This window comes from Microtus oregoni, unplaced genomic scaffold (genome assembly GCF_018167655.1).
Source record: "Microtus oregoni isolate MIOR12 unplaced genomic scaffold, Mior012 000031F_ref0000149, whole genome shotgun sequence".
Lineage (NCBI taxonomy): Eukaryota > Metazoa > Chordata > Mammalia > Rodentia > Cricetidae > Microtus > Microtus oregoni.
In genome coordinates, this window is record NW_024543090.1 from 10,046,992 (window position 1) to 10,119,080 (window position 72,089).

Below are 72,089 nucleotides of genomic sequence, written 5' to 3' on the forward strand. Positions count from 1 at the left end.
GAAAGTAATGCTAATGCTTTAGCATACACCCACACTGCAGGGCACTCAGGAGTCCAAGTCCAAAACCAGCTTGAGCAGAGTAATGAGAATTGCCTAAAATTAAGGGAATGCTTTCTGTTCAAAGTCTGACCTTAGGCCCCCAAAACTAGCTAAACATTTACCAGAATGAAATTTTAAAAAAAGAATTGATAACTTTCTGCAAAGTGCTGGCACCTGATTCATTTTGACTTTGTTGTTCTTCAGAGTGAGGGCAACTTTTTATGGCAAATAGATAAATGTCTTCAGTCTGGCCTCTTACAGCTCAGTTATTGCCATAATCACAAATCAGGAAATTTGAAAATTCTCAAAAGTAAGAAGAAGTCTATTTCATCAGGCTTATCTGAATTGGCGCTTGATTTTCTGCCCAAAAATACTCCTGCATTTCTGACTCTTATGTCTTTTTCTCAGTAAAAATGCACCACCCACTGGAAAGGGAAGACACGAACATTTATTTCTATAATGTCAAGGGAAAGGGGGATGACAAGATCAGCCTTGCCATCGGTCTCAGAATGAGTGCATGGTCCTCTCAGCAGAAGTGCTAGCAGGGCAATGGGAGTTCTGCAGAAGGAAAATTAGAGAGAGTGTCTATCTGAGCAGCAATGACAATGCTTGCAAGGTGTTTTTCAGAAAAGAAATAAGTCACAATAGGTTTCAAAACATGGGATCAGAACTCATTCTTGATTCGTATACATTTGGAAAGTAGGAATCAGTTTGAAGCTGACTTAAAGTTATTTTCCTTTTAAAGTTGGGGTTAGGACTACTCCAGTCTTTTGAAAAGATATACACGTAGTTTTTAAAAATTCTAACATAGCGACTTAAGTTATGGCAATTGAAGAAATCATAGTTGCCTTCAGCCTATACCCTAGGAAAAATACAGAAAGTCTTGTAGGGGGCCCAAACCCAGATTCATATCCTCTATTGCTCTCTTTTTCTCCTGAACATTTCATATACAGTAGATAATTCACAATAAACTCCACCATCTGTGCTGTAGGATCCTTTCTATTGGTCACGTGCTCCGTCAAATTGGCAGAGGTGCAATGTCAAGTGTGAGTGACACTCCAGGAGTAGGCATATATTTGAATAACTTCATTATTCACACCAAAGGGACTCTGAAGGACCTTGAATTCTGACCACTTCCCTTTACTGAAGTACAGAGAGTAGAAGCAGGGGGCATTTCTAGCTGGAGTTGTTGAGCCCTTTAAGGTATATCTCTGACATGTGCGTTTGAGTAAATGACTATGCACTCGGCTAAAATATTGTGGGATCTTGAGTCTCTGGTTCTTCACTTAGAAAACAGAAACAGTGTCTGTCAGCAGTTTTTGGAAGCTCTCAAATAGCAAATGTTAGTAAATTCACTTTATTAACTATCAGTCCTTGGGTAAATGAAGCGCAGTATACAATAATATATTCTGTTCTTTAGCTCATTCTTGGTAACCACGAGATATCTGGGGAAAGGAACTCTTCTCTTCTGGCAAATTTAATGCTCAAGCATTTAAAGACATCCATACAGCACTGCCTTAGCAATGATTAAGTCATTAAGATTCAACAAAAATGCACATTCACACACAAGGGCCCACAGAAGTTGGAGTGCCAAAGTTTCTTGCCTTCAATGAGTCACATATGAGTCTTCCGTGGTATGACTTGAGACCGTCGGCAAAGGAATAGCTTATTGAAATGCAAATTCTCAGGCCCAGCCTTAGCCACTGCTAAAGGCCAACCTCAGAAAAAGGACCCCACCCCCACCCCGCCACACACACACCTTAATGCAGGCAGGTGATTATGTTAACAAGAGGTGGGTACTCCACACTCAGTAATGCCCTCTTGGTCCTTTTTTTCTTCCTTTCTTTTAAAAATTGGGGTCTGCCCCAGTGTTTACTCATTGGTTAGATTAAAGGAGGAACGTTTAACAAAGCAGGATTCCAGGTAGATGCTGAGCAGAGTTTATCAACCATCTAAATGAAAATAATCCTCCAGCCCCTAGTCATGTAATTGCTGTCTCAACTACAGGCAAAAGAAAAGCGTAAAGACCACCACTCCAGAGGAGGAGGGGCTTAGTGGGTAATTCACTCCACCCCACCCACCCCTCACCCTAAACTCTCCTTAGAGATTTTTTTTTTTTTTATGTGTTGTTGCCCAGATAATGAAAGGTTTGGCTTGTGTCTGTGTGTGAATTCGCTAGAACTGGAAGTGAAAACATCTACAAAGCATGCAATGCCCTGGAACGGAATTCTTCTAATAAAAGATGTATCATTTTAAATGCGCGGAATTCTGATTCTGGTAATTCGTGCACTAGAGTGTCTATTTCGAGGCAGAGGAGGTATCATATGACGGCTCACGTCAAGGCAGCGTGGAGCCCTCTCGTGGACTCCCACCCACTTTCCCATTCACCGAGGAGAGGACTGCTCGCGCGGCCGCTCCCCCCACCCACCCCCGGAGCTAGCATGAAATCTCCCAGCCTCTGCCTAGATCAAATGGAGCTTCTCGCTGAAGGCGTGCGAGTATTACCTCCGCCATGCAATTTCCACTATCAATAATTTAACTTCTTTGCTGCAGAACAGGAGTACATACCGGCCACCAAAGACTCGTCCCCCTCCCCCTTTTAACCGAAGAGAAGGGGGAAAATATAGTAAGAGTCTAGGACCTTGGGGACCGGTCTTCCCCAGAGCAGCTGTCTTGATGTTTACTTTGACAAGTAGTGACTGAAAAAGGTGGGTTTCTTTTCTTTCTCTTTCCCTTTCTCCCCCGTCCCCCCCCCCCCCGTTTGTTCTGCTGGGAAGCATATGGCTTTAGTGAGGTCTGTCATTGCCTAGGCTTCCCGGCTAGAAGCAGTAACTTGCTGTAATGTTATCCGGGGTTATTCATTAATAAAAAATACTGTTATTATCTTGATTGAATTCTATTAGGCAAACTCCGGAGAGGTCAGGGCGCGAACTCTAGTTAAGCTGGTGTGTTTAAGGTAGAGGAGTAAACCATAACCCCGCAAACTCTGCAATTTCATTGTGTGCTCGTTTTTTCTAGCTCTGTGGTGAGGAAAGGTGCGGGAAGGTGTGTCTGGGGCGGGGGAAATGCATGCCCTCTCCCACAGAACTTGGGTGCAGAAATGGGAAAGATGGGGAGAGTTGTAAACCCGGGGGAAAAGATTTAGGCGCCTGGGATTCACACGCGCTTTCTCCTGCTCTGGGGCACATTGCCAGGAGCAGGGTTCCTGGAAACTGGGGTTAGACCACCCCTCCTAGCTCAGGGCACCCTGAGAAGGCCGCAGAGACCTGACGCAGGGCTTTGGGGTTAAGCGGCGGGCTCCGAAGAAAAGGCGAGAAGCCGGTGCAGGGCGGTCAGGAGTTCCCCGAGGGCCCTCGGGGGCTAAGCCCCCACGAGGAAAAGGCGCAGCGTCCCCTTTAAGCGGCCGCCCCGAATGGGTATCGGTGGCGCGGCGGAGCAGGGAGGGGATAGGGGCGGCGCTGTCTGACCAATCGAAGCTCAACCGAAGAGCTAAATGTCTGACCCCAGTGCCTGGCGCTGGCTGAGCTCCGGGTGCCCGCCGCTGCCGCCGCGCCAGGGCGCACCCGCTGGCTGGCAGTCGCACGGTCCCCGCCGCGCCGGGAACTCCCGGGCCTGGAGAAGGAGGCCGCCTGGGGCGACGCGCCACCTCCGCCTGGGGAATCTTTGCTGAGACCGGCTTCCTCCCTCTGCCACTGCTGCTGTGGAGTGGACGGGAAAGCGCACCGGGTCCGGGGCAGGGCGCAGGGGCCAAGAGAGTGACAACGATGTGACTCCGCTGCTGGGGATCCGAGAGCTTTGTGTGGACCCCGAGGTAGGCGACTGCGGGGCGTGGGGCTAAGCGCGGGAGCCGGCGGCGCGTGCGCCCGGGAAAGTTGGCTGGGGGAATGAGAAGTTGTAGGACTGCAGAACTCTGGCTTCACCTTCGTCCTGTGACAGCAGAGGGGCGGGGTTGCTCCTGAGGAGCGTTCTCCTTGGAGCCCACAGCCCGGAGGGACAGCGGGACCCCGGGAATCCCAGCAGTGAGAGAGAAAAAGCCAAGGGGATAGGACGTCTTGCGCCATGGGAGCTAAGCCTGCGTTCAGGAGATCCCAGAAGTCGTCCCGCAGACGAGGAAGGGTGGTGAGAGCGATGTAGGGCGCCAGCTGTCGGGGGCTCAGACGGAGGGCACCGGGTCAGGGCTGGGATGGGATCCCTTACGACAAACGAGGCACTCTCCAAGCGGAGTTGGACCTCGGTGGTGTGGGGTCCGGGAGTGGATCTTTGCGCCCTCTGCCCTCGTCTCCTTCCCTGGGCATCACACAGGCTGTATACTGTCACCTGCTGTCCAGGGAGCAATACCATAGCTTACTTACTGGTCCAAGGCCAACGTAACTGGAAAGCCTTGGAACCATTCTTGCCGTTAGGGCCTGAAATGATCTGCGGAACTCCCGGACAGCCTGCATCCGACCCTCTGCCCATCTTGCGCGCCTCCCTTAGGGCATCCTCCCGAGGAAGTGAAAGTTTTGACTTTCGTTGGGGAGTAGATTTGTGTCTTTGGAGGATGAAACGACTGGTTTTGGTTTCTGGGGATGCTGAAACAGGAAGAGGAATGGATGAGTGAGCTAAGCCTAGAAGAAATAACTGAGGAGGGGGGCTTGGGGCTTTGTGTTTGATGATGAGGAAGAAGGGGGAATTGTAGCCCCGGGGCTTTCTGGGGGCGATTGGGGGTGGGTGAGCCTCAGGCTGCCGGAGGTGAGCCGGTGTTTTAGTGAAAACAGTTGGTGAGTTGGGGGGTGGAGCCTGGACTGGGAAAAAGGGTATGGGGACGGGTTGGGGAGCTGGGGAGAGCAAGAGGTAAAGAGGGAGGATCCAGAAGAGGGAGGAGGAGGGCCAGGAAAGCTGCGCTAGGAAGGTAGAGGGTGCCCTCTGCCGGCCACACTTCCAAGAGCAGCTGCTGGGGGCGGTCGGATGGGGGTGGGGAGGTTCTTCGGGGCAGTTTTGCAGATCTTTAGTACGGGTGTGAGGAAAAACTTGTTGAATTGTGTTTCGAACCAGCTTCCTGAGATGTGCGGCTCGGGTTGGGAATTTTGACTTGTTGCGCTGCTTTCTTTGAGTTGCTGGGGTACTTTGATGATCCACCCTTGACGATGAGCTGGGACTTTCTGGATCTTACTTCAGGGTCCTCTCCGTATCGCGCAATATACTTCTAAGTGTCAACAAAACCAATGAACTCTTTTTTTTTTTACAAGAATGTAAGATGTTCTTGGCTAGAAGCATATTTCTCCCTGTTTGTTAAGCTTTCAAGAAGTTATATTTCAAAAGAAAGCGATGTATAATTAGGAACAATCATTGCTATCTAATTGTGTAAAAAAGGTTAAATGAGTTCCCCTTCCCAACAATTGGATCAACTTACTGAAAATATATCCCTCTTTTAATTCTTCTCCAAAATCGATTTTTTTATACATTAGTTATAAGGTCAAAAGCCATTTTGATCTTACAATTGATTTTTGTTTTTTGCATTATTTATTTATTTATTTACGGGTTTGATTTCAATAAGCATCCGGACCCCTCTAAGTTTGCCACAGGCGACAGATTTTCAGATCGGAGGTATCTAAGGTTAGAACAGGAGCGCTTCAAGCTGTTACACATAATTGACTTAATCCTTTGCACAGGGGGCTGAAATAACACTAGGGAGTTTTTGAAATAATTACTGCAGTTCCCTGGTTTTGCATAAGGTTGAAGTTTTTTGTTTTGTTTTATATTTTTCAAGTTTACCTCTGAAGGTAAGAAAAAGGAAACAGACACTTGTTGAAATGTAATCTTTACTGGAATTTGAAATATGGTAGTTACCATTATTGGAATTCCAGAACCATAAAGTTGTTTTCTGTTTTTCTTCTATGTTATTTTGTAAGATGGGACACATTGGTAAATATTAATGGTAAAAACTATGACACAGAACGCATGCTGTATAGAGAACTGTTTAAAGTAATTAAAACGTTCCTGTTTATAAATGATTTAGGAAGAAAGAAATTATTTCCAGACAAACAAGGCTGGTGTGCATGACGTACACATCTTGAAGCATTACCATTGCAGACACACTTAGACATAACATTTTTTTAAAGCAGAGTAACAGTAATTTTTCACATACTTCTAGAATCTCTCACACAGCCCATTCAGGGCTAAGTTGGTAGTTAGACATCGTGTTTATTTTAGGGTGCTACTTAAGGTCATTCGAAAGAATAGTCAACCTTTATGCATCTAGAAATTAAGGCATCTGGGAAATCTGTTTTATGATGCCCTGGAAGCATGTGACTTTTAATTGCAAACAAGAGGTGCCTAGAAAGGGATCATTTGCCCAGCCTCATCTCAGAACACGTTTGTGCTATGTAAATTGGTTGTTTAAATCTCCTAAAGGTCCCAAGAGGGAGAAGGAGCTGGGTTATTTCTAGTTCATTTTGACTTGCTGGGAGGAGAAATCATAATAAATGTAAATGCAAATTTCTAAAATCCTAGCTCCAAGTCCTGGGGTTTTCTGTTTAAGGGGGGGGGGGGCAACATTAGAATGTAAGCTGTTCCCTGCTTCCCAAAATGCTGTAAGAGTTCCAACTTTTTAATAGCCAAGATGTAAATGATTGATAATCACGTTTCTCCCAAATCTAAATAGCTCTGGATTGTAGCTCTGCACATAGAACAGGCTGAGCACGCCCACCTGATAGTATAGCAACCAGCTTGTTTTCATGCTTTTTTACGTTCATCATTAGAGCCTTCAGTAAAACCCCTCCCCCATCCTTCTCCCACTCAACTCGATGCGTCTATACCTTGTAAAATGTAGCACCGCCAGGTTTGGGTTCCATAAATATTATCTAAGCATCAAGAGATCTAAGATGTACACCTTGGAAGGAAAGGTCACACACAAGTAGTTCATTAAGAATTTAAGATGTACAAATCTAGTCCTCGAGTAGAGCAAAGAGCAGTCGTGGATTTCCTGAATGAAAACAGAACCCAGAAACGGGACAGGAGCTAAACCTCTGACTGTCTTTTATGAAAGGGACTCCTGCTGCAACAGTTATATTGTACTGATTTCATTCTAATGACTGCAACATAATTTCCAGCCTGTGTTTGTTTCCTTATGGGGAAGGTTTCGGTTTGTGTGAGGGGGCTCTTTTAGTCCCGGGAAAGTGAGTCTATCTCTTTAATAGGGTAATTGCTCACTTGTCTCAACTTGTTTTCCCACAATTGTTACGGAGCACTAATTGCAAAATTGCTGCCTAATCGAAGGACTCTCAGCCGCCTAGTGCAGTCATTCAGCCACTGGCAGGCTCTGTGATCTCAAGCTGTGAATTGCATTTTAAAGAGGATTCAGAAGAGAGTTTTGCAGAATTCCAAGTTAAAAATGCTGGCTGTTGTTCAATGGAGGCAGAAGCCATTTGAAGGATAATCACATTAAGTTGCATTATGATAAATTTTCTTTATTAGAATGGATGACATGCACAGATGGGCGTCAGAAGTGAATGAGCAGACATACCGGTTACACTATGCCTGCATTTATTCTGTCTACTTTGGAGTAATGCTAAGCAATAAATGATGTTGGCGAATGGAATCCCTTCTGTCACTAGCAGGAGGAAATTAACCCTTGGAACCATTAGTAAGGCTTTAGGACTTTTAAAGTTAGGGATGTGCATTCTTAAAGTTCCTTGAATTTCCATGTAGGGCATGGGATTACTTAATCCTAAATAATTTTCTATTTCAGTGAAATCACTGGACTTCCATCACTTCATCCCAGGGATACTGAAAAATTCAGAAAGTTATAGACCTAATTATTGAATATATGGAGTCATTGTTGACAGATGAAAAATAATGAAACTCAGTAGTTGCATTGACATTTGAAAATTATTTAGGGGAAGGGAATGTTTTCATACATAGTTTATAACGATATATATATGATATATGTATGTATCACATATATACATTTTATATATATACATATATACATATATGTATATATAAATACATATATATGTATATATATGTATATATATGTATATATCTCTCTGTGTGTGTGTGTGTATATATATCTCTCTGTGTGTGTGTATATATATATGTATATATATACATATATATATACACACACACAGAGAGAGCTTATCACAAGTACTATGGCAACTTTCATTTATATAAATACTCAAGTGCAAATACAAACTATGAGACACACTGCTGGTGAGGTAAATCTGACCAAATAGAGTGGATAGCTGTGAATCTCATGGCCCTGAGGTTTCCTTTATAGATGGGCTGGAGTTCTTGGATGGGTTGCTTGGATGAGGGAGGGGGAGGGGTATAGAATGGGAGACTGACTGAGGGGGTAACATATTTTTACAAGCTTCAGTGGCAGGCATAATAAAGTAAAAGTTTATTTCCAAAGAGCCCAGAGAGTAACGAATGTTACATAGTTTCTCCCAAAGGTTCACTTGAAAGAGCTTTTCATTGGTTGTCATGGTAGTAATGTCCTGGCTTTGAAAGCTTACAGAACCTCGGAGCTCTTAAATGTGCTTTCATCTTGGTTGCTTTGGTTTGACTGGGATTTTATGACGACTTTCTGTGGTTTTGATATGCCTCTGCATTTTTGGACAAAGGAGGGCAGGAAAGGAGGCTATTTTAATTTCAATATAACCAAGAAATACATAAAAATTACATGATTCCTTTTAAATCACTGTACTTCAGTTCAGATTGTTTTTTAACACACACACACACACACAAAACAGCAGTCTGTTTTTTGATTGTAACTAATCTATACGAAATTTGGTAAATATGTGATAGAAAGTCAGAAAAACGTTTCAAAATAATTTAAGAAATTCATCCAACCTTGAAGTTATAGTGCCTACTAAAGCATTTCTCCAGCCTCACCAGGAAGTCAACTTGCTGCCACACAAACTTTCCATGGCTTTCCTGACTAACCTTCCTTGCCACCCTGTGCAGGCTTGGGAAGTGTGTCGAGGGGTGAGGGAGAAGATGGGGTAACATCTGTCCTTGCAGGTGACTTTTGAAGTAAAGAACTCCACAGCTCCAAACTTATACACTAAGTTCTTTTAAGAATTTTAATATGCTAGTCAGTGCAAAATCAGCTGCCAGTAATCAAGGGCTTGTCTCCCCCTGCCTCATTTATTTATCTTCAAGGGTTTGTACTGTACCACTGAATACAAAGGTTTTGATTTTACTCTGTTGCCAAAGGCAATTCATTCCACTTTCTGAGATACAAAGAATCAAATAAATGGAGTAGAAAGATGTTAAGGAATGTCTTTCATCTCTGATCTAACTCTAATGATTTGAAAAAAAATTAATAATAAAATAGATAGTAATAAGTAGGGTGGGATTTTTTTAATTGATTTTATTTAGCTGTATATTTTTCTCTGTTCCCCTTCCTTCCTCTCCCTTCCCCCCTACCCTACCTCATGATTCCCACTCTCCCAGTTCACTCAGGAGACCTTGTCTTTTTCTACTTCCCATATAGATTAGATCCATATATGTCTATCTTAGGATTCTCTTTGTTGTCTAGGTTCTCCGGGGTTGTGAATTGTAGGTTGTTATTCTTTTCTTTATGTCTAAAAGTCACTTATGAGAAGTACATATTATATTTGTCTTTCTGGGTCTGGGTTACCTCACTGAATATGTTTTTTTCTAGATCCATCCATTTACCTTCAAGATGTCATTGTTTTTCTCTGCTGTATAGTACTCCATTGTGTATCAAATCTTCTTTATCCATTATTCAGACAAGGGGCATTTAGGTTGTTTCCAGGTTCTGAATATGACAAGTAATGCTGCTATGAACATAATTGAGTACATGTCCTTGTGGTATGATTGAGCATCCTTTGGGTATATACCCAAAATTGGTATTGCTGGGTCTTGAGGTAGATTGTATCCTAATTTTCTGAGAAATCAAAATATTGATTTCCAAATGGGCTATACCAGTTTGTACTCCCACCAGTAATGGAAGAGTGTTCCCTTTACCCCACATCCTCTCCAGCATAAGCTGTCATCAGAGTTTTTGATCTTGGCCATTCTTACAGGTGTAAGATGGAATCTCAGAATGATTTTAATTTGCATTTCTCTGGTGGCTAAGGATGTTGAACATTTCCTTAAGTGTCTTTTACTCATTTTAGATTCCTCTGTAGAGAGTTCTCTGTTTAGGTCTGTACCCCATTTTTTATTGGATTATTTGGTCTTTAGATGACCAATTTCTTGAGTTCTTTGTATATTTTGGAGATTAGACCTCTCTCTGATGGGGGCTTGGTGAAGATCTTTTCCCATTCTGTAGGCTGGTGTTTTGTCTTGTTGACCATGTCCTTTGCTTTACAGAAGCTTCTCAGTTTCAGGAGGTCCCATTTCTTAATTGTTTCTCTCAGTGTCTTTGCTACTGGGGTTATATCTAGGAAGTAGTCTCCTATGCCAGTGCATTCAAGTGTTCTTCCCACTTTTAGTGTGGTTGGTATTATATTGAGGTCTTTGATCCATTTGAAAAGATTTGAGTTTTGTGCATGGCAATAGATAAGGATCTATTTTCATTCTTCTACATGTTGATATCCAGTTATGCCAGCACCATTTGTTAAATATGCTTCCTTTCTCCCCTTTTATATTTTTTCTTCTTTGTCAAAGATCAGGTTTTCATAAGTGTGTGGATTGATATCCAGGTCTTTGATTCAGTTCCATTGGTCCTCCTGTCTGTTTCTATGCCAATACAAGGCTGTTTTCAGTACTGTAGCTCTGTAATAGAGCTTGAAGTCAGGGATCATGATTCCTCCAGAAGTTCCTTTATTGTACAGGATTGTTTTGACTATTCTGGGTTTTTACTTTTCCATATGAAGTTGAGTATTGTTCTTTCAAGGTCTGTTAAGAATTTTGGTGGGCTTTACACTAAATCTATAGATTGCTTTTGGTAAGATTGTAAATGAATTTTTGTTTGTTTGTTTTTTGAAACAGGGTTTCTCTGTAGCTTTGGGCCTGTCCTGGACTAGCTCTTATAGACCAAGCTGGCCTCGAACTCACAGAGATCTGCCTGCCTCTGCTTTCCAAGTGCTGGGATTAAAGACATGCGCCATCACCAGTATACACCACTCTACTCACACCACACCCCTACCCTCAAAAGTAAGGAAAATAAAAGAAGTAGAAAGAAGTGATAAAGATGACATCAACCTAGGAGTCAATAGCATCAAAAAGGAATGAAAACAGGAATCAGTAAATTTAAGTTGACTCAGACTTCTCCCTAGTCACATAAACTTACGTTTGGTTAGTGTACCTCTGCATGATCTCTCTTCAGCATCCAGAACAGGGTTAGTCTAAGGGGGCACATTGGTAAAAGGTGCTAAAGGAAAAGACAAATCTATTAGTAGTTGCCTGAGATTCTGTGTTTGTTGATGTCATTGATGAAAGAATGATATAGTTTTAGAAAAAAAATGTGTTCGTTTGTTTGGCAGGCAGGGAGACAAAAATTGGAGAAAATATTTAATAATATTTATTTTTCCCCAGCACCTATTATAAAAGTCATTTATTTAACTCAGTTCTAAAATTCCCCATGCATGATTTACTTCACTCGTGAAATTATGGTCAGAATATTTGACATGTTAAAGCTGTTTGAGATGGAAACTACAAACTAAAGGTGGGATTTTTTAACATCTTTAAGTTTTCGGGTATGAGCAGAGATGCTGGTTCCTGTGTGTTTCAGGCACTGAATATAGTATGTATTAAATATGTACCAGTGTCTAGCAAGAAAGAACAGACAGCGTGGCAACCAAAAAAGGTAACTGTACTCTTCGTGCTTTGTGTTCTCCATAGGAGCCATCAGAAAACATTCTTATTCAGGGAAAATAAATAAATAAGAAAGGAAGGAAGGAAGGAAGGAAGGAAGGTAGCACCTTCCTCTACTCCCAACCCCATCCCAAGAGAAAGAGAGAAGGATGCGTGACACATGAAGCAAACTCTCATTCAGTAAAGTTTTTGTCACCTGGCACAGAATCTTGGATTCAAAGCTTCTGTTTCAGCAATTGTGTTTTCTGTGGACTCCTCTGCCTTCAAAACCTAAACCTGGGCCCAAGTTGAAACAACTTTCTCTGTGTTTTCACATGTGCACTTATGTATTGGATGTGTTTTTAAACACAGACTTTCTCTTACATTACGTAGAATCTGAAAGTTGAGAAATCTACAGCCATGATGCTGGAGGGAGATGCTTGGCAGAGTCCCAGGCCACATTCCTAGACCAAGGGTTCCAAGGTGTTCTCTCTTATGCAACACTGGGAAAGTACACCCGGCACGGAGTGTTGGCTGATAATGTGTCTGAAGGCACAGACGATATGCTTATCACATCAAAACATAAAGCCAACAGGCATTGCAGGCATTCTGCTGCTAGATAAAAGTTGGATCACTTATGTTTATTTAGTGTGAAATACTGTGATTTCTTGTGTCTGTTGTGTGCATGTGAATTATATGTTTATGTGTGTTCGTGTGTGGATGCATGTGCCAATGTTTGTGTGTATAGAGACCAGAGGAAAACTTTGGGTGCCATTCCTTAAAGATGCCATCTACCTTGTTATTTGAGACAGGTGTCTCCTTGACCTAGAGCCCACCAAGTACATTAGGCTGGCCAGCCATTGAATTCCAGATATCCCCTTGTCTCCACTGCCCTGGTGCTGGGATTACAAATACATGATATTTTATTTTTTGTGTGTTGTATAGGGAGAGAACTTTGTCCCTTGCAATTTGGAGGCAAGTGCTTTACAACTGAGCTATTGTCCCAGTCCTTGTTGAATTTTTAAAAACTCAGCAGGACAGAATAGGGAGCTAGGAGTGTGGACTTGGAGGCTGACTTACCAACAGATGACAGGAAGGGCAAACTTGTGTGTTTTAAATACTTGCAGGTTCAGTATAAGCAGGAGCTGTTGTTCATGGAGCTACTGCAAGTTTGGGCCCACCTTATAGAAGTATAATGCACAAATGAAGAAACAAATCATTGCCTTATTTAATTTTGAACTCAGGAGGTGGTTTTGCTCAAATATCTGTCGTGTTAATATGTATGTTGTGCTCCTGGGTCATGTCTTTATAACCATGTAAGTACAGCATAATATGGCCTCACCAACTCAGAAACAGTTAACTTCCCAACATGCAATGAAGCAAGTTTTAACATTAATATTTTTGTGAAGAAGTAGGGGAGAGGTACGCATATGATTAGTAGATAGAAAATGGTCTAGCTGTCTATGTAATACCAAACCTATTGTCTACTGGTAGAAGTTACTTCTTAATCTTCTCTGTGAAACAAAACTGGAAAAACAAACATGTGTCTTTTAGCCTCTAGGTTCGTGTTATAAAACCTAGAAAGCGTGACAGAGTACCACACAGCAATTTTTCCTTAGTAAAGTCATACATAGAGCCCATGTGTGTATGTGTAAGTGTGTGTGTGTGTGTGTGTGTGTGTGTGTGTGTAAAATATGCAACTCTGGTCTAGTTGGAGAATAGGCAAGCAGCATGCTATCTCTGCCCCTCAAACTCAACCGCCCCCCTGCTAGAGATCTCTTGACACTCCACTCCACAAAACTTAATTGGTAAGTGATTTTTTTTCTCAGACAGAAGTTAACAGATAGAAGTCCATAGCAGAGTAATGTTGAAATATTGCTTGTTTCTTGTGAAGGTGTCAGTCGCCCAAAATATTTCTGTGCCAATTTCTTATGTTGAGAGTTGCATCTGCCTCCCGGTTCAGGGTATTCAGCAAAGAGTAACGTAAGAGTTAAATTTCCTTAAAAAGGCTGCAAAGCTTCCCATTGTCAAACTTTGGAAGTCATAGTTTATAACAGAAGAAAAGCAACAGCTAAGCATTTATTCATCATTAAAATGTACTGTAATAGCATTAATATTTATTTCAAAGTTTACATAATATTTAGTTTTCTTCATCTTTCTTTTTTTTCTACTAAAGATTAAACCCAGAGTCTTGGGCATGCTAAGTAAATGTCCCCATCCGGTTACACATCTAGCCTACCTCATTCTTTATAGTCGTCACGTTCATGGTAATAATTCCCTTATAATATGAAAGTATTGTAAATGAAAACAAAGGGGTGGATATAGGATTGGGGCACATATTCCACAAAGCTGACAGTCAAGGTGAGTGAACTCTTGGAGGTATAAGAAAAATAGAACAGAAAAAAAGCGCCAATTCCAAACCTGGTAACCATCAGAAATGCCCTTCAAACTTTTAGGAATAGGTGTGAGGGTCTAGAATCTAAGACTGAGCCTGGGAATGCATTGTATTTAGCAAGTTGCACAGTTGTACAGAAACATTTGGCATCTCCTGTACTAGAAGCCGCATAAACTTAATAGCCTATGATTTAAAGCGACTAACCAGTTACTACATTGCCCAAATACCTAGATTAGAATGTGGCTGGAAGAGATTTGCAGCCTTCCAAATAGCCAGATGTTCAGAGACTCCGAATGGCAGGCCTATTAAATATTGTTCTGACTTGGAAGGAATTTCTTATCAGAGACTTTCAAGGGGGAGCAAAGGACCAAAGTACATATTCCTGAGCCCAGGGGTGGAGTTTGTCTAACATCCACTAAGTCTGTGATCCTGGCCAGTCGCTTACTCTGTGCTTCAAACTCTTGACAGGGTAGCGGGGGGGTTAAATGTGTTAATATGTGTAAAGTTTAGACTGCCACTTGCCATTACCACTGAGCTATCCTCTTAGCACATCTCGACTCCAGAAAAAGATCTTTTCATACATTATCATCAAAGAGGCAAAATTCCTCACTAGGATGCTGCCCAAATGCGCTTTACTTTACAACGACAAAAACAGACAAGATCAGAAGTCTCCTACAATTCTCTGAGTCTAATTTGATATTAGTTTCTCCTCACACAATTATACCAGCCCTTTAGTTCTGTTCTCACCAAAAAGACTCCTGTCCATGACAAGTCTGAGTTGTTTTCTGCATCTTTGAACATGGTGGTTAATTGTATAACCATTAAGTCGTTGTGTATCGTGTCTCTGCCAGACTAGATGTCAGGAGCTCTGGAGATGATGCTGTCGTCAGAAGCCATGATTTAGAGCATCTAAGGGTAGTCTGTTTTCTTCATCTCACAGAAATATTTATGAAATAGAAGGTAGCCCATGCCTGGTGCCTTTCCTGGGTCTAATGATTAAATTTGGCTCCAATTTACCTCTTATTTTTCCTTTGATCTTGAGAAAAGTGTGTAAGTTCTGAGGTCTGCAAGTATGTTTAGGGAAATCAATTCCTCATCCTATGTTTCTCAAGAAGTCTTGCTTCAGAGGAGAACTATCTGAGGATGATTGCTCTTGCCACATTTCCATCAGCATCACTTTGATTAATATCACTGACAGGTCCCACTAAATCTGTCTTCTATGTTATGTGATGTGTGCAGGTCCTTCATTCCCTTAATGGGAAGTCCTCAAGTATGTTGTATGAGTTAGCCAGCTTAAACACAGCTGGAAGCAGGATTAGACCCTGCTGGAGCCAAGAACCAGGGGCTTCATATCGAGGCCCTCACTAATCAAAATAGAAAGGTGGGCTCTACTTACTTTACTGGGTTCCAAGTAGCTGGTTTTCTGTCCCAGCATCTGGATGTTGGCACGGAGTTAGAGCACTGCCAGTGAACCCCAGGTTACAGCACCAGCATGTGCTTATTTCCAGCCTCTTGGAATGTTTCACTCCAGGAAGGTAAGGAAAGCAACGCTTATATTTCCTTGATTAGTTTAACATTGTGGGGCAGCTTTGACCATCCGTATAGTGGTAAGTCTGCTTTCCAGATGACTGTACATACGGAGATGAGAAGGGTTTTTTTGAGGAGAGGTGCCTTTTTAAAGAATGGTTTTTCATTCAGTCTCTAATTTCAGGTAAATGGTCCTCTGGGGAACATTTTCAGAAATGTTTGAAGTTCCCATATGATTTTGGAAGTAAGTTGGAAGCCACTTGAGTGAAGTGGGCACTTGCTCCAGCACCTGCACTGTTCACAGAGTAAGGGCATCCTACAGGGTCTTACATTTAACATAGACCTCTTGTTTATGTTCAAATCTGTGTCCTTAGAATTTCTACTATAGCTGCCTGGCAAGTTCCCCTGCTAGACTTTACACAATGTGAGACACAGAGGATAACCACAGATGAAATCCTTTAACCACACACCTTCCTCTTGAAGTCTCTCTATGGCAGTTTGTTCTTGGTTTGTGTTTGTATTTTCATTCTTTCTTTGGGAAGCTCACTTTCTTATTCACTATTTCAGCTTCTTAAATGCTTCCTCTCCTCTGTTTGCCCGTGGCTGCCTCTCATTCTTGCTCTGTGTGTCACAAGAGTTGTTTGTAGAGTTACCCCTTGCCCATATACCAACTCTTTTTCAAAGAGGCTCTGAATCCAGAAGGGTTAGTATTCTTATTCTCAGTGTATCACAGAGGCGAGGAACAGGTCCTTAAATCTGTCCACCTATGAGTTTGTTCAATTTGCTGGTAAAAAAAAAAAAATGGGTCAAGTAGCTACTTAATGGGGCATATAGGAAATGCAAGAGAAAAAATCAGAATTCGTGTCTTTAATTCCCAGGCTCCATCTCTGCCCTTCTATTAATTTCTTTCAGGGAAATGTACCAAAAGATGAAATAGAAAACTTAGATTTTTGGGTACCACAACAACATAGCAGTGGATATGAACCTTAAAAAATCAAGCTTGGATTAAATCTATATCAATAAAGCAAAATTCTAAAAAAAATGAAGCCTGTGGGTTAAATATTTTTAAAAAATTTCTTATTTAGTGAGTTAATTGGTTAGTTAGTTAATTTTTTTTGAAGCAGAGCCCCATGTAGCTTAGGCTGGACTTGAACTCACTGTGAAGCTCAGGATAACCTTGATTTCTTGATCATCCTGCCACTTCCTCCCACATACAGAGATTATCAGCATGTACCATCTAGGCCTTGGGTTAATTTAAAGTTTATACTTAATTTATTTCCATACTTCAAATACCAAAATAATATTAAAAAGAAGTTTATATCAAAAAGTCCACCTCCACTTGCACCTACCCTCCACACAAAACCTGTAATTGGCATTAGTATAGAATTATTTGATTTGAAATTATTATTGTTTGCTTTATAGAAATATAAGCAAATATGACTGTCATTATCCCCTCCCCCATCAGCAGGAAAAGTGACATACTGTTCTGCACCTTGGTTTTAATCACTTAGCACTATATTTCAGAGACCTTTCCATTCCCTCTTATGGAGGAAAGAGCGTGTTCTTCATAGCTGCCTAGATTTGACTTTAAGTAATTACTGTGTTTCTATTTTCCCATAGCTGAAAGCTGGGCTTTTTCTATTATACATCTTGTTCTAATTGTTGACTATATGTGTTACATATATATGTACTCATGCATGTGTGTGTATGAATGTTTGTACCTGTGCCCCTATCTATACATTTATTCTTGGCAGTGGAACACCTATGTCATAGGAAAATTCACTTACTATTTTGATAGCAATTCCCTAAAATTTCCTAACCAAGATGCAACAGTTTGTACTCCCACTAACAGTGTATGAGAACATCTGTCTCTCCATAGATTTATCTATGGTGTTGCTGCTGTCAGATGAGGAATGGAGAGACACCTCCAAGTGAACATTGTCTAAAATCAGTGGGACCATGACACAGTGGGCATCATGTCTCATTGTGCCCATGGCCTTATGACAACTCTAGTGTCACATACAGAATGAGCCCATGTTGCCACTTGCAGAACTCTCTGTGATGGAAAGTTAGGCAATACGTTCATTATTCACCTGACCAGCAAGGTAGGCGCTAAAGAGCTCAAATGTTTATTGGAACAGAAAAGAAATTTTTCCACCATGCTGTTCTGTATCCTTGGCTTTCAATGTTCTCTTTTCTGTTCCCACCCTCATCTCCGGGGCTGACTTCAAGCTATGCACCTCCAGGCACAGAGAAGTCTCGCTAAGAGCATTCATACCCAAGGGATGCTCTTTTGAGCAATGATTCTGTGCTTCCCCCAAAGTTTATAATTAAATAATTAGTATCTTATATGATAAACTAAAATTACAGAGCGCAATGTAAACACAGAATGATTGTGCACCGTCAGTACCCTTTGTCTTCGGTGTTGCCAGGCAGCCTCCTGCATTATGCAAATAGGGAATCATATGAAAGCAGCATGATTTATGACCCAGATAGCATCTTTACATTGTGAATGGCATGTATTCTAGGTCATCCTCCCATAACTCTGGCCATTCTTACTGGGTTGATTCTTGGGTTCACTTTTTCCCACAGGATAGTGTGCCTTTTTTAGAAAAATGGCAATTCTGCCAGTCTCACTGCCTAGGAGAATGTGGCAAGTGGAGCGTGGCAGAGTGGTCACCCAATCCACACAGGCATCCATGTATCTATTTTCATACTTGTTTGCTTGCCTATGAAAACTAGTCTCACTCTAGCCCTAGATGGCCCAGAACTCACTACGTAGCCCAGAATGACTTTGAACTTGGGGCAATCCTTCTGCCTCTGCCTCCTTCCTCACTGCGTTGATTGCAGGTGAGCCACCATCCCTGGCTAAACAAGATTTTCTAAAGCAGAGTTCTGACAGGGTCATGTTAAAGAGAAAATCACTTTCTTCCCCTCTGAAGAACAGTTGAATGTAGAGAGTTGCAAGGATGAGTGTATTTGGTCAACACAAGAGACCGTTCCTGGGTGTGTAAGTAGACTTCCAAAACTTAGCTGATGTACAGTGACAAAGACATACTGGATTTTGTTAATGATACTTACAAAGGTTTTCACAGCAAGTATTTCCAGTCTCTTCTCAGGCTTCTTGGAAGTGTTTCTCTCCAAGTCTCCTCTCTTCCAAGGGCTGATGACGGCTAAAAGCAAGCTGTTCTATTTGTCATACGACTTAACACATGAATTAAAGATGTCAGTCGCCCCTCCCCCAGCCCTGAGAGTGCTGCTTGCTTCAGGCTGAACCATTTCCTCTGCCACCTTTGTGGCTTTCACTACTTCTTGAGAATATATTTGAGATTGTCCTGCCATAATTTTCTTTCTGGGAATACCTTTGCACCCAAGCTAGTCTTAAAAAGTAGGAAGGAGGTCAAAAATAAGGTGTCATATAGTATTAGACATCCAGACATAGGAAGTATTAAGTTAGGGTGTTACAAAAATATTATGTCACGGGTGTATTTCTTTAAAGGCACTTAGCATTTTGGGTCTTAATTGAAATCATTCTTAGTCCAGATGAGTTGGCAGAGAAGCATCTGGTAGCAATGTTAGTGGTCTATAAAGAACGTGGTTATGTTTCAATGTCCAAAGAATTTCCAGGGGAAAAAAAATGTGTGACACAACTAATGAGTTACCCTCATGCAGAACTTTGACACTCTGGCCTGGCCTGTATGTATTGTATGATTGGCACCTTAGGGGAGTACCCCGTGTTAGGGACAGGGAGTAGCAAAGTAACTTTAGGATTATATTCAAACTCCACAGAATTGGACTTTAAGCACATTGTGTATGAAAAATTTTCATATAAGATTCTGCTGAAGTAAATCAAAAAACCTGGAGTGTAGTGATTCCAGAATATCTTTACCATGTAGACGTTCAAAATTGAAGACACCATATCCACGACTGAATCGATACAGAAAAGCCAAACAAGCAGTTGTAAATTGTGGTTGGTTTTATTATATGGTTACTAGTTAATGAGTATTAACTGTTTGGTGGTCATTTTTTTACTGTAAAAGCAGCATAGTAATCCTTAGTATTTGTACAGCTGCCCAGAGCATCTTCTAAAATCCATTCTCCTCCCACACGACTACTACCAACAATGTCTTTTATTTAGGGAGTATAGGTAGAAATATAGTCCGCATCCCATTACTTAGATTAAATATATTGATGTGAGTTTTCGTGTCACTTCTACAAACTTATATTTGGTGAAAAGACGGAAGGCTGGGGCTCTCACTGCCCTGTCACTCACGGCACTACAGGTTTGATTATTTCCACACCAGTGCTTCGCTTGTGGTGGTATATTTTGACTAGCCAAATAGATCACACGTCATCTGAGATGGTGCTGTTTTCCTGATATGTTTGAGCTCAGAACACAGTCAGGATCCTGAATATGGCCCATATAGATTATTATACACAGTGCACAAAACTTCCTTCCAGCAACACTTAGAGGAATTGAGAGCTGGAGTAAGGCAGCGAGCAGGGAAACATATTTTATTTTTCCTCCCACATTAAGCTCCAAATAATGAGCACTTTCTTGTGCATTGCATTGCAGTAAGCAATTAAAAGAAATTATAGAGTTGGTTGCAAGTATAACCCGAAGGACAACTGGATGTGTGGAACCACCAGTTTTCTCCATGTGCCCAGGCTAATCCTTGTTAATACTCAGAGCATTGAGTTTCTACAGAATGGGCTTGCATGTCCATACATGTTTTTGGCATCTACCCACACACTTTTGTATGGTATGACTGTGCATCCCAGGAGAAAGACTGTGGTGTGTGCCTCTGTGGAGTAGAACAAACTGATAGCTGAAAATGGTGTCATAAAGGTGAGCAACAAAGAACTAGTAACCTTCTCTTGCTAATTGTCTTTCCCCCAAGATATCGTGACAGTAATTTGAAAAGGAATGTTTTTCTTCTGTTGCCAGAGGCAACTTATCTTCCCAGTTTCTTCCTCCACATAGTTTTACTTCACTACTTTAAGTTTGGTGTTCTGTGTTTCCAGAAGATACGGTCTAATCGAGAGTGATCCTTTGCTGAGATAAAACATAGCCATCTTTCTGAAGAGATTATGTTAATCCTACAAGTTTGGTCCTAAAATGGGTTTATAAATTAATATTATATACTTATTCTTTCTGTAGTGGAAATTGTACTGATAGTCATTTCAGTAGACTCACCTGTAGAAAAGCTGGCAAGTACATGTCTTTACCATGCTCCAGGCTTCATTAGGTGTGTGTGACTGTGTGACTGTGGTCTCTGGTGATGTGCTGGCTCTCAACAGTAAGAATCCTGATAGTATATGATGGCAGGAACACAGGGGTGTTCAACCGTACTCTACAGACAGAATTTGATTAAAGTACCTAACTGTGGAAAAAAGAGATTGAAATAAGGCAGACTGCCTTCACTTCCCCCCCCCCCTCTCTCTCTCGTTTTGAATTGCGATGATCCTGAAATGTTTCCAATCAAGACATAATGATAAAAAACAAATACTACTTAAAGGGGATTAAGAGTTACCACATGCTCTCCCCTTACAGACAAAGAATGCTACTTTTCCCATCTTGCCTTCTGTTTCTGGTGCACAGCCCATTCAGTCTTGGAGGCAAGAAGATGGTGCCCTGCTTTGCTTTCCCATTATTCTCTGCCCATAGATGTGCCTGTGTATAATCTGAAAAAGGCCGTCCTTTAGCATGTGGCCATCTGGGCCTTTCAACCTCCCATTCAAGGTAGAACTCAACAAGATTTGAGACATCACCTGAGAAAGTAAGACTCAGTGTCATGTCAGTCCCATGACATTGCACACTGTTTGCCACACTGGCGGAGTTCCCAGTGCATGGTATATACATGTGAACTGGTGAACCTGGTGAGTTCTTGGTGTTTGGAATCTAGCAGTCTTCATAATCTTTTATCAAGAGTTCAACAGTGGACCAGACTCCAGTTCTACTTAAAAAATTGCTTTGACAACTCCCTCATATTTTTGTTCAATTCCAAAAATTTTAAGCATTTCTTTCATTTTTTTTTAAAAAAACTTTTCAAAAGTCATTTAAGGCACCTCTGTCTTGAAGCAACTGATTTCAAATATTAGGTGCTTACTGAGAAATTGTGCTACCTACTGGGCATTTGTTGTAGCGACAGGTTTAAATTGGAGGAATAATTCATATCCTTGATACATACACATACATGTACAATGAATATTATGGTTTTGTTGCCAGCACTGTTTAGCTGAGTGGGGCTTAATCATACCTTTAATCACACATGAAATGTGCACATGGTAAGAAAGTGCTGGAGATCTGTCGGTTTCAAGACCAACTCTAAAAATAAATCTGCCTGAGGGGGTGAGTTCTCGCTGCCTCTGCCTCTCCTTTACCACTTCAGAACACAGAGGACCAGAGACATCTGGCTGAAAGCAACATGACATCTGGCTGAGTGCTTGGAAATCTACTCTCAGATCTAGTTAGTCATGTCATCTCCAGCATGGTTCTCATTGAGTGGGTGATATCAGCCTGTGTGAAGTGATTAGGAAGGCTAAATATGTTTGCATTTGCCTCATAGCACTTGGGAAAAATTACTAATTGAATAACAGTCCAGATTTATATCAGCGGTACCCTAGAAATGCTCATTTATGGGTATCCCATATATCCCATGCCATACTTAGAAAAGAGTAGGAAAGCCAGCTAGCAAAAAAGAGAGTCAAGGGTTATATATATATATATATATATATATATATATATATATATATATATCATTACAAAAGCAACAATATTTTCCCATGTAATGAGCAATGAGAGTGGAGTCAAAGAGGAAATACGGTGAGTAACCCCATGGCTTACTAAGACAGTACCATAGTGCCCAATTTGATGTAGCCCATTTCCTTCCACCCTCCTTGGCTACCTTTCTCTGTATCATTGGGTCTGTTACGTCTCAGCTTTGATGAGTTTTTTAATCTACTTCAAGTGTCTGAATCTAGTTGAATTGCAGGTTCTGAGAGTGGATGGAAGAAATCAGATATGAGGGAGAAAGCTGAGATTCTGCACTGCTTATGAGTTCTCTGGTGGTGTCAATGCACCGTGTTCATTGATCACACTTTGAGAAAGAAGTAGGGTTCATTAGTTGGAGTACATTGAATTAGGAAACCTACATTTCCTAAAACTCTAATTTCAGGTCCCACAAATCTCTCATTTTGTTGGAGTATTTTTCTCAACAGACTTTTACTAAATCTATGCTATTGTTTGAATGTATAATGTGTGTGCATTCCTTCACATCAATGTGTGCAAATGTGTGTACATGCGCACCATACTGTGTATGTGGAGGTCATATGCCTCAAGGGTTGGTCCTCACCTTCTACCTTGTTTTGAGATGAGGTCTCACCATGGCTGTATATGCCAAGCTAGCTGATTCAAACGCTTCCGGGGTTTTCCTGTCTCTGCCTTCCATTTCCCCATAGCAGATGCTAAAATTACCAATGCTCACACAGTGCATCTGGATTTTACATGGATTTTGAAGATTCAAACTCAGATCCTTCAGTTTGTGAAACAGTTGTTAATTTACTGAACCATCTCTTCAGCCCTTTACTGACAATTTTGAATTGCATTAATGATCAATTTATAAGTGTTCATTGGAAATATAACCTGATATTTAAGATTTTAGGCTACATAAAATTAATTTCAACCTTGAATTTTTCCTATAAATTCAAGCGTATATTTAAGTACAGTTTAGTTGTAGCTCACTTGCACCAATGTGATGCTGAACTTGTTTATGTATCCCTGTTCAACACTTCCAAAGGCGTTATCCCCTTCTATAAAAATCCCATCCATGGGGCTGTGATGATGGCTTAGTAGTTAAGAGCACTAGATGCTCTTCCAGAGACCCAGGGTTCAATTCTCAGCTCCCAAATGGTGGCTCACAACTTTGGGACTCCCCAGTTTCAAAGAAATTGAGTGCCCTGTTCTGACCTCTGTGGATACCAGGTATACATACAAGCAAAGTACCCATACATATAACACACATGATTCCATAGTAATTGATGAGTGTCTGTTATTAAATATGATATTTATGTGATAAAGTTATATGTTGTGCATTATAAAGTGAGTTGATAAAACTTAACAATATTAATTTAACTTAGTATTTGTCTATCATGTACGAGAATTTGGTAAATAATACATTGTTAAATCTAACTTTGGTGAATGGTAACAAAACTTGCTGGAATACTGAAGAACATAGAGTCCTAATTTTAAAAGATTTTATTCCTTGACAGTCAGCTGCTACTTGGCCCTTATAACTTGGCAGCTATGCCCCAAGGCTAGGATGTCAGGGTAGAATTTCTCTGCCCAATCTTTGTAGAAGATAATTTTCTATTCCTTCTTTCCAAATACAAGGCATCATTTTAACTGATGCTAACACTTATGTCTTGTACTTTAACCAGACCTTCCCCCAAATAATGTGCCGATAGCACCAACAGAAAGAGAATTGGGTCATTCAGTATCTGGTGAATCTAGTTGATATAGTATACTGTACAACTTACTCAGGGTAATAATTCCAGGGAGAATACTCAGTCTCTGTCCTTAGTAGGCTGTCTAGTTTTTCTCCAAAAATAAAGGTAAGTCTTCTGCCAATAGGAAAACCACTGTTTGTTTGTTTATGTTAGGGGAGGGGAGTAGAAGATGGTAGCAGAAGATTGGCATTCTATCAAAGGTTGGCATGTAAATTTATCTGTCAAATTAATGTTTCAGTAAAATATGTATTTTTTTCTGATGGCATTTACCTGTCCTTTTTTACTACAGGTGTATACTAAGACTCATCAAATTCTTTGGTTCTTATATTATCATTAAATAAAGTTTGTGTCATTCAATGCCATGGAAAAGCCAGGGGTTAGAGTACTATGATATGAAAGACCATGTTTTATAGAAAATTGCATTAGGGTTTTCAGCATGCCAGAACCAATGTAGTTATAGATGTTTGAACACAGGCGAATTACAGAAGTTGGCACAGTTGATTATGATGGTAAGAGGTCCATGAGGGGTTGTTTGCAATCTGTAGACTCTGTCTTGCTGTAACATGGCTTGGTCCAAGTCTGGAGGTCTGAGAGCCTGAGGATCCAAGTACAGGTACAAAGATCTGGAAGTTCTGATGTCTAACATGAGAATTTGTATCTCTGTGACAATGAGCCTTGGAAAAGAAGAGTGTAAAACAGTTATGAAAGAAATATCCAATCACTTTTCTTCTCATGTTCTGTCTGGGTACCAGTCAATGATATGGATTGTGTCCACCCATAATTGAGGAAAGACTTTTCCATTCAATCCACCAATTTACCTGACAATCTCCTTTGGAAACAAAGCCACACCTCAAAACAACATTTCTTTGTCTAGTCAAATTAATACCTAAATTTAACCCTCACTCAAGGGTATCAGAATATCTTAAGATACAAATGGTTTAAAAATAATATTATAGAGATATTTCTAAAAGCTTTGAAATATCTGCATTATCTAATATTATTTTCAAAATTATTTATTAACTTCAATCAAATATACAACCAGCTAATTAGGTGAATATCTATAATGATCACTATATTTTTTTCCATTTTAATGATGAATTTCAACTTCAATTACTTTCTTTGAGAAATGTGTGGGTGTCTTTAGTGTTGTCTTATTTTTTGTTTGTTGATTCTTTTTTTAGCAATACATGAGAAAATAACATGGAAATGACGTAGATGGAAGAAACAAACTAGTACCTTTAGTGTAAGGCCGAAACTCTTCTGGAATCTAGGTTCTGACCTCATTCTACCAAGGGAACCACACTGAGGGGATGAGTTGATTAAAAACTCTGCTTCTCTTTCCTCCAGCACAAAATGGAGATAATTATAGTTACCTGTACCCCCTGGGTCCTATGAGTCTTAATTACTTAATATTTGCAAAGCACTTAGAGAGCTTTGAATTAAAAGTGCTGAGCCATAGAATCAGAGTTCAGTATAATTATAATTGGAATGAAAGTTTGTCGTTTTTCCTTATCTCCATCTCTCTATGCTCTGTTATTTTGCCAAACCAGACATTACTGATGGTTGCTACCTAATACTGCCCACTTCTGTGACCACCCTTCTTGAAACATGTTTCAGTAAATAGATTAACCCAGATACATAGTTCCACATGTAAACAACTACTTAGTATTTATTTTTAAAGTTCACTATTCAATAACAAGGCAATTCTTGAACTCATTTGTTTCTTCTAGTCTGCCAATCCAAGAAGTCTTGGGTGGACAGTGTTAAACAGTCCTCCCTACTCAGAAAACTGGCTCTTCAGAGCCCATAAAGGAGCTTCCAATCTGTTTATTATCATTCCTAGAACTTTATGAAGTTGGCCAGTTGTTCGGACTTGTCTCTTATTACTTCTAATCCAGAGCTTTTCTCTTCATTCTCTAATTCAGTTCTTTCTCACCTCTAATCCGCTCATCAAACAATCATCATCTCATACTGTCTTACTTGGAGATCCCAGGATCCTTTGAGATCCTTCCAAATCATCTCTTCATTTCTCACCTACAATCTTTCCCCTTCTAGAATTTCATCTACTTCTTCCCAGGATTTTTTTTCCCCACATAGGTCTTGCTTCCTTCTTAGACGATGGAACTAGAAGATAGAGCCCTTACCTTATAATTAAACAAACAGAAGTAAGGTTGACATAGGGATGTAGTGAAATCAGATGCAAGTTAAACATTTTAATGTTATTTTTACAGATTCCCATTAATCTGGTTTTAATAAGTTTGCATCTTATATGACAGAATTAAATATTAGCTGATCTTTCTTTAACATCATTATCCTTGGTAGTTATAGGACTGTCTAAAATGAGTCACCCTGTCATTAAACTGTGTTTTCTTTGATTACATGCTTACATACAAAACCCAAAGAAATTAGTAGCAGTTAAATCTTTTATGGTCCTATCATTCCCAATTTCCTGGTTTTCCTGTATGGTTATTTTGTCCTTTTTCTCAATTTTGGTTATGAAAATGTAGTTCTAATATGACTAACTTAAAGAGGAGAAAAGACTATTTTGCCTCGAACCTCAGAGGTTTTACTTCATGGTCCTCTGGCCCTACTGCTTCTCGGTCTTTACAAGGCAGAACATGATGTATGGCCTACCTCCTTTGGCTTCTGTCTTGCCCCGTTGAACATTTAATTATTAATCCATCAATAGTATATTCATTTATGAGATCAGAACCCTCATGATGTATTCACTATCTAAAAGCCCACCTTTGTACATAGCTGCAGTGAGGACTAACTCTTCAACTCACAAGGGTCCCATCCGCATCACAACAAAGACTAAAAACAGTACTCCATGGTACTGGCTTCAGAACGTTGATCTCTGGGATATGGTAGAACTGTGTAAAATGGTTTCCAAGTTTTATAAGCTTCCTTTTTGTCATAGCCTTTCTCTTTCCTGTCATTAATATTCTAAAACTGGCATTGTTTTCTGGTAGTAAGAGCTTCGGTGAGGAGACCGTGATCTATTAGCTTTGTGACATTTTACAGAGTACGTCTTTGAAGTGTAATTGCTGTACCTGTGTGATCATGATGCTATGAACTGTCCTCTCTTTGTGAAAATCCAATTTGATGAAGATTATGAATGTTCTGTAGTCTTTTAGACAACACAGTTATTGTAGCACTACAGCAGAGGAGCAAGCGATCATGCATGTTCTTCTGGTCAGTTGTTTAGGTTTTTTGAGTCATGCTTCTAACTAAGCTTTCCTTTTACCTCACTGATGTCTTTTTTCCACTGTTATGTTAATACAGTATATAGCACTTTGCTATATACTGTATTAACTTTACCGAGAGAAGAAAGTCTTCCTATAACTTTATAGGTAGGGTAGAGTGGATTGTTTTTAAGCCTTTGGAAAAATAACTATGTAGACTAATCATCTACATAGAAGCATTGCATAGCCCCTTTGTTTTTAGATGATGAGATTTATCTTGAGCTGTATTGGGGTTTGATACCTAAGAGAAAAAGTTGAAAAGAGGAAATATTTACCAACCAATGGCTGGCATGGTGGAGGGAAGCTTCTGACCTGTGACAGCCAGAAAGCAAAGAGAAAGGTTCCAGGGACAAAATATGCTTCTCTGGTGTCCCTACTCTGCTTTCTGCACCAAGACCCTACTTCCTAAAGTTTCCAGTACTTCCCAAAATAGCTCCTGCCAAGGACTGTGCCTTAAATACAAGAGTCTGTGGGGAGCATTTCATATTCAGAGCTTTGTATATATATTCAGAAACCCTTATTAGTCCTTTATGTATTTCTAATATAGTGTATGAAATTACTCACTGAAGAATTTAGAGGAGTATAAAAAAGAAAGCAAAAGGATAGACATTCCAAATTTTACTCTCATTATTACTGCTATTAGCACTGACTCCAACCCATACCTCCCCTGCTCACTGATCCACTGAAAGAGCTGTGTGTAGCACACTGTTTTCTGCTTTTTAATCACTCAGTGTTTTACTCCATTAAAACTTGAGAATTTTTCGGTAGATGATAAATATCAGCTGTTAAATTGCTAAGTTTAAAATTTGTAATTATAATTTACCTAATATATATGTTTATATTATACACTAAAAATTATCAAGAATTTAGCTAAAGCTTTCAGTGCATTCAAATGATAAGTCTTCCTGTAAAAAATGACATCAGAACCCTTCTTCTCTTGGATTAATAAATAGATGTTTATTGATTATTACTGACAATTTTCTGGGGTTTTTTGTTTTTGTTTTTTGAGACAGGGTTTCTCTGTGGCTTCGGAGCCTGTCCTGGAACTAGCTCTTGTAGGCCAGGCTGGCCTCGAACTCACAGAGATTCGCCTGCCTCTGCCTCCCAAGTGTTGGGATTAAAGGTGTGCGCCACCACCACCCAGCCAATTTTTCTGTATTAGCATTATGAGAGATATGACATAATCCCTTTCCTTGGAGAGCTTATTTTCTTACAGAAGACTGGCCATAACTAATAAGTACTGTTAATGCCAGATTTGGGGGGCATGAAATACTAAATATGATAATAATGTAGAATTAATGAGAGGAAAGAAGACAGTGTGTGCTGGAGTAATTAGAGACGGTGGCAGGTATGGCAAGTTTTCATTCTTAAGCCAGGTCATAAAAGATGACCAAGACTCGGTTTCCTAGAGGTATAGAGGAGAGAATTTTCCTATTTGCAGAGAAGATCAAATCATTTTCAGTGATGACCAAGAACCTCAAGTACCTGGCCTGGTCAGAATAGAAATGAAGCCTTTGTAAGCTTTTGTTTAAGAGAATAATACAGGAGTGTTTTGCCAGGAGTTTTGTAGGGCAGAAAGGGTATCGCAAACAACCCGGGGACATGTAGTCAAAAGCTTAGATAACAAAGACTGGGCTATTATAGTGGCAGTGTGCTGGAGAAAGAGATATTGGTAGGATGTTTGAAAGGAAACATCAGTGAATGCCTTTATTGACTAGATTTGAAGGTTATACAGGAAATGTGTCATTAAACTTTATATAAGAATTTATTCTGAACATTTCATTCAACTCCAAGATGACCCAAAATATCAGAAAACCATAGTTAGAAAACAGTACAGCTGGGCACAATGGTATCTGTCTATATCCCCAACACTTCAGAAACCGAGACAATAGGATGGAGGTTGGAGCCAAGGCCATGCTGGGGGTACACAGGAAGAAACATATAATAAAACAGGAAAGTACATCATGCCATTGGGCTCACAAAACGTACTGAGTCACTTTTCAAGGCATTTTCTAAATCCTTTCAGCAAACAGGCCAAAAAAAGAAAAATGCTGAATTGCCACTCAGAGGGTGTCAGAGGGGTGGGGCTGATGCCATCTAGTTAATTGCTGAATCTATTTAGATGCTCAGCCTGGAGCAGTCGTTATGTGTAGACTCAGAGTGAGATCAAAGTCATATTTATTCAGATGTCAATTGTTTACTTGGAATTTGCTTATGTAATTGATGAGAGAATAATACACAAAGCATTAATTACTTTTCTTACCAGAATGATAAAAGCAAAAAAGGTAAATGAGAGTCCTGAAAGGTTGAGGGGAAACATAACTTGAAATGTCTTATCGGGGGCCGGATGGTGGTGTTACATTCTTTTAATCCCAGCACTCAGGGGGCTGAGACTGATAGATCTCTGTGAGTTTGAAGCCAGCCTGGTCTACATGGCTAGTTTCAGAACAGCAGAGGCAGGTGGATCTCTGTGAGTTCGAGACCAGCGTGGTCTACAAGAGCTAGTTCCAGGACAGGCTCCAAAACCACAGAGAAACCTTGTCTCGAAAAACAAAAACAAAAACAAAAACAAAAAAAAAAACAAAAACAAAAACCAGTCAAGGTTATACAGAAAAACCTTATTTCACCCTACCCCCCAACAGACTCACTAGTGTAATAATAATAAAACAAGTTTCTAATTCTGTAGCTAAAATGCTTCAGTACCTCTGTAGCCAAGATTTTAAATCATACAGCCATTGGTAACTTTTTTTATGTCTATATCTCATTGGTTCTAAAATTCACCTTTTTTTTTTACTTCAACATTTTAAGTTGGAGTGTATCCTCCTGTGGATATCATTTTGTTATTCTTGACTAGCCAATCATTATATACCTACCATTGCCTTCATCCATTTCTTTGTTTTTCTATTTTATGTGTGCATCAAAGTTATATAGGATAAATTATATCCAAATAATTCTAAAAGAATTGTATTAGTGTAACACGAGGGCCAGGCTGCTTGTTGTTGGGGTTTTTGTCCTGCCCGGTATACCCCACAACTGTTTAGCCTCAAAGAAAATCACACGTAGGTCTCCATAAATTATAAGCTGATTGGCCCATTAGCTCTAGCCTCTCACTGGCTAACTCTCACATCTTGATTAACCCATTTTTCTGATCTATGTTAGCCACGTGGCTCAGTGCCTTTTTCAGTGGGGCAGATCACATCCTGCTGCTTTGGTGATCTGGGCAGGAGTGGGAGGAATCAACTTCCTCCTTCCCAGAATTCTCCTGTTCTCATTACATCTTTTCTATTTCCTGTCTGTTTTCCCACCTATATTTCCTGCCTGGCCAATCAGCATTTATTTAAAATATGATTGACAGAATACAAACAATTCTCCTGTACCACTTCCCCCTCTTTAAAAAAAAAAAAGGAAAATATCCATAGTCCATTTTTGGGGAATGTGGGTGTAGTATTTCAGGCTACTTCCAGCTGGTTGGGGGTGCTGATAATCTTAGGGGCACCTAAAGAAAATTTAAAGTTATGATGGGGCTCGTACTTCAGCGTCTATTGGCTGAAGGAGCAGAAGGTCCTCCCGCAGCATATTAGTAAAGAATCAATGTCAGAAGTGTCCTCTGCAAGAATAGCAAGTGATTTTAACTGCTGAACTATTTCTCCAGGCCTAAACTTGTATGTTTTTAAAGGAAAGTATCTTAAATTTGATTAAATGTGGTATAAAAATAGCCAAAAATGGCAAATCTTCACCAATGAGATATAGATAATAAAATAATTGTTTATTTACTTATTATTTAAATAAGGTCTCACTGTGTATCCCTGGTTGGCCTAGAACTCATTTTTGTAGAATAGGCTGGCCTCAAAATCACAAAGATCCATTTGTCTCTGTCTCCTGAGTGCTATGATTAAAAGCATGTACCAACGTAAAATAGTTTAAATATGTGTCCTTCCATTGACTCAAATTGGAAGATCCTTTGGGCTCTTTAAATGTGGACTTGGGTTATTAGAAAAAAAGTTTCTTTCAATGATGTAAGTACCACCTACCGGTGCAGCTCGGAAGCCTCCATGCAGGATCCATTTCTGAAATGGACACAAACCCTCCTGAAACTATAGATATTAGCAGTATTAACAGGTGCATTTTCCTCAAAGCAGTTTGCCTTTCTAACCTTAATCACTATGTGTGCAAGTAAGTCTCCCTGTCTCTCTCTCTATCTCTGTTTTTGTCTCTTTCTCTCTAGATTATATATAAAGAAAAATCTATTTATAGATTTTATTTACCTATTTATTCATATTGAACTTCTACTAGTCAGTAGTACAAAACATACAAGCAAGCAAACTTAAACAGTCCTTACTCTGAGCAATTTAAAATCTGATATTGGCTCATCAATGCTTAGGCTAAGGGCTGCAAAGAAAACATCAGCAACAAAAAGTCCTAGGACACTGAGGGACAGGGGCTCAATATCCTTCAATAAGGGTGACCAAGTAGTGGAGATACTATGTAGAATGGGGGAGAAGGCTTTAGGTAGAGTGTCCAGTTTCCTCAGGAAGGAAGATGACTGCCTCTTTCAGAGGGATGCTGCACTAGTCTCAAATCATTGTCAAGACGTTGACTCAATCCCTTTCGTACCTGTCTGACTGTGCTTCCTCTGGGTGGTTGGTGGAGTCTGTACACAGAAAGTCTGGAACCGTTGTGCACTGCCCTCCCGAGGGAAAGCCGCCTCAAGGTAATGTTCATGCCACTGTAGACTTGGGGAGAGCCTTCATGTCCCATTCTAATGAGAATTGCCACAGTGTGTGCAGTAGAAGCTCTCTTTGTTCCCTGCTCAGGGTACCACATACGATAGCAGCCATCTTCTCTGGCTGCTCAGCTGCCCCTCCAGTCTAGACACAGTTCTGAGTATGTTTAGCATTTATGCAAATCAAAGGTGATGAGGACATTTGTATTGGGGATTGATTTAGAATACGCTATCTCTTTCAAAAGTGAGCAATAGAAACTTCAGTTTTCAGTACTAGAGGTTTTGGCCATTTCTGCATCTTATAGACTGGAGGTAGGTTGCTTTTCTGCTCAGCAACACATCACGGGTAGAAACATACTTTCCTGGGAATTTACGCAGCATAATGACCAGTGTATGCGGTGTATGTGTATGTCTTTACAAGTTCATGTTCCTGAGCTGATAGGTAGAAATAAAGTTAGTATGTTAAGTTAGGAGGATGCTACTCTTTACAACTAAGGGGCACAGTGCTTCAGGTAAGTATTTTGAAGTCTTCCATCACCTGACGTAACCTTGGTTTGGTCTGTAGGTATGTTTTAATTTTGCTTGTTATTCACTTTTAATGGGGTTTGTAGAGCATGCAAAGCCAACTGTTGGCAAACAAGAAGTGATTTAACTGTGCGGTGTGCTGTTAAGAGACTTTGTAGGAAACTTCAGATGCACAGAAAGAAGCTCTGGCTACCTATTCCAAAGTGTGTAAAACACTACTCAGCTTGGTAAAGGTATGACAACAGCATTTTACACACACCACACATACCCACGGGGGAGTGGAGGTGTTCTGATAAAAGAGCTGTTGAGCTTTCTCAGTTAGATCTCTGAATTAACCTAAATAAGCCCTGAGGCTAAGTGCCCTCAGAGAGTGTGAGGTGAGGGCAGTCTGCACACGAGAGGCATTGATGCTGGCTTAAATGCTTTTCATTGCTGCCGATCCAGCTTTCTCTAAAGAGACACATTGTTTTCAGACCTGCCTCAGGCATATCATTAGAACCAACCTATTGAAGAGGAATTGTTTGGAAATAAACAAAACCTTTTGAGCTGTAGTAGAACCTTGGAGTAGAATCTCTAGTTCCAATAGAAAGTTTCTTCCCGGCACCAGGCAAGTCTTGTGTGGCCCTTACCTGCAAAACACGGTGGTCCAAACTTGCCACATCCTCTCTGGGAGAGAAAGGCCCCTCTCAGCTCTCTGTCTGCTGTTTTATTGTAGGGTTCTTGCTCAGACTCCTCAGAGCTACAGAGACCCTTGGTTCTCTCACACACTCCTACCAAGGACTGTGTTGCTGACTTGAAAGGAAGATTACTATTCCACTTGCAGTTGTTGCTTAGTAACATTTGTGATTGTGTTTCTGGTGACAGCGTGAGCAGAGATCATTAAAAATTAAACTCCCAGAGCTGCTAAAGCAGAAGGAAGTGGGAGCCGTGAAGCCACCACTGTGTTCACTTTGCTTAGAAACCGTTTACTCTCAGGCTTACATGTAAATCTTGCAGAAAACATTGCATGTCTCTGGTTTATATTAAGCCACATACAGCACACTAACTGACATTGATTTTTGTCCCCTGCAGCTGGAGTGGATCACTAAGACATTGGGGGGGTGGGGAGGGGGGACACCTTGAAGAATGGTCTGGAATTACAATCAGACGGGCCGCTCGGTGTCCCGGAGCAAACAAGCCCTAACCTGCTCTGTGTCTCTTTCTGCTTCCTTCCCACAGTTCCACCAGGTGAGAAGAGTGATGACCATCCTTTTCCTTACTATGGTTATTTCATACCTCGGTTGCATGAAGGCTGCGCCCATGAAAGAGGCAAACGTCCATGGACAGGGCAGCTTGGCCTACCCAGGTGTGCGGACCCATGGGACTCTGGAGAGCGTGAATGGGCCCAGGGCAGGTTCGAGAGGTCTGACGACATCGCTGGCTGACACTTTTGAACACGTGATCGAAGAGCTGCTGGATGAGGACCAGAAGATTCGGCCCACCGGAGTAAACCATAAGGACGCGGACTTGTATACTTCCCGGGTGATGCTCAGCAGTCAAGTGCCTTTGGAGCCTCCTCTGCTCTTTCTGTTGGAGGAATACAAAAATTACCTGGATGCCGCAAACATGTCTATGAGGGTCCGGCGCCACTCTGACCCAGCCCGCCGTGGGGAGCTGAGCGTGTGTGACAGTATTAGCGAGTGGGTTACAGCGGCAGATAAAAAGACTGCAGTGGACATGTCTGGTGGGACGGTCACGGTCCTGGAGAAAGTCCCGGTATCAAAAGGCCAACTGAAGCAATACTTCTACGAGACCAAGTGTAATCCCATGGGATACACGAAGGAAGGCTGCAGGGGCATAGACAAAAAGCACTGGAACTCGCAATGCCGAACGACCCAGTCGTATGTTCGGGCGCTTACTATGGATAGCAAAAAGAGAATTGGCTGGCGATTCATAAGGATAGACACTTCCTGTGTATGTACACTGACCATTAAAAGGGGAAGATAGTGGATTTATGTTGTATAGATTATATTGAGACAAAAATTATCTATTTGTATATATACATAACAGGGTAAATTATTCAGTTAAGAAAAAATAATTTTATGAACTGCATGTATAAATGAAGTTTATACAGTACAGTGGTTCTACAATCTATTTATTGGACATATCCATGACCAGAAAGGAATCAGTCATTGGCGCACAACTTTAAAAGTCTGCATTACATTCCTCGATAATGTTGTGGTTTGTTGCCGTTGCCAAGAATTGAAAACAAAAAGTTAAAAAAAATAATAAATTGCATGCTGCTTTAATTGTGAATTGATAATAAACTGTCCCTCTTTCAGAAAACAGACAAAACAAAAAAAAAACAACAAAAAAAGAACAAAAATCTGAACCAAAACATTCCGTTTACATTTTAGAAACTAAGTATCTTCGTTCTTGTTAGTACGCTGTTTTCCTGCTTTCGACTTCTGATAGCGTTGGAATTAAAACAATGTCAAGGTGCTGTTGTCATTGCTTTACTGGCTTAGGGAATGGGGGACGGGAGGGGTATATTTCTGTTTGTTTTGTGTTTTATTTTGTTTGTTTGTTTGTTTTGTTTTTTAGTTCCACCAGGAGTAGGGATGGAGAAAATGTCTTCAGTATCCATTCTGGTTGATAAAACGCTGCATTTGTATGTTGTAAAGATGTTTGCAAAATCCAATCAGATGACTGGAAGTGAATAAAAACTAAGGCAACTGAATGAAATGCTCACACTCCACTGCCCATGATGCATCTCTCTGGTCCCCAGCTCACCCTTCTGGCATGGGTCAGGGAAAGCTGCTTTTATTGGGAAAACCCGCATTTCTTCAAAGTACATTCTTCCCCTCTCTCCTCTGCCTTTGGTCTTTTCTTTTTGTTTTGTTTTATCTTAAGAAAGAAAATTTAGTTGCGCGCTTTGAAATATTTTATCACCACTGCGAACAGGTGAACGCAGAGTGTCATATGATGGCACTCATGGAAAATGGTGATTTTTTGTTTGTTTGTTTTTCCCCCCAAAGAGAAAGAGAACAAGAATAAATAACCCAAAATATTGGGGTTTTTTTTGTTTTTTTTTTCTTTTTGGTTTTTTGTTTGTTTGTTTGTTTTTGTTTTAAGTAAGTGGTAAGCAAGCATTGGGTAAATTATTGTAAGTCCTAACAATGTTTTGCAAGTTCCTAAGTACAGTCAGACCCTTAAATCAGAGCAGAAATCCACACTGCCGTTGAAATGCAGCAGAATGGCCCTGTGGAGGCTAAGTGGAGCTGACATACGTTTCCTGGCAATGCAGGAGGAATTTATTTCTGAGTGGCCAGCCTGAGGTCTAGATGCCTCGAGGTGGGGAATGGTACTTGAGACATTCCTAAAGGAAGGCACAGAAGCACCCTTCAGAGTAGGCTATGGAATGATGTGTCAAGAAGCTTAGACCTCCTGCTTTAAGTGCCTACATTACCTAGTAGTGCTTAAGAGGTTCTCAACTGGAGAACCACACTCGCATCCATCTATGCCCTCCATCCGTTCCTAATTGTGTGTAAAGTTGGATTAACCTGGAGCGGGCTTGGATCCAAATGTGGCATCTTTTTTTTTTTGATGATGATGATGATGAAATTAACGCAATGTGTTAGAAAATGTCTCTTACAAGGATACTTGCTTGCTTTGAACCTAGATTTCAGGAAGCCTGGGTTTTATTTTTTTGAGATGTTTTGGTAGAAGGAAAAGAAAAAGGCACCAAAAAACTCAGATGGAATGATCAGTGTCAGTAAAGGCTAGAAATTCTGGGCAGAGACAAGACTAAAGAAGTACTTGGCACTGTGGAAGAGGCCAGAACACAGGAGAAAATTTTCCTCCAGCGAAGAGCACAAAAATCTCCTGCAATTCTGTCTATTCACGGCATGGGTCCCTTCTGTTCATTGCCCTTTGGGGTTAGACATCAGGTTGGTAGCCTGAATGAATGGACCCAGTGAGAATTAATGTTCAGTCTTCTTCCAAGCGTGAATGTGTTAGTGGTTACTTATCTGGGTTCCAGTGCATCAGAAAAGAAGCAAGCAATTGCTTCATCTTAGGAGGGGGAAGGATGAACAAAAGTGAATGTCCATTGTGACTCAGGGAGTGAAGATACCATCAGCAAACTTTCTTTTTTTCCAACGTTTCCTTTAGTATTTGCCTGTCTTTTGGAGTACCACTGAATACCTGAAAGAAAGACTTTATGTAGCATAGATTGTTTTGTGCCGTTTGACAACATTAATCTTTGTCGTTGTTTTTTAACCTATTAAGGAATGTTTGGAATATCTGCTCTGTGTTAACTTTTTGCAGCTTCATTCTGAGAGACATCAGTCAAACAAACAAAAGAATCCCCATCACAGTCTTACAGTATTTCAAGAGCCATGTCTGTTAAGTGGCTTCATAGGAGACACTCAGCAACCATGTGGTCAGTGGCTCGCTCTTTTACCCAATAACATACATCATAGTTACATGTTTGGTGGTTTGTGTTGACCTGAGATTTATTTTTAAGATCTTTTCTTCGTTTCTGTTCGTTCTGGTTCTGTTCTGTTCTGTTCTGTTTTGTTTTTAAAGTCTTGCTGTGGTCTCTTTTTGGCAGAAATGTTTCATGCATGGCAGCAGGCCTGTTGCTTTTTTATAGTGATTCCCATTGAAACTGTAAGTAAATGTCTGTGGCCTTGTTCTCTCTATGGTAAAGATATTCACCATGTAAAACAAGAAAAATATTTATTGTATTTTAGTATATTTATATAATTATGTTATTGAAAAATTGGCATTAAAATTTAACCACATCAGAAGCCTATTGTAAATACAGGTTCTATTTAAGTGTACCAATTAACATATAATATATGTTTTAAATATAGAATTTTTAATGTTTTTAAATATATTTTCAAAGTACATAAAATCTGGGGGTTCTGGGTTTTTTCTCTTCACTGTTAAATATGAAAATGTGTTTTATTATAAATACATGTGTTCCTTGCTTTAAGACCAACATGACTAGAGGTAGCAACTGAACAGCCCCCACACAGGAAGCTTATTTCAAAGCATGGGGAGACCAATCCTGAAAATTGTACGCTTCAAAAAAAACTCCAGGATTGGGCCTGTCTTCTGTAGTAGAAGACAGGAGTGTCATTTTCTAGGACACTTGAAACTTCTCCCCTTTGAAGAGATAGACTTTCATCAAATACCAAACCATGTATCCTAGCAACATCAGGATCCATGAACCAGGGCTGGCAGGCTCTATTTGATTATAAAATAACTGTTTAAAAAAAAATCAAAGTAGGTTTACTTAGGGATAATGAGAATAAATTGGCTCAAATTTAGAAAGTCAATGACTGAAAATCTTGCAGAAATTCAATATTTGGAGACAGGTCGTGTCCCCTCGGTTTGGAAGCGGTGCCGCTTGCAGCATGTGCTTGTATCCATTGCACTGATTTAATTTTTGTATGTGGAGCATGCAGATTTTATATCATAGTAGCCATGATCTAACAGATTGCTACAATCTCTAAAAAGATTTGCCTCCATGACGGCTGCCAAGCCGCTGGGTAATTTAGTTAAAGTGTTTAAAGTTATCACCAAATCTTAGGGAAATAAATGGAAGGATTTTAAATTAGAGAAAGGGCCATTAAGGAAAAGAGCATCTGTTCTGACTCCTCAGGCTCCCTGTTTGAGCACTGACAGCCCATCGCAGAAAGTGGTGAACTATATCTGTGCAATGTATCATTCCTATTTCAAACATACACACATGGTTTCCTCGTGTATTGTCCTATAAATAAGGATCAGGAAAGTCATAACAAACACTGACTTGTGTTGTGTATATGCAAGAGCAAATCGAATGAGATGAATGACTCTAATCTGCCCAGTGCATTTACAGAGCGCTCTAACCCCTCAGAGCCCCCTCCCCCGCACGCACGCGCACACACACACACACACACACACACACACACACACACACACCAGCCAGCCAACCCTGACAGTCTAGTCATGAAATTAGAACTTTGCAATACTTATCAGGCTTATCCAATTTTCATAGTTGACAAAGACAAAAATGTTTCCCAAACAATTGAGTAACAAGAGGTGGAAATTAAATAGGACATCCAGGTTTGTGAAGTTAAAGGGGTTTGGCAACTAGGGTGAAGTTTCCAATTCGTGCCAAAGGTCAGATCAAAATGTATAACTTACTTAGCCAACCTAGAAGCTCACCTATATCCAGACTGTAACTATGACAAAAAATGAGAGAGAAAAATGAGGTCAGAGGAACAGCATCAACAAAATGGAGGCACTGCTAAATTACCCAATTGGAGTAGAACAGGAGTAACCGGTTTGCACTGGATTAGAGCTGTTAAATCATTAAGACGCTTGGAAATAAGTTGCATGATTTGATCTATTGCTTTCATCACATTTGTGAGCCTCTGTGGTCATTCGATGTGTCTATGAGGTTGTTTTATCATCCATTCTGACTTTTATTAACAATATCACAACTCAGTGAAATCTGAAGTAGGTCTTAGAAGGGAAGTGTGAAATTGTCCTGTGTTCACTGACATGTTTAGCTGGCTCTAGAAGACAGGTCGTACACCTCTGAACTGCGCCAGTTAGACTTCAGGCCTTGCCTCAGAGCAGCCAGTGCTCCTGTCAGCATTATTAGTTCCTCCCATTCTAATATCAAGTGTGTTCTATAAGTCAGTCAAGATGAAATGTCCGCATTTTTGTAAGCTATTGCTAAGACAGATAACTAAGATTTAAAAGAAAAGCACATACATATATACATACATGCATACACGCATAGGTAAGTAGATGAAACATTTAGCCTGGAAAGAACCATCATAGACATGGTTCAGATGTAACATGCTGACCAGAATAATTAGTATTTAACCTATTATTAGTATGGGACCTGGACCATTCTTTTAGCTGTGTGTTAACTGTTGCCTTAAAGATTGGGTGTTTGGTTTGGGAGGTCAAAGGGGAGTAGTTGTGACTCTGATTCCTTTCAGTTCCTTCCATAGCTGATGAACTTTTACCTGAGAGCCAAGGACAGCGACTTGAGGGGGTCACAGTGACTGTAAAGCCTCCGGCATGCCTAGACAGTACAGCTAGTGAACACCCCAATTGCCCCTCTGCCACCAGGCTTTTCAACATCATCTACTCTTTTAGTTTTAGCAAGTTATTCTTTCTAGGAAAAAAATGAAAGTGTCTTACTTTTAAACATATGATTAAACACAGCATATTATTTGAAGAATATGAACATTGCCCAAGATCGTTTCACACTGAAGACGAAAACACGGTGGCATTTTATACATCTATTCTTCATTAACAAAAATCTATTTATGTGACATGATGTAGAATTTCCAAAGCCTTTACCTCAGCTCTTTTTATAACTTGGTAAGCAACCACGTGAAAAGCTCCTAAGCTGGCATTTGCCTTTGGAAAACTGGTAATAGCTGTAGCATCAAACTGTGAGAGTTAGCCTGACAATTAATAAATCAAATTAAATACACACACACACACATACACACACACTTACACGGCTGCTTTTGCATTATTTTTTGTAGTTAAGTATGAGCTGCTATTTGTTTTTAATCTGGAAATATGAAGGAAGTATCTTCCCTCAGAAAAATAATGTTTCCTTTATCCTGAAAACAATCTCACACCAACTGTTGTACTTAATGACAGGATGTGTCTGAAGCAAGTAAATAACCAAAGAGTGAGTTGAGACAGCTTGAGGTGTCCACATTTCAGAAGGATGTAGGGATGCTTCTGCAGCCCTGCACTCCACTGCTGTGTATCCTTTCCAATTATTCCTTAGATACAAGGAGATGCTCTGTATATAATGTCCGAATGAAGAGGAGATATTTTTGTTTAGCTTACATGCTCACAGTTTGTAAAAATATTAAGTACCGTAGTATGCATTCCATTTATTTAGTAAAGATACATCTATCTATTCAATCAGGCCCTTGATGTTTAATAAATGGTTTCTGAATTGGAATTTAGTGCGGGTCATAAGGGGGAAATGGCACAGATATAGTAAAACAGACATATTTAAACAGCAGAACCCTTTTCTAAAACCTCTTAAACTGATGTTCACTCAGAGGTCACAGTGTCCATAGTCTTCTCCTCCTGCACAAATACAGCGAGTCTCAGAGTGATCTCCAACTGCGACCAGCACCAGTGTCTCTAGGGACTCTTTAGAAATATACATTCTTAGACCCCAGTGCAGACTCGAAGAGTGGGAGGAGGCTCTGGGGCTAGAGCCCTACAGTCTGGTCAACAAGCACTCTGGGTGAGTCATGAGTGGAAAAGGAATCCAACACCCATTCTAGTATGTGTTTTTCTGGATAACAAAGTTTTACCAGAGCCAAGGGTTTGGAACTCTGCTCTCTGCTCCTTTCAGGACACTCTCTTTCCAAGACTCTCCCACCTTCAAATCATCTAGATTTCCACTTCCTAAAGTCCAAGAACAGTGGGTGCTTAGAAGTGTGACAGTGGTCAAGGTTAAACGGACGGCTTTAAAGCCAGCATAGAAATGTATACCAGAAAAACTCCGTCCAGTTCATAGTTGATAATTTGTCTTCTTTTTTTCAAAGTAATGGGAATAATGGAGTCAGGACTCAGAACATGTGATTATTTATAACACAGTGGGAATGATATGAGAAATGAGAGGCAACATGCAGCAAATTAATAAGGAAAGCTTAGTCCATCTCGGGAGGTGGGCTGTGCACATGCCAGTAGCCCTGTCTCTGGGAAATATGGTTCATAAATTCGACACACACCCTGGCTTAGTTAGCCATTAACGGGGTGAGTCCTAGGTTGACCATCCAGAATGACCGAATGACTTCCCCAGTCTTTGCAGCCTGCCTTTTTCTTATAAGAATTGACTTGTAGAAATGGGAACCTATCCCCTTACCCCTGTCATCACTCTGTGTGTGTGTGTGTGTGTGTGTGTGTGTGTGTGTGTTTCTCTTTGTACGCATAACCCTGCATGTTCTAGATTCCAAGCTGCATTTGAAGATTTTTCTGTTCCTTGGATGAAAGAGAAGCTGCCTAAAATTATTTCCCATTTGGCAATACAGAAGCCCAAATTATGGCAAACTTGGCTTCAAAACTAGGAGTTTGGTTAATTTAACCATAAACAATCTTGGGTCTCTGAGCCTCTGTTAAGCCATTGTCACTAATAGGAGAAGCCAAGCTGGACGTTTGTGGAGTATGATTTTTAGTTCTAAGGCATCCTACCTACTCCATTACCTGCAGTAACATGAGATTACAAAAGTAATTCTGAAGCACCTACCTGATGGAGACCATACTGAGGTATTCTACCTCCCACCTTCTTCCATTCTTGGTGCCCTTATTACATGGCAGACATCACTAGAAGATAGCCCCTTGAGTTAGATAGCCCCATGACCTTCTGGAGGGTCATGATGGGTAGGCTTGTAGGAGAGTTCTCACTTTAAATGCAGCTTATAAAATGCCTTGACAAAGCTGACCACCTACAAAGTGTGAGTTTTTTTCTGCCTGGCTCTAAGCTTACTTTCCAAACTAGGCAGTGTTGCTTTACCTGTTCTTGATTTCTTTCTTGTTCGCATGCCCTATGTTGTGGCACTTAGCAAAGAGACGTCCAACACATGGCTAAATTGTGGGGAGGAGACACCAAGTTGAACTGCTGGATTTACAACCCATTGTCACAGTTTCTAGAAGTCTCTGTTACAAAATGGGCTTTTATTTTGTTTCTGGTGGACATTACCCCTTTGCCAAGGATGTGCACATCTCAGTTGGCTTTGCTGCCACTTCTGAACACTAAGTTTCTTTGCCATTGCAGAGGAAAGCCTTGAGAGCAAGGTGTCTCATAATTAGCCATGGACTACCTTTCTGAGTAAAGCTTTGGTCAGATGAGGAGACCAAGCTCATTGTCATCCATGGCTTGGAATCCTCATTCCAGCTTCCAAGCTTTGGATTATTCCTAGCCCAGAGCCCTTTAGCCTGAATCTGTCAGAAATCTGTTTCCATTGTAAGTCTATCTTTTTTCTATGGCTATTTTATGCCTGGTTTCTCTTTTGATGACCTCCAGGCTCTATTTCCCCTGGGTCCCATCTTCTCGGCTGTCAGAGAGCACATATTAGATCCATTAAGGTTACAGATTTTGGAGCCTGGCACGTGTGTCTGAATTCCTGGCCGGCTACCACAGCTCTGTGACTAAGAGGAAGTCACTTGCCTTCTCCGTGTCTGTTTCTTCACCTGGAAAGAAAACTTGAAGAAAAATACTGCATACCTTAGGATTTTGTGAAAATCAAATGAGACAATACACATAAAACTTCAAAAAAAAAGTGAGGCGCTCACAGAAAAATCGCAAAAAGCATTGTAAACTCTTAGGAGAAATTCTTGTAAGTGGGGCTAGCCTAGTATAGACCTCAGAGATCCTTCTATGATGGTCCTTGGGTTCCTGAGAAGGATCCAATGTTGTCTCTGCAGCATTTAAGGCTGCTTTGTCTTTTCTAGAAAATTCAGATAGCCAACTCCTGTTGACCCACTAGCAATCCTTCTTGTCGGTTCGACAGTGACCATACCACATTCACAGAAAACTACAATAGAAGGAGTTTCTCTGGAATACATATTTCAAATGGTGTCCATCATCCCTAAGTGTCTGTGCCAGTCAAATAGTAATAGATGGCTGAAGTCATGAAGTCTGAAAGAGAAACAGAGGCACAGTCACATCCTTGAAAGTGGCCATAGAACATGAAAAGAACCTACCTCAATCTCTTGCCTCATCTTAAACAAGCGTCCATTCCATCCCATGATGGTAAGAGACTGGTGAATACCATGAGCAGGCAGGATTCCTGGCACCTGTGTGGAGTAACCCACGTTAAACAATCCATGAAGAAGTTGGTGGAACCAGTACTCTTGCTATAGAGGCACAGAAACTAAAACACATAACGTCTATCAAAATTCTTAGTGCTAGTGAATAGTACACAGCGGTTTGACATCGCATAGCCTGCATCTGCAGTCGCTATCCTAATCACTGCCAAAATTAAAAGGACATTAAGGAAACTGGGAAAATATGGAGAAAGCAGAGAGGGAGGTGGAAAAGAGGGAGGGAGAGCAAGATGGGAAGGGGAGGAAAGGAGAGGGAGGGGAGGGATGAATGGATTTGGGCTTCCATCAGAAAGGAAGAACACTGGCCATGATTTCTTATTCTTAACTCGCAAGAGAGCCCTGGCTGTCTCTTTAAGGGTTAACATGCAAATAGGCTCATATTGCATGTTATGAAGGCCCCTCCCAAAGTGGATGCAGTGCAGCTGGCTCTGGTTTTCCTTGCTCTGTGCCAGCTGTTTTCAATACCTAGAAAAGGGACAGCTGTCATCCCTTCAGCTCTGTAACAGAAAGGCTTCCTGTGACTCGCTGGGATCAGGTAGATGAGTCTTAGAACCACTTGCTAAGCCCAGGAGTGCTCAGTCCTGCCTAGGTCAGTGTCCTTTGAGTGGCACTGAGGACTGGCATCATGCATGATAGGCAAGTCCTCTACCACGATACCTCCAGCACTCCCATGACAATACTTGACAAAGTTATTCTGTATTAATGGATGGTGAAGAAGAAAAAGGCGTCTTGGGCATCATCACCTGCCACCTCTCTCCTTGCTCTTCCATATATGCCATACATCACTGCAAAGGTTCAGTGGAACTCAGATTTAGCCTCAGGCTGTTTCACACAGTTCTGTTCTGTGTAATTGCTGCCAGTTTGACTAGAACTGACCCAAAAGATGAACTTCATTTGCTTTTCTCATTTCCCAGTTTTTTGAGAACAGGTCCTCTAGGTGGTGAGTCCTTCTGACACCAAAGTCAAGGTTCTGGGGACCATACCTGAGGTTTAGTAGACATCAAGCATGGAAGGGTGATGCATGTTCTATACACATTTACTTAAGAGTGACATTCATGGACTTCAGATTGACATTCCGGAGAGAAGCCAGTAAAGAATAACTATCCTAAGAATTAGTTGAACACCTACAAGAAGAAGAGTTTGACAACAGATACTAATAGATTATCCTTCATTTGTATGAGATACCATGCAAACTACTTTTCATGCTCTGTAAAATACTAAACAACCACATGGCAGTGTAATTTTATAAGCACATAAACTGACAGAAAAGGGGCCTGAATAAGTTGTTTCAGGTACTATAGTTAATAAATAATAGAGTCAGGATTGAGGTTATATCTCTATTGTCTCGAAGCTTTAATCTCAACTGTGACTCTCAATTTTGACCTGTACATACAAATCACACAGAGAAGATTTAAAAGTTCTCATGACAACCTCAAACACAGACAAGTTAAATGACAAGCCCTGGCAGTAGAGCCCAGACGACTGTGGTTTTCAAAAGTTTTCCCAGTGGTTGGATTCCTCTTCCTCTAGGTCAGCGCATGACCAGGATATGACCAGGATCATGGGATTCTAATGACTGAGAATTAGCCAAGCAGTTCCCCAGTCCTCAAGTAAACTAAATCCAAGAGGCTGCACATCCACAGCAACAAGAAATAGCCCTTCCAGAAGCTAAGGTCAAACTCTGGAGTCAGAATTGAGCCCTAGACAGTTCAGCTTGACACTGTACTTTTTGACTAAGGATTATCAGCTCCTGCAGGTGCCCTGAACAGAAACAATTCAGACAAAAAAAGTTTCAGGAAGCCCAAGTCGACCAATGAGGGTACCCTGGCCTAGGGGTATAGAGAATGGAGTTACATAGGTTTATTGCAGGCAGGCCGTCAGCCGCTTTCAGCGAGAAACACACCCCTGTCATTTCACTAATGCCTGGCTTATTCTGTTAGACAATGAAGACTTTAAATACTAATTGAAAGGACAAAAGCCAGTCTATCATGATTCTTTTGAGGATTTTCTATGTCTTCAAAAGTGACCATTAGAATAATACTTGACTTTGTCTTGTGTCCCCCACTTCTAACACAAACTTCCAAATAGACAGTAGTGACTGACACAAGAAAAGTCCGAACCCTATAGCCCCTTCCTGGAGGGCTTCTTTTAGTAGCAATGCAGGGATGCCTGTCTTAGCGAGGCCATGGGACTAATCGAATTTGGCAGATGCACTGTGTCAGCAGGCACCAGGGTGCTAATGCCCCAGGGCAGCTGCTTGAGAGGGTAAGTGGGCAAATGCCTGGCTTCTTCCCCATGTTTTCAGAATAGGAATCTGAGTCTCAGGAATCACCCGACTGTGGGACCAGAGGCTATTTTGGGCCATCTCTTATCCAATGGAAAGTTAGGGGTGGTGTCATTTGAAACTGCCAAGGAGCATCTGATTTCACCCTTATCCGGGACATGTCCCCAGAGGAAATTGGAGCAATGTCAAGGAGATCAAAATGCAGGTGTCAGAATTTCCCTTTGTTTGTATTTCTGGGTTCTTTTTCTTCTCTTCCTTCCATTTTCAGCTCTCCTTTTCATGACTTCAGCGAAGGTGTTCATTACACCTCACCTGGAATATAGCAGCCTTCCAGAGGTCTCCTTCTCCCCCACATGTTCTCTACAACTTCTCTCTTGCCTTTTAGGATATGATCTCTCTGAAGTTTCAATGCAAACGAGTGTGAAAATGTGTGTATCACATCACACAAGTCACAAAACCCACTTATACACAAATGTACTCCTTTGGAAGAAGTCACAGGGATGCAGTTTCTGCTTGAGGGTGATTATACAGGAATAAAGTCCGGTGCTTTTGCAAGGGAAAAAAAAAAACAGAGCAAGGTGGATGTTTGAAGGCAACAATGTTTTAAAGCAGTGTGTGTGTGTCCCCTAAAATGAATATTCCACAAGCATTCATGGCAGCCTTGTGTGCTTGGTGATTGAAAGTCAGAAAGTAATGTAGAATGTAGCTCTAGTTATAATTATTTCCCATGGAGGCTGAGAGAGACTGTGAGTTAGAGGCAATTGCTACTATAACCAGGAGATAAATTTGGAGGACATATGCTCTCTAATATATCTTACTGACGGATGAATGGCTTATATAATCTCTTCCCATTTAACACGTGGAATGGCTTATAATTACTGACAGAACACACATCAGTCACATTGGCATTCAAGACTTTTATGATGTGTCTTCAGGTTATTTTCCCCATTGGATGCTCAAATGACTCATAGCACACCTTGCACTGCCTTCCTACTCCACCCCTTCCTCCCTAAGTGAACTCTCTGTTTAATCTATGTCTTTATGCATTTTATGCATCCTTCCTTGATCATAAAAACCCTGGCCAACCATAATCCATGGCAGGAACACCAGGTAAAATACGGAATGCTCAATAAAGCAGGAGTTCCAGTTGAATACGTGTTTCATGTAAGTAGATCCAAACAGTGACTGGAACAGGCTGTGAATAAGTGTTCATACAAAGGTCCATATGTTGACAGGGGTGGTCCCCAGGGTGGCAGTATTGGAAAGTTATACAACCTTTAGGAAATGGAGCTGAGCAGAAGGACCTAAAGCAACCGAGGTCATATTCTTGAAAGAGATAAAATATTTTTCATGAGTCTTTCATTAATTAGTTCTACAAAGAACACTGCTCCACAAATCCGAGTCTGACTCTGCCCTGGAGTCATTACCTCTAGCTACCTTTCCATGCTCTGCTATGTACAAGGAGATTCTCACCAGAGCCCGTAGCATACTGTTTGGACATTCAGCTTCTAAAGCTATGAGCCGACCAACCCTCTTTACAGTTAGTGTTTGTTAGGCATGATGGTTGATATTGACTGGTGAATTTGCAGGATCTCGAATCACCTAGAAAGACAAGCCTTGGGGCATGACTGTGAAGCACTTTCTTGATAGGGTCAACTGAAGTGGAAAGACATCATTCCATGGGAAGAGTTCTAGAATGATCAAGACAGAGTGAAGCACCAATGTTCATCTGACTTGGTTTCCTGACTCTGGGTGCAGTGTAATGGGTTGCCCCACATTCCCGCTGCCATGCCTTCCCTGCCAATGACAAACTCCAGCCCCTCGAATTGTCAACCATAATAAGCCCTCCTCCTTACAGTTATTTTTATCAGGTATATGACCCCAGCAATAGTAATAATATACCAGGCTTATATATCATAGTGATGAGACACTGACTAATACGGAACATTTATTATTATGTTCATTTAAATTCAAATTCCACTAAGTGACCTGACCTTTTTACTTTTTTATTTTATTTTTTGAGAATTTTATACTTGTATACAGTAAAATATGATTATATCCACCTTCATTTCCCTCTCTCAATCCCTCGGTGTTCCCTCAAACATGTCCCCTTCCCAACTTCATGTCTTTTTTTTTTTTATAGCCCACAAAGTCCATTAATGTTGAACAATGTGCATTGAATATGCAGCCATCCACTGGAGCATGGAAAATCCAACCTTGCTAGCCCTGTCAAAAACAAATGATTCTCCTTCCCCGGCAGCTATCAACTGCCATTAGCTCCTCAGTAAGAAACAGGACCTGGTGAGCCCCTTCCCATCCGTGCAGTAATGTCGGCTAGCTTTAACTTATTCAGATAGCCATAGCTCCTGGGAGTTAATGGTTACAATAGCCATGTCATGTCTAGGAGACAGCACTCCTCCACATGCTTTTAATTCCTATGTCTGACGACCCTACCTGTAAAGTGATAATCCCATGTGCAAACTCTCAAAGTGAAGCTCGGGGCTTCTGTTTATTTTTCCACTCTCACCAAACACCAAACTATTCATGAGCAGTGCATAACATCTCTTAGTAAACCTAAATAATGGGTTCACTCCTCAAAATGCCCAGCATTTTATTTTCAGAAGTTTTAGAGAAGCCAGATAAGTCATTGTTCTGGATCAGAAAAAAAAAAAATCACTAAGTGTTTGTCATAGGGATTTTATTGCTGTGAAGAGACACCATGACCACGGCAACTCTTATAAAGAAACATTTAACTGAGAATTCAAGAACAATTGCAGTGGGTTTTTGATCCTACTGCACGTACTGGCTTTGTGGGAGCCTAGGCAGTTTGAATGCTCACCTTACGAGACCTGGATAGAGGTGGGCAGTCCTTAGGCTTCCCACAGGTCAGGGAACCCTGATTGCTCTTCGAGCAGATGAGGGGGGGGGGACTTGATCGGGGGAGGGGGAGGGAAATGGGAAGCGGTTGTGGGGACGAGGCAGAAATCCTTAATAAATAAATAAATTAAAAAAAAAAAGAAACATTTAGTTGGGGTTAGTTTACACTTTCAGAGGTTTAGTCCATCATCATCATGGCTGGACATAGGGACGTGCAGGCAGACATGGTGCTGGAGAAAGAGGTGAGAGCTGCGCATCTTGATCCACAGGCAGCAGAAGTAGTCTGTCTACAGTGGGCATGGCTTGAGCATAGAAGAGCTTAACCCCTGCAGTGACACACTTCCTCCAACAAGGCCGTACCTACTCCAAGAAGTCATACCTCCTAATGGTGCTATTCCTTACAGGGGCTGTTTCCTTTCAAACCACCACAGTGATCCTTTGACTCTGCTGCTCTAGCACTCAGCTCTGCTCTCTGCCTCCATTTTACAGTAGAAGCTGCTTCCCTCTTGCAAACCCAGACATAGTCAAAGCCATGTTTATGCACCACCATGAACGTATCAAAGAAACTTTTTTTTAATCAATTATGTCTCTCTTCACAAAATAACATCTCCCCACAATTTTTTTTAAATATTTTTATTTATTTATTATGTATACAATATTCTTTCTGTGTGTATGCCTGCAGGCCAGAAGAGGGCACCAGACCTCATTACAGATGGTTGTGAGCCACCATGTGGTTGCCGGGAATTGAACTCAGGGCCTTTGGAAGAGCAGGCAATGCTCTTACCCTCTGAGCCATCTCTCCAGCCCCTCCCCACCATTTTTTTACATGTTGCTACAGTTACAGAATCTCCAAATGCTTCTGTGAGGCCTTTAGAATTTCTGCCCTGAAACACTAACTACTCACTAGGCAAAACTGTTTTGTACTGTTGGTCAACTCCCCTGTTCTACCCTTTGTTTTTCTTGGGCACTAGACATTTTCTTTCATCTGTTTTTCCACCACAATCCATCTATCTACTGTCAGAAAGTTCTCAACATGGATGTTTTAGATTGAAGGGTCACAGGATAGTTGAATGGACACCACATTGCTAGTATATCTACCCCTAAATGGCTGTAAAATAACAGTAGATCTCAGCAATAAGGAAAATCTACTTACAAGTCAATGCGAGTAATTTTCTACTCTAGTTGTATGTTGGGCATCTGAGTGTTTAAAAGAATATTAAAAACATGATTTCTAGACCTACACCTAAATCAAATGAAGTAGAGCCCTTGGGAATGAAACGTGGGTATCAGCATTATTTTGAAAGCTCCCAAGTTATTTTACCAGACAAGCAAGATTGACAAATATAGAAATTTTCTGGAGATTTGGATTAATATTATTCTTTGAGTCTAAGCCATGACAGATGAGAAAGAGCAGGGTAATCTGGAGAAGTTCTGTGGGTGTCCTTTTGTTTTGCTTTGGTTTATTTGTTTGTTTGCCTGTTTGTTTGTTAATACTGTACATGATGCTTTCACACACATGAGAAAACTTACACATAACCATCACACAATCTAGCCATGAGATTTCAGATGTATTTCCTCTTTATAACCAGGGAGAACAAGATAGCTCCAAAGTCGTGCAAATAGGTGACCTGAGAATTAGTGGGACTGGATTTCGCTTCACCAGGATTCCAATTCTGCATTCACTATTTGGGGTTCTGGTTTCACCAGAAAAATAATAGTACTTTGTGGGAATTAAAAAAATCACTTGCTGACACTGGATTGTCCCCTCTTGTACATCCCCACCCCTACTACACACCAACCTGAATAGAAGAAACCTAAGCAATTGATTTCTTCTCGGTTTGGATCCATTCCACTTGGCTTTCTTCCAGACATTGTGAAGTAGAATTCCTTTTAATATATGTGACTGTAAAGAGATGGATCCTTGAAATGAAGACTTTCAGAAAGAAGGATAAACATGTTCATGGGGGAAACATAGACCTAGGAGTCAACTGACTGGAATTCTCGACCTTGCTCTGACCCTTTCTAACCATAGAAACTGGGCAAGTCCCCTTACTTCTTTCAGCCTTGGTCTCTTCGCAAGGAATATTGGAGTACATTTGTACTATCATAAGAAAAGGACCTAAGAGAAAATTTATAAACTTCAGAAACTTATGTTGAGCAGTTCTAGAGACAGGGAACTCTAAGAACAAGCACCAGGAGATTCAGCTCTCTGGGGAGGGCTGTTTTCTGGCTCTACAATGGTACACCAGCATTGCATCTCCCAGAAGGAAGGAGCATTGTATCTTCACATAACAAAGAGACAGGGTAAAATGGACCCAGAGGCCCCTTATCAAATCCCCCATGGCAACATTAATCCATTCATTAATACAAAACCCCCAGGAACCAAACACTCCCCAAAGTCCTACCTTCCAATATTGTTGCATTGGAGCTTAAATTTTAACACATTGATTTTGGGGAGACACATCCATACCACTTCAAGAAAGTTGCTAAAATTCAACATCTCAAGGTTCCCTTTGGCACCTAAGTTCTTCATAGATTTGAGGCTGTTGAAGATCTATAAGCCATTTCTTAAAAGCTAAACTCTTCTCCAAAGCATGGATTATGTATGTGTTCAGATAATGCCTAGAAGACAATCCCATGTTCTGCCTTTAACTGGTACAACATTCTGGAAAGCAGCCTCGTTCCCTCTGAGCTCCATCATTCTCAACCATGAAGTGAATATCATGCTAAGTCATCTCTACTGCCTTTCTCAACCCTGCCGAAAGGCTGAATGTGAGCCATAAATGTAAGTCAAATTTCAAAACATGAAGTCAGATTAAAGAAAGGTAATTATCAGTTATCTAGTAAAGATGAATGAACCAATCAAGGAGAGGACAAGGAGCCAAAGGAAGAATCCATATGTAAAGTTCAAATTATGAGTTTATTTTATTCAACCAAAGAGAAATGTCTGTAATTCCATTTGAGATTAACTGTGTAAAGTGCATCAATCACATTTCAAAAAGAATCCTTGAACTCTTCAAATAAGCCCAGTGCTTGCAAAATCAACCATCATGGTGATTTTAAACTAAAAAAGATCCTTTTTCCTACATACTGATGTGACTTTTGTTAAAAGAAAACCAAGCAGATAAATAAAGCCATTACTTTACTAATTCTTAATGAAAATAATCAGTATATCTCAAAGTCTCAAATCTTAAATTTTATTCTATTTCTTTTGCCATTTGACCATTTTATGAGCCATTCTGGGGCTTGACCTTTGTTGTCCACATTCTGTCCTCTCTTGAAGACCAATCTGATCTGTTCACCTAGTACTTCATATGGTGGCAACCACTGCGGTCCTGCCCATGTGCCAGGGCCACAGTTACTGAGCCAATCCCTGCCTGCTTCTTATTACAAGGTGGCCTTTCACACTGCTGTATAAACAAACCCTTTGAGACTCAGACCTGTTTCCATTTCCTCCTTGGATATCTTTGATTCCCTAATCTAGAAACCATCTTCCATTTCTGACGTTCAGTTTAGAACGGTACCTATAGGTACCAGAGGAGTAGGCTCTGACCCGGTAAGATAACACATAAACATTAGTTAGCATTGCTTGACTGCAGGTCAGACACTATTAGAGCCTGATATTTATTAAACTCCTGACCTTCACTACCACTATTAGTAAGGCCCCACTTGATCCACAGGGAAATGAACCTTGAAAAACTTAACAAGAGTCTTGCTCGGAAGGCTTAGCAGTTAAGAGCAACAACATCAGGCTGCTCACAAATTGCCTGTGACTCCAGTTTCAGAGAATTTGATAATCTGTTCTGGCCTCTACAGGCACCTGCAAGATGCACACATATGCATTCAGATCACAAAATAAACTTTAAAAAAAAAAAACCTTTCTTTTTTAAAAAGAGGTTTGCACAAAACTTTATCGTTAGAAAGTTGTTACACTGACTCCACAGGCCATTTCCTTGGCCACTGTACTGTTCTCCCCCTGTTGTATAAATGTTAACTTTTTTATCTCTACATTAATTTCCTCATATAACTGGGCACATTGTTGTCATTAAGTAGAGCCTCAAGAAATAATTATTGAATAAAATGGCCTAAAATTTTCATTTGGAGAAATCCACCTGCCTCAGTGTGCCTTCGTTTTGTTTGTTTGTTTTTCCTAGAGGGTGCATTTGTTTTGAATTATCAAGCCACCACTGGCTAGGAAGACTTTCTCCAGTACAACTCTGCTGGCTTATTTCTACAAGCCCTATCCATTCTCAAGCCCAAGATCCACTGCAATGGCTCTTGGAAGAAAATATTTCATTTCAAAAATTGTTCTCTTTCCAAGGAAATGTCAACAACACTGAAAACATCTAAATATTTTAGAGGGAAAGTTCTCATTAGAAAAAGATTACTGTTCTGCCGTGTGACCTTAGGCAAGCCATCTCATGTCCCTTAGACATCTCCTCATCCGTAGCCTGACAGGACTGAACATAATGATCTCTAAGCTCTAACCGTTCGTGATTTCATGTTGTTATATGGGTTTTTCTTCTTCTTTGATATCTCAAGATGTGCCTTGAGGCCCACGGGGTACAGAGAGGTAGTAATATGATCTATACAGGATATAGTTGCCAAGTGTAAAGAACAAAATAGAAATAAAAGGATATTTGCTTCAACTGTTCTTATTTACATTAGCACTCATGAATTTGCATGGCGTTAGCAGTGGGAGCACCTACAAGGGGTTTTCAAGATTTTTCAAAGACTTACCACCATTGTTAGGAAGTTTCCAGAATATTGAAATAAAAGCTGCAACGAAAACACCGAAAGACAGACACAAAGGAAAACTAACTTTATCTGTATATCTTGCATTTAGTCGGCATTCATCATCTTTTAGCTCTGTAAAGAAGCTTTAAAAACACACCCTAAGCTCAGAATTCCTGCCACGTAAAAAGTAGGAAAGGTAAACATTTTCTGCTACAGACTAAGAATAAAAACAGTGAGCAAACAATGAGCTTTGTAAAACAGCCTGAGCACCAGACACAGGCCAAGAGGTCAGCCTAGGATTTTCTACCACAATATTAATCTCTCCAAGTTTATGGTGCCTTTGAATTTCTAGAACACTAAACATGCATTAATTTTATTCTTAAGAACACACATGCATCACCACCAATAAAAATGGGGAAAGTGATCCAGAATTATAAATACACGTTCTTTAATTTCAAGGAACTGGTTTAATACAGATACAGTGTTCAAACCCAGGTAAGCTGATTTCAAGCCCTGATTCCTGTTACTTTTTCAAAACTATTCATCTGAGCTCGGTATTTTGTGGAAACCAGAGAAGCTTTGGACTTTTTTTTTTTTTGTAAAGCTGGGAGGAGTAAGAAGAGCAAAAGTGCTTGGATAAGGTAGGGAAGCCCAACTACATATTCTAAGTTTTAACATTTTAAATAGGATAAACATTTTCAATTCCAGGTAAGGAAATTGAGACTCAGCATGATTAGTTCAAAACACACAGCCAGTGGTAACCTCAAGTCTGAAATCAGGTGTACCAGACTTCGGCAATTAAAAGCATTTATTGCTATTACAGCTCTCATCTCTACATTAATATTGGTCCAGTTAGCTGCTCAAACCTGACGTCTTCACTGTGACATGAGACTAATAATAACAGTATGCACTTGTATGACCTTTCTGTATATAATAAGTGCACTCATTCTTTGATGTTTAATACAATATTTGGTACAAAAATCATGCACGGTAAATAAATAACTATCGTCTGCTACACTTCAGCACCTGTCCTGAATAAGGTACAAGGGGATGAGTTGAAGAAAACCTGTGAAGCCGTAGAACAGATATTTGTGAAGTTGTCCAGAATGCACTGGCCTTCTTTGTGAACTGTTTCTGTTGCATAAATTCCAATTTGGCGGAGGGGGCAAAGCTTACTAGATAGGAGGTGAACCTCGGCACAAGAAACAGAAGCAATTACAATAAGGTTCTCATACTTGGGAACTTGAACTTGAGGGGAGGTCTGCAGATAGGAAGGATAAAGTCAGTATGCAAAGGAAAGCAGAAACAAGACAAAGTTTCTGACCTGGGTCTTTTCTGAAGACACAGCTATAACCCTGTCCTTGTGTTCTGTTTCCTTGTGGTTGCTAAGGCTGGCCCAAGGATTTACTGCAGCAGTGTCTATGGGATCGTACACCTGTCTTCGTCAGCCCATATCTCTGTGGAGTTCAAACCTGGAGGCAAATATTTGCTTCTTTAAGAAAAAAGACACAGAAGCTGAACAGCAAGCACCCAAAGGAACACTTAAGCACCCTGTGTCAGCACTATGCCTATGTGGTCAGCCTATTTTAGAAGATTTGGACTTTAAGGACACACAGCTATACAAAGTACTGGCCCCTAAGATGCCAGGGGTCCTAACAACTCTAAGCAGGATTCATCACTGAGATCCAGTCACAGTCAGTGCAGATAAGATAGGAAATGATGTGAACAGGGGAGAAAAGAGCCATCTGGAGGAAAACTTTTTTGGGGGGAGGACAACCGGCATTTAGCCTGTATGTGGCAACAAAGCCTTCATCATCCAAGGACTAACACAACCCCTAGCTCAGTATTGTATCTCTCAGCTGTGCTTCCCATGGCATTGCCTCTGAATCCTACAGAGCAAGAGAAGAGGATACACAAGGGCAAAGAGTTACCATCACGAAGGTCAAACATTCATTCTACCCTCCAGTACATGGAACCCATATGACCTTAATACCTCTTGGCAGTGGTTTGGCATAAAACACTGTAGTTCTAGCAAAAGTTGCCAAGGAGTCTTGGCAGAATGAGGCAAGTGCCATATAGAAACCCAGAGGGCAAAGGATCTGGGATCCATGGAGCAACCTCTGTGGGCCCTCAGAAATAATTGGGAAAGGGAAAACTTTTAGAATAATAACAGAAGTACTGCAAGAGCAATTAAAGGTAAGGAGGAAGTGGTGGCTGTAAAGCACAGGGCAGAAATGGCAATAACTCATGGGACATAAATATGCACTCAGGCAACCACAAAGATTGGGACCAGATGACCTGAAAGAATTTAATGAAGCTGAAAATTCAGGCCAGTGATGTGGAGTGCAGATGGCTGCTGAATTGCCGGACTGAGACTCCAACCTCTCTTCCCTTCATGCAAATGGTAACCTTGGTGATATACAAAAAAGTTTCTCCTCTTCTATTTGGATATCACTGCCTACATTCTGATTAGGGATTCAGGGATCAGAGAGGACGCCAGAAAATAGGGGAGAGAAACAAGACTCCATTTGGATTTTCCTGGTGTCATGAACAGTGACTGATACAATATTAACTATGAGATATCTGACAAGTTATCAAGTGCCCTAAGGATAGAGAAGCACGTGGGTGTTCACTACTGTCAGATGGAGATGCCAGGTGAGACCAGAGTAGAGAATATCAGAATTGCATTTTATGGCCCTATGACTTGGAACCAGAGAGACCCAATTTAAAATTATGGTGCTACCCCTTACCAATAATGTAGACATATTATAAATTAATCTCTCTGACTTCCAGTTTTCCATTCTATAAAAATGAAATAATAATGAGAAACCACAATAAAGAAAGTGTCATTTCAAGATCTCCTGGCAAATTGGAAGCATGGGGGTGGGGGGAGAAGGGAGGGCGGAAGAAAAGGAGGGGGGAAGAAGTGGAGGGGGAGGAGAACTTGAGGGTATAGGGAAGTCGAGATGGGAGGACAGAGGCAGAGAGCAAGGAAAGAGATATTTTGATTGAGGGAGCCATTATGAGGCTAGCAAGAAAGCCAGCACTAGAGAATTTCCCAAAAATCCATAAAGATGACCCCAGCTAAAACCCTAAACAATAGTGGAGAGGGTGCCCCAACTGGCCTTGCCCTGTAGTCAGACTGATGACTATCTTAAATGTCACCATAGAACCTTCATCCAGCAACTGATGGAAACAGAGGCAGAGACCTACAGCAGAGCACTGGGCTGAGCTCCCAAAGTTAGCTGAAGAGCGGGAGAAGTGAGACTATGAGCAAAGAGGTTAAGACTATGATGGGGACACCCACTGAAGCAGCTTATTTGAGCTAATGAGAGTTCACCAACTCCAGCCAGACAGGGAAGGAACCAGCAGAGGACCAAACTAGGCCCTCTGAATGGGTGACAGTTGTATGGCTGGGGCAGACTATGGGGTCCCTGGCAGTGGCACCAGGATTTGTCCCTGCTAATTGTACTGGCTTTTTGGAACTCATTCTCTTTGGATAGATGCCTTGCTCAGCCTGAGTATAATGGGAAGGGCCTTGGTCCTTCCTAGGAGCAATGTGCCTTGCCCTTTCTGGGGAGTGAATGGGGGTGGAAGTGGAGGGAATGGGAGGAGGGGAGAGTGTAGAAACTGAAATTGGTATGTAAAATGATAAAAGATAGTTTGTTTTTATTTTTAAAAATAAAATAAAAATGCAAATGTCATTTACTTTCCCATTACAAACTAAGCTAGCTTGCAAGTCTTTGTGCCATTGGTTTTTTCCCAAGGGACTGGACAGTAGTTTAAAGGAGCATGGTATATTATGGCAGACCTTGGTGCACAAGATACCACCCATCTCATCAGAAAATGTACCTTTAAACTCAGTCTCTTTTATTCAATGGAAACGCTGTCCCTGGATTATTAAATATTATTTCAAGAGGAGCCAGAAATCTGGAATTTCTAGAAAGTCTCTTATCTAAAATGTTACAACTAATTCCAAAGTTTTTACAAATACTATAATACTTTTATTTTATGACTCTGATAAAATAACATAACCAAAGGCAACTTAAGGAAGAAAGGGATTGAGGGGGGGGGTTAAAGTTACAGAGGCAAAGTCCATAGTAAGGCATGACTACAGGTGGCCAGAGTAGGAAGCTAGGAGATCACAGGAAACCAAGAGTGAACAAGAAATAAAGCAAGATTGTAAATTCTCGAATCCTGCCCCCAGGGCTGTGCTTTCTCCCCAGTGCTACACTCCTTCCAGGTTCAGTGACTTTCCCAAACAGCACCACCAGCAATGGACCAAGTGCTGAAACCCGTGCACCTATGTGGGACAGTTCTTATTCAAACCACCACAACATTTATAAGGCAAACCCCAAACAAACTGCATTCAGTCCACAGATGCTGGCTGAAGTGTGAAGGAGAATGTAATCACAAGATTCCTGCCTTAAGATCTCCCCAGAAGCCAGCTCAAATCTTCTAAGACATCATTGACTCCTGCAGTGGTTTGAAAGAAAATGGCTCCCAAAGGGAGTGGCACTATTAGGAGGTGTAGCCTTGTTGGGGCAGGCTTTGCGTTCTCTTTTGCTCAAGCTTCGCTCCGTGTGATGGGCAGTCCACTCCCTGTGGCCTGTAAGATGTAGCACTCTCAGCTCCAGCACCGTATTTGCCTGCACGCTGCCGTGCTCCCCTTCATGATCATAATGGCTCGAAACTCTGAAAGTGTAAGCAAGCCAGCCTCAATTAAATATTTTCTTTATAAGAGTTGCATTGGTCATGGTGTCTCTTCACAGCAATAAAAACCTAAGACAACTTCCTTTACATAGAAGACTGTAGAGGGAGGGGGGTAGTTTCTGCAGCTGTTCTCAAGAAGGTCTCCAATCTACACTGGATCAAAGGCCCCCATGTTCCACCTGGAGTTCCCTGTGGTCCCATGGCATGACATCTCTTTACTTGTGTATTCCCACACTGAAACTCAGATTGTGTAAGGCTGAAACTCCCCCCACCAACCTACAGCCATCATCGTATATACCCACAGGTTCTCATTCTAACCTCTGGCTGTCTTCTTCAGGGTCCCTCTACTTCCATGAGAGCTAGATGATAGAAATAACTTTCATGCAAAGCTGAGGGGTTTTATTCACAATGTTTGTCAAGGGATTGATTCATTTTTGACATTATCTTTCAAGCTGTTCAAGTTTAAAAGAGAAACAAATTATCTTGGGAATCAGGTAAAGAGGAAATGTCACCAGAAATGGCTACAAACAAATGCAGACAGAGGTCCTTTGGGGAACACTGGCGGCAGAGGAAGTCAACACATTACAATAAGGTAATAGCCTAGATGGATTGAGAGGCTATCAAATTCAAAGAGATCACGATGATAGGTAAATGAATCCTAGCTCAGTAAATAGGGATCCTTCTTCTAAGAGTTTTATCTTCAAAAATCAGACAATTGAAAAATGAACTCGGGTCAACTTTGAATGCAGAGAAGAAGGACAAAACCCACTGTCACCCATGGGATGATTCCATATATATCGTCTCTAAGTGTGGACCGTGGATAAGTTATTCAACATATCTCTACAAAAATGAGGACCATTCTTACACTTTACAGTGATTATGCAAAATAAAACCAAGTATGTGAAAGTCCTTATGCCTGACACTTCATCATAGTAATGATTCTCACAATAGCTCCGGGATGTTATTTATACTGCACAATGAAAGCTTACATGGAGAGACGTTATACTGCATGCCTTTTCCTTTATCCTCAAGTAAAGCATCAATGATAGGCCAAAAGGAAATTATTTCATCCGAATCTAGTTTGGTGATAAAATTAGTTTAACCGGGGTTACATGCAAAAGCATAGACAGTTTAAGGCAGTGGTGCCACCAAGGAGGAGTCTTCTCTCACCCAGCAATTGTTAATCACTTACATATCCTCAGAGAGGAAAGGATGTTGCTTTGCCTCCTAAGTTCTCCGAGCTTCCACAAAAGAATGTTGATGGGCTCAATCTTGTGAGATACTCATGTGGGTAATTATGGCTGCTCTGATCTCAAGATGGCAACTGTCATGCCATCCCCAGAAGAGAGTTCCAGAGCAGATTGCTTGTGTAAATTGCCCAAATGCTTCCAGTTAGCAAAGTCAAGGAACTTAAGATTCAAATATGCTTTTTCTTTAAAAAAAAAAAAAACCTTTTATATTTTATGTTTTCTCTGGGTTAATGATATTAGCAAGCTTTCTAACTATATTTAATCAAAATTGAAAAGGGCAATGTTTATACCTAAGTTAAACCCTCCTTCAGACCTTGGTTTGTCATCAACACCTTTGACTCTACCACCCTGACGACTTAATGTGACACCTGGGGCTGGACTTGCTTCTCTCGTTGCCTCCTTGTCCTGTATCTTGATTTTGAGAAGTCTGTTACTGGCCAAATCACAGCATACAGCTGTCATCTAGAAAAAGATAAAATTCTGAACGTGACTATATCCTACTTCCTTCTTACTCCATTCCCAAACTTTGCCCATTGATGTCTATTTTTTATTTGACCTGTTGTCTTTTAACATCTGATTTGGCTTCTTTGCCTTCGCCTTATGAATGCTGTTCAACTTTGCTTCAACACTGTTCTCTTTTCCTTTGTGTTTGGGACTCCACCGGTCTGCCCTGCTTTTGTTTGATCTGTTTACAATGAGATGAGCCTCAGTGGGAATGAGCAGAGTCCTGGTGCTATTGCAGAGGGATAGGGGTGGGAAGATCCTCTGTAGAGTGAACAGAGCAGCTCCTGGATCTATGTCAAAAGGATAGGAAACAAGATCTACAGCATGGGCAAGGCATCTCAAGAATGCTTTCTCCTTGAAGAGGAAGTTAGAACTATCTAAGTAACCCTGTACTCTGAGATCTAAACCACACACTGTCAGTTTTAATGGAGGAGTTCACTACTTATTAGTAGCTTCCTTTCAAAAATATAAGTAGCCAAGATGAAATATAAATAGTGTTATGACAGCTTCAACCTGATTTAAGAAAACATCACAGAGTGGTAAGTGTGTAAACTTCAAACAGGGCAGAATAATTATCCAAATAAATGATACTTAGAAACTAAGGAAATGACTGAGTTGGTGAAAGGCTTTATTTGCAAGCATGAGGACATGAACTTGATTCCTAGATACCATGTACAAAGAAGCCAGATGTAGCGGCACACTTATTACTAGTGCTCAAGAGGTAGAGACACATGGATTCCCACTCCTCGTTAACCAATCAACCTAGCCACTTGGTGAGTTACAGGTCAATGAGACATCCTAATAATGGTACCTTAAGAACACTTGAAGCTGTCCTCTTCCCACACACATGTGCAGCCCACGGACATATGAACAGCTGTATAGATGCATGCACATATACATCATACGACACAAAGCTGTGTTTATACTTTAATTGGTAAAAATTTTGTCTTACTCTAGAAAAATTTCAAAATAAAAAAAAGTTCATCTGAGAATAAGTGAAATCAGTGTGGTAGTTTGTCAACTGTCCATCCACAAAATGCTAGGCCAATCCCTGCATTAATCTCAGGGACTGGAGGTTTCATTAGGCCACAGTGATGCCTGTAGGTCTCTCTCTTTGTGAAAGAAAACCTATGTATTAAATGTTACTGTACACCAGTGGCGGTGGCACACACTTTTAATTCCAGAACTCGGGAGGCAGAGGCAGGCAGATCTCTGTGAGTTCAAGACCAGCCTGGCCTACAAGAGCTAGTTCCAGGACAGGCTTCAAGGCTACAGAGAAACCCTGTCTCAGAAAAAAATAAACAACAAATATATATATATATAAAAGATATATATATATCTTTTGGAGACATTTGGAGACAGTGTTTCTCTGTATAGCCTAGAACTGGCTGTCCTAGAACTCATTCTGTAAACCAGGATGACTTCAGACTCAAAGATCTGCCTGCCTCTGTCTCCCAAGTGCTGAGAATGTGGACTAAATGTATGGGTCTCCACTGCCTGGTTAAAATAGTTTTTTAAAATGTCTGAGCCGTTTACCAAACCTGAAGTCTGGAGGAAGGATTCTACAAAGTATTGTTATTCAAAGTGTCAACTGAATGGTAGCAATTTAATAACTATTATAACACTTATTGAAGTCTTATTACAAATCGGGCATGGCTATAATCCTGACAACTGTTTTGTGAGACAGTAATCACCATGTATGGTGCTTTAGATGAGAATGGCACCCATATGCCTGTATTTTTGGCTCCCAGTTGGTGGAACTGTTTGGAAAGGATTTGGAAGTGTGGCCTTGTTAGAGGATGTGTCACTGGCTACAGGTTTTAAGGTTTCAAAAAATGTGTGTCATGTTCTCTATTTCCTCTGAAACAGGAGTTCCCAGTTCTTCCTGATACCATGTCTTCTTTCTGCCATCATAGATTCTGGACTCACAAGCCCAATGCAGCATTTTCTTTTATAAGTTGCCTGGTGTTTTGTCACAGCAATAAAAAAGCAAGTGATACATCATGTTCATCTCTTTTAAAAATAGGAAACCGGGCCACAGAAAGCTTAAACAATGCACCCAAAGTCAGTCACCTAGCAAGTAACAGAGAGAGGACACATATCTAGGAAGCCATGGCTTATAAACTAATCAGAAAATCAAAGGAGAAAGTGCAAGGTGAGCAAAGGTGCAGAAGAGTAAACCAAGACAGATGTGAAGGGTGCACAAAGCCACTATTGACGCTCAGTCAAATCTGGACACCTCTTCTCAAACCAATTGACCTGAAGCTTCTCTCTAAGCCAGTGGAGATAGCTCTGCCTTTGTATGTAGCCTAGATATGCTGGCAATTAGCACATTAGAGCACTTGAGTGTGTTGATGGGAGTTGGAGCATAAACACCTCATCTCCCTTGTTCTTCAGGTTGAGGCATGTGTTTCCTAGCATTGCCCTTGGGGATTAAGCTCATTGACAGCTGGCTTGGTAATGCTCCTTATATAGGCCACCACCTTGCACTGTATTATTTCCTTGTTCCATACTGGTCTTGCACTTTCTGCATTGAAACCTCTTAAATTTGAATGCTTTTCCCAGGGTTTTTTCCTAGTGAAATGAAAAGTAAGAGGCTGAAAAGACGTAACAGGGTCATTGTTTCCCTGTTTGTCATGCACCCACAGACTGATGCTATTTGCTAGCCTGGCACAGAGATCATTTATGGACTCAAGAGAACACATATAACTTTAAGTGTGGTTATGCAAAAGATGTTAAATGGGAAAACAGGAACTGGGGGGTACTAGACATACTACTTAGTGAAATTTTACCTTACTTGTTTTTTATCAGTGTAATCAATAGAAGGTTCTAGTTGTTAGTGGGAGAGGGGAGAGGGGAGAGGAGAGAGGAAAATATTACTTTCTTCAAGATATTACCTTGGATCTTCAAATTGCTATCAAACTTTAAAACCCCTGAACATGCTCAGTCCTTCAGACTTTCCCTGCACCTTCTACTGCTGGTGCTTGACCAATAAGGGCCAATCTAAAAGAAATGTTATTCCATTGAACATGACTACTGACTTCAACCACGAGCGACATATGGTTTTACCTGACAAAGACTTGATGTAAAACCTCAAGACCTAATTTAAATCAAAATAATAGATAAGCAAATAGCTCCACCCTAGTCTCATCCTCAGTTAATGCTTCTTCACCATAAAACACCACCCAACCTTCTCCTGCCGGGTCTTCACAGCTAGGTTGAGGTGGACGTGGCTTCTCTGCACACATACTTGCCTTACTTCCTCTTAAGTAAAAACATGTTTGCTTATTGGGCTGCTCTCTCTGTCAGTAAATTATTTTACTGAGGAATCTAAGAAAAGGCTTCATCCATCAATGGATGGAAACAAATGCAGACCCACAGTCAAACATTTCGAAGAATCCTGCAGAAGAGAGGGAGAAAAGATTGTAGGAGCAAGAGTTGTCACAGAATCAACTAACCTGGGCTCACAGGGGCTCACAGAGACTGAACCAACAACCAGGGAGCCTGCACGGGACTGACTTAGACACTCTGCCTGTTTGTTAGAGTTGTACAGCTTTGTCTTCTTGTGGGACTCCTATTATTGGGATCAGGAGATGCCTCTGACTCTTTTATTGGCTTTTGAAACCCTACTCCTCATACTCAACCACTTTGCTCAGCCTTAATACATGGGAAGGAACTTAGTTTTACTGCAACTTGATATGCCTCGTTTTGTTGATACTCATGGGAGATGTGCCCTTTCCTAAATAGAAAGGAAGGGAGAGTAGATAAGGGGGTGGGAACAGAAAAGGGTAGGGAAAGGGACTGGGAGGAAAGGAGGCAGGGAAAATTGTGGCCGGAATGTAAAATAAATTTAGTTTAAAAAGAAGAAGAACTTGTATCAAAAGGGATCTGACCTCCTTGGCCAACCTCCCATACATCATCATTGCAGGAAGTTCCTAAGAGAGGGTTTGTTCTTCCCATCTCCATTGTGTAATGACTTACCTGAGACCTAGTACGGAAAATAACTGTGCTTTCTTAGGTGGTGATTGGATAGCTCAGGATCTTGATGTCTCAATACTAACAGTCCTATTTGCAGAGGCCTACCATGGAGAGATAATCTCTGTATAGCCTCCATGACCTTTATTAAATGCATAAAAATCAGGATCTTGAGAAATTCACCTTTGGGATCCATCTTTCCTGGAAACCAGTATGTGTTAACAACGCATGGCCACCAAGGTTAATAAACAGGGAACTCTTTTGTAGTTTAATGTTGAGAATTCTGCTGAATGTTCAAGTGTTGTTGTTTAAAAGTTTACTCTCAGTGTGGAGGGTTAAGGGGCAAATAGCTTAGGACATGTGAGAAATACTTTAAAAGTAGAATCTAACATAGGTTTTCCAATACTTACACCGTCCTTCCCCCAACTAGGCAATGGGTGAGGGAATGGCCTTGGTGTCTGGGAGTTCTCATTTAATTCTCTGCATTTCCCTGAGCATTTACATTACATTTTCCTCTCGTCAACTATTGTTGTAGTACAGATTTTGCTTCCTAAAAGACAATTTCCTTTTTTTCTCAGCTACGAATACCGAATATTTAAGATCCATAATCATTGGTGTCAGCTATGGTGACACATACTTGTAATCTTCTCACTCTGGAGGCAGCAAAAGGATCAGGAGTTTGAGGCAAGATTGAGTTAGAAAGTGAGGCTTTGTCTCAAGCAAACAAATCAAAGCAACAAACAGACAGACAGAGTCTCTGTGGCCAAAGAATGTAACTCAGTAGTAGAATACATCCTCTGCATCCACAAGGCCTTGGGTTTGAGCTCCAATAGTGTAACAAATAAATAGTATTAACCATATAACCAGTCTAGTCATTTTACTTTTGGGAAACACGGATACAAATATACACAAAGGCACGCAAATGTGTATAAATGCACAACACAGCAGTGGATAGTATTCTTCAAGGGAGCAATATGCAATGTCAGTGAACAAAAGAATAATCTAGGAAGATATTAATGCTAAACTGAGAGAGAGAAAAAAGCAAATTGCAAATACATTTGCATAGTACGAACCTCTTTTGCCTAAAATGTAGCTTGTGTATAGAAAGATATTTTGCTTTGAAGCACAAGAAAATTCTAGAAAGATACTTGTGAACCTGTCAACAGCATATGGTGGTATAATTTTGGTTTATTAACTTGCCTTTGTACTCTCCATGATTTCTTCTTCTTTTCATTGTTGGCAAATGATCAGGCTTTCGTGTGGTCCCTCAACACAATGGAAAGTCTTGTCATTGGCCCAGAAGCCAAAGTTGTCTATAAAACACTTCTGACTACAGTCTTGAATTCCATAAAACCTAAACCCCTTGAGGACTTGGGACTCAGCATCCTGGAGCTGCTGACAAGAGGAGGCATGCTGTGAACTGGAACTGGAGTTCTGAAGCACTATTCGCCAAAGGAAGATTCCAGGTAGGTTGGCCTTAGGAGCCTCACTGGTGGCATTCCTTGCAGGGAGTCAAAAATGGAAAAAATTATGTCATGTCGTCTGAGGACATGGACATCACAATGGTAAATATCACAAACAAGGCCAATAGCTAAGGAAATGTGACGTGGACAACATACTAATTAAAGCCTCAGACTCTTTCCCATCCCTGAGGGTGATAATTTGACTGACGCCCAATTACTAATTACATAATAGCATGAAGAGGGTAGCTACAGGATCAGGATTGAACTTAGTTTTATGCAAAAATCATGCATCTGAGTTTGGGGAATAAGATTAATATTTATAAGTCAGAACATTGGCAGAGTGCAACATATTGCCAGGTATAGTAGTTACTTCTCTGTTCTGTAATAAAAACCATCATAACCAATACAACTTTTAAAGGAAATGTTTATTTGGGCTTGCAGTTCTAAAAGGATAAGAGGTCATAATTTGGGTGAGGCGTAGCTGGAAGGTGTTACAGTCAGAGCAGGAGGCTAAGTGACTGCATCCCCAACTACAGGCAAGAATCAGAGAGAACAAGGTTACGCTGTACTTTATATATCAGACGTCTGAAAGGAAGGCAGTGGCAGACTTTCTCTGGCACAGCTATGTCACCTAAACTTCCTCAAACAGCACCACCAACTGGGGACCATGAGCTTTGGAGGACATATGTCATTCAAACTCAAGGTCATCTATGCCATCTGAGCCTCCATCCCTATATTGCTTCTCAAGCAGTAGGCATCGGCAGGACCTAAGAACTCTCTTCATCACCAGCAACATGGGCACTGCCCACCAACCAGAACAAGACCTCAACATGCAGGTTTCACGTGGCTCTACCTACAAAGAAGTCTATAAATGCCACTGCTTCATCTCCCCAGGTAACTGTAGCCCTGGTACCCTCCTGAAAATCATCAATGTGTCAGCGAAATGTGTTCCAGTGGATGGCAATGAGGTCACATGTCCACTCTATCCAGAAAAAAAATCTACAGGCCAAAACGTGGTGTTCATCCATGTGACTCCAGGCGCCAGGGAAGAATATGGTCTCTTAGCACACCATCAATTCCTCGTGACACCCAAGACTCATTCTTCTGAGCTTAGGAAAGATCTTACAGGGAGAAAGAGGCAGAGCCACAGTGTAGATGACATTTGACCTCATAAGATGGCACTTCAAGGGACATGGTGCCTTGAAGTAAGTCCAGAAGAAAGGGAAAAGGCAAGCATGCAGTGCTTCTGGCCTCCAGCACAGCATCAAGTCATCATTGCAACAGCTCTCATCATCTGATAAGCATTAAAGGCATTTGAGAAGGAAAGCCAAGGATTTTAGATTTGCTACAAGTAACGAGGTTCAGAGAAAAAAAATACAATTCCTTACCTGGTATAGTTTTTAAGGGGTAGAATGATGCATACCTTTGGGGTGGTGATTTTCTTTTGTTGTTTTTTGCTACCCCCAATAGTGTTTATCTAATTGCATCACTTTTAGCATCCATGTGTTTATCCCACCCTCTCAGTTTAATGGTGTCCTCTGCAGAGGGACAGAATTTTCTGTAAACGAACTCTGAGATGTGGATTTGGCTTATTCACTTATTCGCATTCCTAGAAAGAACCAAGTGATAAGTGGCTCATTTGACAGAAATGCTCACCTGTGTGCTCTTCCAGAAAAAACCCTGATTACTCCCCCTCTACAGTGTCACTTTGCCTTTCTGTTCATTCATCTCCAAGATCTCTGAAATTATTTTTAAATTATTTTTATTTATGTGTATGTGTTTGTACCTACATGAGTTTATGTACACTACATGCCTGCATGTTCCTGCAGAGGCCAGAAGGCAAGAGAGACATTGAAAGGGGAGTTACAGGTGACTGTGAGCCTCTTGATATGGGTGTTAGGACTGAACACAGGTCCTCTGGAAGAGCAGAACATACTCTTGACAACTAAACTAAATCTATAGTCTTTGATGAAATTCTTACTAGATTTCTTTAGTAGGCATTGAATTTAGCAAGAGAAAATGTTCCTTGATGTTAGAAAGAAGAGCAAAAGATATGGTCATGCCCAGAAATAGCTATGGACAATCTGAAGTTTTTCTTTTCTCAGAGTGATATAGAAAAAAAAATGTCCCCATTGTGTAAAAAAAAGAAAATGCCCACATAGATTGGTCCTGGTGTCCCACCAATCTATCCAATCTTGTACCTACTGCTCTCCAATATATTCTCGCAGATATTAGCATAGGATTGATATTCCACTCTACAGCACAAGCACGGGTTCCTGGTCCTTGGACAAGCTGCTGCTCCTTCTTGATGGTGCCATTGCTGCTCTCCTAGGCTGACCCTACTTACCTCTGTAAGGTGTATATCCTACTACTATCCAGTCAGTTATCTGCTCTGAATACAGATGTTGCATACATTTGTCTGCATTGAGCTTCTCCAGAGAGGAAGAAATATAGGTACACAATTCTCATAGATAGATAGATAGATAGATAGATAGATAGATAGATATATCTGTAGATGTAGATATAGATACAGATATAGAAATATGTGTAAGTGGGTTATGGAGAATGTATGGGAAGAAAGAGAGGGAGGGGGAAAGAAAAGGAGGTGTGTTAATTAATTATCCCATGTATTTGTTGGAGCTAGCAAGTTCAAATCTGTAGAGTAAGCTAGCAACCTGGAATTCACACAGCAGTTGATGTTGCAGTCATTGTTGAGTATAAAATCTACAGGACACACAGGGCAGCCATGGTAGAAACTTAGGCAAGAATTCTTACAATCATGGTGTCCTGGATATTTTTTTTCAACTTGACACAATATAGGGTCATCTGGGATGAAAGAATCTCAGTTGAAAAAAACTGCCTCCCATTGAACTGGTCTATAGGGAAGTCTAAAGAGCAGTTTCTTGATGAATAATTGATTTGGGAGAGCCCAGTTGTGAGTGGTGGTGCTCTTGGGTAGGTGGTCCTGAGTTGTTTGAGAAAGCAGACTGAGCAAATAGTGAGAAGCAGGCCAGTAAGCCACATTTCTCCAATGCCTCTGTTTTAGTTCCCGCTTCAAGATTCCTGCCTTAAGATCCTATCTAGGCTTCCCTCAATGGTGGACTATGACTGTAAACCAAACAAACCTTTCCAAGTTTGCCACATTACTTTGTTCATGTGTTTTATTACAGTAGGAGAAACCTAACTAAGACAGTGGTAGGGATGGAGAGAAAATAGGAGATGGCAAGTAGAGGGAGGAGTGACCAGAGCACATAATGAACATGTATGAAATTGTGAAAAAACAAAATCTGCTTTTACAATTTATAATGAATACATTGATAGGCGTTTCTACAAGGTAAGTAACTTTAGGATATCATGATCCTTTGCTAGTCATCGTATCAACTATTATATAGCATCAGTGGGGATAAATTGTTTAGAGTTCTGAATGAACTCAACTCTTAAAACTCTAGATATAAGTCATTCTAACCAAGATAAATAATCCAACATTTGTTAGACACCATCTCCACTCCCTGAACCCTGCCTCATGAAGCAGGCAGACAGATACAGACATATGTATGCACTTCTCCCAACACGCACACACACACACACACACAGAGAGAGAGAGAGAGAGAGAGAGAGAGAGAGAGAGAGAGAGAGAGGAAGAAGAAGGAGGAGGAGGAGGGGCCGAGAGGGAGAGGGAGAGAGAGAGAGAAGCTGAATTTTTTGAATTAACAAAAGTGTATAATCAATCATTTTGATGTCAGGACTAATCTTTCCATATTAAAAAAAAAATCTCCTTTTATCCAGGTTCTGGGGATCTGAGTCAGGAAAGGATATGAGAAGGGAAACCAAATCAGCAACTTAATTCCTCACAGTTAGCTGCTGCTAACCTCTGTGGTTAACCACACTAGATAACAACACTTCAAACCTGGTCCTTTGGGCAGCAGACTGTGACTACATACACAGTCCCACTTAGAGAGTTTGTCTGGTGGCGGGGGTAGTTTAAACACCTCTTGGCTGTTTTTGCTCTTTTCCTGGAAGAAAAAGAGCAAGGAAGGATGGTATATATAATACTTGAATATTTAATATAAAACACATACAAGTAGTAATTCATCTGCCTGTATCATGTTCCTAGAAGTGTATTTATAATTTTAAGCTGTTCCAACAATTACACATTTTGCCAACTTCTAGTCATGGGGAGAGTTGTTTAAACATCTGTTGACTACAGATGTTAAACAGTGTGAGATATTCTTTTTGAGATGCCAAAACACAATTAAAATCATAATATTTTTCCTAGTAACACATCATGCTACATCAGTGAAAATTCAGAAAGATAAAACTCAATGAACAATGGATAATAATGGCTCTCCATACTAATTAGCTGTGCCTCGTGGCCGTTAATGTTTAACAAAACAATGTTAACTCAACAGTGTAAATTTTTTCCAACCCTTAAGAGAGACATTTCTCTTTCTTTTACAAGCTGGGTCTTGGTCAAGTTGATTAAAATGAAAAAAAAAAGAATACTGCATTATGTTTTGTTCTCACATGAGGATAATCCAATGGTGTGATTGCCTTAATATGACTGGGCCATCAAAGCACGAGATGCCAATGTTTAAAATACTAAACTGTCAGATGGCTTGGATGCCAATATGGAGGTGTCTGGCTTATACTTGGGCTCAGGATTATCGGAAAGGTGTGTGGGACACAGCTTTGACATGCCTCAACCTGGTCTTGATGAGCACCACTCCAAAATGCGCAAGAAACATCTGCAGGGTAAGCACGGGATTTCTGTCCTGTGTTCCTTGTGTTTGAAGTTGCCTTGTTTTGATTGCTGGGTGGGGAAGTAGGAGTAATAGTGTAATTTCCAGAAGTGAGAAAGAGCTGCCTGCTGACCTTAAAATAGCTCTCTCCTCTGCCTGAAACTCTGCTTGAAAGATTTTTCTTTAGAGCTTAGAAATCACTATACCATTCTTACATAGAATAATAAGATCTCTAGTAGTCAGCGTCTCTTTTGACTCTTTGTCTTTGTCAATCATGGGTCAATTGTGTACCTTCAAAGTACCTTTTATAAAAGGTTGGTCCTACATATGCAAAGGAAATAATTTAATCATCTCAATTTGTTAACTAACTCAGTTGAAAACATTGATTAAAAAATTTAAAGATTCATTTTATTTTATGTGTGTATATGCCCATATGTATGTATGTACACCACATGTATGTAGGTGCTCATGGAGGCTAGAAGAGGACATTGGATCCCCCAGAACTGGAAGTACAGGGAGTTGTGAGCTACCTGATGTGGATTCTGGCATGTGCTCTTAACAGCTGAGCTATATCTCCTGCTCCCTAATCAAAACTTTTTATCAAATTGATCAATATACAATTTTTTAACCATGAATCCTTGATTAGGCATTGGCCGTGTGCCAAGCCCTGCACTAGTTGACAGAGATGAAAGAGTCAGAAATCCAGCATTCTGTTAATTTATTGGGGGTATAGACATCCCTCCCATATAATCCCAATACAGGCTGGTAGGAAGTCATTTCATGCAAAGCTACAACCAATCTTTCCTGGCAATTGTGTTGATGTATATGTTCTTCAAAAAGTCTAATAAAAAATGTTAGATTTTTAGTAGGCTGTGCTTAGGTTTTAATACTGGTCAATTTCTGTGCCAAGTACTTGATTGGGGAGAGGGTGACTGTTGAGAAAGAGGATAAGAAATAGCAAAAGAAAAAAAAAACACATCCCAGTCATCAAAGAGTTTACATGTTAATTGAAAGGAAAAGATAAAAGTGTCAGACATCAAGACAGCCTACAAATTTGTAAGATATAAGCATCTAATTGTGTGGCTACTTGTGACCTGTGTTGGGAAGAGCAAAACACTGATATGAAGTGAAATATTCTGGAAAGCTCTCCCTTAGGAGACAGGAAGAAGAAACACCTGGAAGGGCTAGTTTAACTTTCATTGGTAAAAGCAAAGAGCATAAGTCCCCTAAATGGTGCCGATGACAAGGATGCCCAGAAATGATAGTAGTAGCTTGCTATGTAGGAGTGCAAGGCGATACAGTAGGAGAGTAGCCAGTTTTAGAGTTATCTATTGGACAAAGTCTTCTATTCACCAGGTATTGAATGCTTTGCCTGATCTACATACCATAGACATAGGAACTGATAAATTTCTGCTGTCCTGGCTAGTTTTTGTCAGCTTAACATAAGTTATCATCATCTGCAGGAGGAAATGTCAGTTGGGAATATGCTTTCACTTCATTGGCCTATAGACAAGTCCCTCACTAATGACTGGTGTGGAGAAGCCATATCCTGGGCAAGTGGTCCTAGGGTATATAAGAAAGTAAACTTACAAGCCGACAGCTAACATTAAATTAAACGGAGAGAAACTCAAAGCCATCCCACTACAATCAGGAACACGACAAGGATGTCCACTCTCTCCATACCTCTTCAATATAGTGCTTGAAGTTCTAGCAATAGCAATAAGACAACATAAGGGGATCAAGGGGATTCGTACTAGAAAGGAAGAAGTAAAGCTTTCGTTATTTGCAGATGATATGATAATATACATAAGTGACCCCAAAAATTCTACCAAAGAACTCCTACAGCTGATAAACACCTTTAGTAATGTGGCAGGATACAAGATCAACTCCAAAAAATCAGTCGCCCTCTTATACACTAAGGATAAGGAAGCAGAGAGGGAAATCAGAGAAGCATCACCTTTCATGATAGCCACA

The 72,089-nt window shown here is 40.7% G+C and overlaps 1 protein-coding gene across 1 annotated transcript; it reads left to right on the forward strand.

The window, feature by feature from the left end:
• Positions 1-3,492: 3,492 nt before the first annotated feature.
• Bdnf (brain derived neurotrophic factor) lies at positions 3,493-35,225 on the forward strand. Its single transcript, XM_041679035.1, is given in 2 exon segments — positions 3,493-3,850; positions 33,935-35,225. Coding segments are annotated over 2 exon segments (1,086 nt in total). The 5' UTR covers positions 3,493-3,532; the 3' UTR covers positions 34,703-35,225.
• The last annotated feature ends 36,864 nt before the right edge of the window (positions 35,226-72,089 follow it).